At 47.0% G+C, this 61,433-nt stretch overlaps 4 protein-coding genes and 1 long non-coding RNA gene across 6 annotated transcripts in view; 4 read left to right on the top strand and 1 right to left on the bottom strand.

Moving 5' to 3' along the window:
• Positions 1-1,103: 1,103 nt before the first annotated feature.
• On the top strand, positions 1,104-13,241 carry LOC135822533 (PH and SEC7 domain-containing protein 2-like). Of its 2 annotated transcripts, none has more exons than XM_065335323.1 (9): positions 1,104-1,561; positions 4,281-4,557; positions 7,081-7,235; positions 7,611-7,739; positions 8,274-8,408; positions 8,651-9,025; positions 9,399-9,485; positions 10,729-10,844; positions 11,338-11,649. In XM_065335323.1, the coding sequence occupies exons 1-9, from the start codon at positions 1,253-1,255 to the stop codon at positions 11,366-11,368; spliced, it is 1,614 nt and encodes a 537-aa protein (XP_065191395.1). In that variant the 5' UTR covers positions 1,104-1,252; the 3' UTR covers positions 11,369-11,649. The 2 variants fall into 2 exon arrangements, with proteins under 2 accessions (XP_065191395.1, XP_065191394.1); XM_065335322.1 differs by lacking the exon at positions 11,338-11,649 and adding an exon at positions 12,604-13,241 and having other exon boundaries at positions 1,106-1,561.
• A 1,083-nt stretch (positions 13,242-14,324) lies between these two features.
• On the bottom strand, positions 14,325-21,990 carry LOC135822535 (very-long-chain (3R)-3-hydroxyacyl-CoA dehydratase 2-like). The gene is made up of 7 exons (XM_065335324.1): positions 21,692-21,990; positions 18,776-18,896; positions 18,283-18,390; positions 17,281-17,402; positions 16,841-16,880; positions 15,508-15,637; positions 14,325-14,800 (listed from the first exon to the last, which is right to left on the bottom strand). Exons 1-7 carry the CDS (start codon positions 21,745-21,747, stop codon positions 14,730-14,732), a joined length of 648 nt encoding a protein of 215 aa, XP_065191396.1. The 5' UTR covers positions 21,748-21,990; the 3' UTR covers positions 14,325-14,729.
• Positions 21,991-25,363: 3,373 nt separating this feature from the next.
• On the top strand, positions 25,364-31,582 carry LOC135822531 (coiled-coil domain-containing protein 43-like). The gene is made up of 5 exons (XM_065335320.1): positions 25,364-25,958; positions 28,231-28,327; positions 29,129-29,318; positions 30,040-30,086; positions 30,850-31,582. Exons 1-5 carry the CDS (start codon positions 25,791-25,793, stop codon positions 31,035-31,037), a joined length of 690 nt encoding a protein of 229 aa, XP_065191392.1. The 5' UTR covers positions 25,364-25,790; the 3' UTR covers positions 31,038-31,582.
• Positions 31,583-37,464: 5,882 nt separating this feature from the next.
• Positions 37,465-39,376, top strand: LOC135823397 (uncharacterized). Its single transcript, XR_010554695.1, has 4 exons — positions 37,465-37,930; positions 38,154-38,269; positions 38,526-38,630; positions 38,934-39,376. It is a non-coding gene; the product is annotated as an uncharacterized LOC135823397 (long non-coding RNA).
• A 9,129-nt stretch (positions 39,377-48,505) lies between these two features.
• LOC135822530 (protein Wnt-4-like) overlaps positions 48,506-61,433 on the top strand; it is a 13,871-nt gene continuing 943 nt past the window's right edge. Inside the window, exons 1-8 of the mRNA XM_065335319.1 lie at positions 48,506-49,898; positions 51,940-52,028; positions 54,998-55,063; positions 55,998-56,102; positions 58,499-58,686; positions 59,411-59,521; positions 60,577-60,717; positions 61,382-61,433. The exon at positions 61,382-61,433 is cut by the window's right edge and continues 943 nt beyond it. Coding sequence (XP_065191391.1) covers positions 49,828-49,898; positions 51,940-52,028; positions 54,998-55,063; positions 55,998-56,102; positions 58,499-58,686; positions 59,411-59,521; positions 60,577-60,717; positions 61,382-61,433 — 823 coding nt within the window. The 5' untranslated portion in view covers positions 48,506-49,827. The remainder of the gene's footprint in view (positions 49,899-51,939; positions 52,029-54,997; positions 55,064-55,997; positions 56,103-58,498; positions 58,687-59,410; positions 59,522-60,576; positions 60,718-61,381) is intronic.

Raw genomic sequence — 61,433 nt, 5'->3', positions numbered from 1 at the left:
CAGAAGGAGTATATCGGCCTTACGAGTTACGGAGCCAGAATTCAAGAAGAGATACGGCAACCATCTAACATCATTCAGACATGAGAGACATGAGAAGAGCACAGAACTATCAAAGTGTGTCTGGAACATGAAGCGTCAAAACAGCGAGTACAGTCTTGGTTGGTCAGTCCAGGTTACACTACAAACCAAGCGCTGTCCTCTGTGCCTAAGAGAGAAGCTGGAGATCCTTCAGGCGGACAAGCGTGTCAACATCAACAAAAGATCTGAGCTAGTTAGCAAGTGCAGGCATGAAAAATAAGTACTACCTCTCAAAATTCTCACCATCAGCCGTCACATAACCTTCTCACCACTCGCAGTCGCAGGTGAGGTGCTGCTCATAATTACCCCCATTGTCCTTCTTCTTGCCTCCCTCAGAAGAACATGTGGTTGCATGAGCCTAGGCCTAAAGTGTATTCTTTTTTTGCGCCTATTTTTGCACCCCATCAACCAACTCACGCATTTTTACAATTACACTATCAGCACGGATCATCCATTCGCGCTATGATCCAAGCTTGCAGCCTATATCAATCTTATCTTCTGAAAATTGTAGTCAAGTTAGTTGCTGTCTGATGATCGGTTAAAACCGTGAAACTCAGAGTTACAGAAGAAACGCTTTTCGTCCCTCTCGACTCAAGTGTGTGTACTAGGCTCTGCACCCTGTGAGCACTCTCACGAGCAACGTTGCAACCACAACTGAGTTACTCCCTCCGAGTTTGTATGATGACTGATATCAAGAGTCCATAACCCATGGACTCTTGCTGATATGTACACAAACCCAGGCCAGGGCCTAGGGATCTAGGGAGTCGTAAATACCGGTAATTTTTACGACTCCCTGCACAAACGGATCCGCGGATCGGAGGCTAGCGGCGTTACGTCATACATCCATATTCAGCATCGCGTATACGCGTAGCGGGCTGAGTGTGGTACGTGGTACGGTGGTGGACCAGTGTACAGACTGTCTGTGGCAGTGCAGTGCACCACGGTGCACTAGTGGCCACGTCACGCGATTTTCACCAGGCAACAACGGCAACTTTATGAAATCGGTTCTGGGCTTTTGACTCATTTGTTTTGAGTTTGAGGAGTTTGAGTTCTGCAAGGATCCGTGTGGGGCCACAGCCAGTTACTTTTCGAGAGAGAAATATAATTGTGTCTTGAGCAAGAACGGCCTCGATAGGTGGGAAGCTGATAGTCAGTTACAGCAAGGATCTGGAAAATGGAGGGAGAAAACAGCAAGCCTCCACAGACCAGAAATTCGCCGCCTCAGACTATGGGCGAACCATCCAGCTGCGGAGAATCTGTTGTTGGCGACCCGCGTTCAGTCAATAACAACAAATCAGAGGCACCCGCTTCTGCTAGCTCTGATACCTGTGATGGCCAGGCGGCAAGTCGTGTGGCCATGTCAGCCCCCGAAGAGAGTCACTCTAGTCCTGTGGAAAATGGCAGTGTAAATCGAACAAAAAGCAATGGCTCGGGAGTTGTATCGAGTGTGTCTGCTACATCAATGTCCAGTGGCACAACCACGGTGAGTATTTGCTGAATTCCTAATGGGTTCATGGTTTGCAAACAAACAGAACTGCACCAAGTACTAGTACTCGGGCATGAGGATAATGCCGCTCGTGTGCAACTGAGCATATTGGCCTCTACAGTAACCAGGACGCCAGCATTCTGGATCGTGGCATCGCCAGCGACGAAAACTGAATTATAGTTTTTCTTCCGGACAATTTTATGCAATGAGGCAACATTGAACAGATGGCGCAGGACTAGACGTTGTCGATGGCGTGCACTTGCAGCCCTCAATCTGGCGCTGGGTGACCAGCGTGGACGTAAACACCACGTTGTGGTCTCTCTAAACCGATCACTGACTTGTGCTTGAACTCAGCCAGATATGGCAGTTGGTGCTGGTGTGTCAGCTCAAAGCACAGATCTCCTTCAGGCTGGCATACGAGTAATCTGTATCCGCCTGGCAGACTTGCATTGTGACTGCATAGGTTGGTTTGTGGTGATGGTTTGAATCAGCTCACCAAGCAGCACTGCTAGTGTTGTAAAGACATAGACCAGCTATAGCAGTGGGCACTGTTCGAAATAATTGCAACCTTTGCCTCTTTTGATGGCGCTCCTCAGAAATGACCGGGAATCTCTTTATGTTGGCCAGCTGTTCCTCGGCTGAAAGCGAAAATAAATCAAAACTTCAATGAAGAAAGTAATTATGATGAAGAAAGGAAAAGGGCGAAATGTTACGAGTTCCTTTCTTCATCATAATTATATTGGCTCACCATCCGAGTTCAACTTTGAATAATTAAAGTAATGTTCACACTGAGGTCTTCAACATGGGAGCGAAGGTTGAGTTCCAGAACTTTTCTTGTCACTATCATCAATGGAATCTGGCGACTGAATGAAATAGGGAAACGTTCTGGAACTCAACCGTCGCAGCTATGTTTGTGCCATGAGCGTGCGCATTATTTCATTCTTTGCTACCGTAAAATTCCGTAAATAAGCCCACCCTAAATAACGCCCATGTCCGATAAAAAGCCCAGTTTTAGGCGGTGTACACTTCAAGTCCGTTTTAGCGCCCATGCCCGAAATAAGCCCAGGGCGTAAAGTGGACTCAAAATGGCCAGCGCGCGAGCGTGCGTTCGCGTACAAACTGTAGAACAGTTGTAGATCGAGTGCGTGCCATCCAACTGCGCGCAGTACAGTGCAGAACTCAACACTGTCATGGCGCTCGAGAACAGCGATGTTCCATTGGAATGTAGCAAACTGCCAAAAAATGTGGTTTGATGTACCTGTACCGCGCTCAGTGTGAATGGTGGTTCACTAAAACCAGTGGGTTGCTGATAGACTGATCTTCTGCAGATTGCGTCCGAAATAACGCCCATGCCCAAATATACGCCCGTTTTTTGACGCTCTGCAAAGTATACGTCCGGGGCTTATTAACGGAATTTTACGGTATTTTGTGAAACATATTGGAAGCGTGTCCAATTGTCTTACGTAGTTTATGCATCTACTTCGTCCACACCAGTCTAAAAGAACACAGCAAAACATCTTTCTGAACCGAATGTTTTTGTTCCCTTCTAACCATGGGCTCGTACAGTTACGCTAAACGAGAGAGCTTGGGAGCTCAGGGCCCTACGCTATGCTTTTTTTGCCTTGATGACCTGGACAAAAACAAAGCATAGGTATGTTATAAATTCTTTAAAAAAATCCTTTTTTATAAGACATAACCTGGGATTCGAACCCGCACTATCGCGCGCCCTGCATGCATCCCCCGATACACTTCGCATACATACTAATTCTTCCAAGTTGTTTCACATTGTGATCTTGCATTTGAAAGCCCTATTTGAATATGCATTGTGGCCAGCCGTCTTTGATGGCACGGTACGGTAGGGGATAGGTACGGAACAGGTACGATCGAGGGTAATACGACACCGTCTCCCGTACCGTACCATCAAACACAGCTGGCCACATACAGCTGCCCGCAATATTCAAATAGGGCTTTCAAACGCAAGATAATAACGTGAAGCAACTTAGAAGAATGGGTATGAATGCGAAGTGTATGGGGGAATGCATGTAGGGCGATAGTGCGGGTTCGAATCCCAGGATATGCCTTAAAAAAAATAGGAGAATTGAAAAATTTATAACATCCTATGCTTTTTTGCCGTCAGATACGGATAGCGCCGTGCATGACACAAACAAACAAACACACAAACAGACACCAAATTAAAGCTGTGTGGACCCTGGCTAGCGCCAGACGTTACTGAAGTAACGTCTTCTGCATAGCTACGGGAATAAAGTGAAATGACTAAGACAGCAGTTATATGGGCAAGGCATTGGGGGAGATAAACATCACGCTACATTGCTATTTAGCGATTCTTATCTCCACGTCGCCTGTTTAAGTCAAATTTCATTTTACGTTCTGTTGAAAACTGCCTGTGGCTCCAAGTTGCTGTTGACGTTGTAACCATGGTAACCCACTAATGCCATACGCTACGTAATGTTTTGTCAGTTCTGGTAACTTTTGCGCTGCAATGCGAGTGTTGGTGCTATCCCGCGTCTTCCCTGCTGTTACACCCACTCTTGTTGTGACAGTGCCGGTGTAACAGTTACTCGAGCACGCCGATAAGCCAGATGCACGTCTTGCTTGAAATACTAAGCACAGGAGATATTTGAAGAAGTTGGCCACTCCCAGCGGCTGTCTAGGGTCTGATGTTGCCATGTCCTGTGTGGCTGTGTTGTCTGCACAGCTTTCAGTGCGCGGCGAGGCGCTGCAGCTGTTCGGCCTTAAGGGCATCACGCGGAGTAAAGTCGCGGAGGTCCTCGGCAGCCGTCCGTCCGCCCGCACGGAGGAGCTGGGCAATGCCTACATGGCGCTGTTCGACTTTGAAGGTGTGTCGGTGGTGGACGCACTGCGCGTGCTCCTGGAACGCTGCAGCATAGCTGGCGAGACGCAGGCGCAGGCACGTATCGTCGAGTTCTTTGCCCGGCGCTACGCCGAGTGCAACTCTTCCGTCGGCGATGCAGGTCAGAATAATGTGTGTGTGTGTGTGTAGCATTTCGTTTGAATGATATCAATCTCATGCTAGACCATAATAATGCGTGTCGTGTATATACCTACCCATTAACCCTTTATTCCCGTAGCTATGCAGAAGACGTTACTTCAGTAACGTCTGGCGCTAGCCAGGGTCCACACAGCTTTAATTTGGTGTTTGTTTGTTTGTTTGTGTCACGCCTGGCGCTATCCCGTATCTGTCCCGTACTGTACCGTACCAGCAAAGACAGCTGGCCACAATATTTTTGTGTGTTTGTGCCATCGACATGCCTGGCGCTATCCCCTACCTGTCCCGTACCATCAAGAGTACGGTACCATCAAGAGAATAAGACATTAGTATATATGCGAAGTGTATCGGGGGAATGCATTCAGTGCAGTAACATTTTTTGTGGATTTGTGTGCGAGGCCGAGATCCCATTAGCAGGCTGGCTGGGCCGCCTGTCGACCTGCCCGGGAATCGCATGTAGGCGGATAGCATAATAACTATAACGTATAATTATACAGTCATGTAGATGTAGAGCAGGGAGTCATATTATGTAAACGACTCCCTGCTGTATGGGGAGATTTTCCTTAAAGAAATACGAAGTAGGGAGACGAGTAAATGCAATCAGAATGGATGTTGGTTGCCGCCAGTATAATAATAATAAGAAGATAAATGCCCGTGATCGGCAGAGTCAGCGCCGGTCCCAGGAAACGTCATCGACTGCAGAACGCCCGTGATCGGCAGAGTCAGCGTCAGTCCCGAAGCTATGCAGAAGACGTTACTTCAGTATCTCATTGAAACGTTTTGGCAATACAATGATGAAGCTAATCAAAGGAAAAAGCATTTCCACCAGTTCTAACAACATGCACGATGAGCTAGGCAACAAAGCATAGCGCAGGGCCCTGAGCTTCCAAGCTCTCTCGTTACCGGCCTGCAGACGTTCGATCATATATGATCGAAAGTCTGCAGGCCAGTAATATCTTCGTAACTCCATCATTTCTTGTGCGAATTCAACAATCGAAAGGTCTATTTGGTAGCGGAAACTCCAAGCTATCCAATGCAACAATCGCCGAAGAGTTACGATATCGGACACCAGAGATATCGCGCGCCGTATTTTCACCTCAGCAAATTCAAATTTTTGATCGATCACTTCGCCATTTTTGGGGAAAATCCCTTTACTTGTGCTCTTTGAGCGACTAAGCACGTGATATTGACGTAGTCAGCTGAAGTTTGAATCGTCTCAAACAAATTTGAGCGTTCTACAATGAAGGAGAGTGGAATGGCGTTGATGGGACGAAATTGCTTGCATATCAGGCTTGGAGACGACTTTGCTGTGTTACCGCGCCTGATTTGTGGCGACTGGATAATGGAGCTTGGTACCCTGGCGTTGCTCTTGACAAGAGCTTTCCAACGGGCCCTAGATTGTGAAAATCAAGTGAAGGAGACCAAAGTTATGACCTGGTGAAGTTGGAAATTGTGCTGAAATTCGTAATCCTGGTGCATGCTGTGCAAGTAATCCGGTAATAAAGGGTTAAGAGTACAGAACCAAGAGTGTGCAACTCTTCTGTTGGTGATGCAGGTCTTAATGTGTGTGTAGCACTTCTTTTGTACAATTTCAATCTCATGCTAGACCATAATAATGGGTGGCGTGTGTATACATGTACAGGTCTGTTCACGATATAACAACTCTCACTTGTACATAAACCTCGCTAGTAAGTAAAAAAAATCAAATCCCGCGCCGAAACAGCATCACTCCCATACAAATTTTGTTCTACACAACATAATCCTACATAACATAAACCTCGACATAACACACGCTACAGCGCGGTCCCCAACGCGCGCACTCTCGGCACAACATAAATTCACGTGAACGGTACGATCAAGCGGTAGCTGTAGCTAGGCAGTTTAGGCCAGTTTAGTCCTACATAACGTAAACCTCGGCATAACGCACCCTATGGCGCGGTCCCCAACGTGCGCACTCTCGATACAACGTAGATTCACATGCGCGGTACAGTCAAGGTGTAGCCAAAGCCAGCCAGTTTAGTCCTATTGTGCATATATTCTGCGGCATTGATGGTATCTGCTGTCGATGGTGGTACAGTGTGTATATGTTTGCACGGTTAAACCTGCCTTGTAATAGCCTTCATTTTGAGGTACATCTTGTACTTTACACAAGGTTTTCTACATAACATAACTCTCGATATAACATAATTTTCGCGTGGTCCCAGAGATTACGTTATATGGTGAGTAGACCTGTACCTACATTCAGTTATAAGTAGCAAGCTGTCGTTGCTATATAGCTGAGAAGACTCGCCGCCTTGTGTACAAGCAAGTGGTTTGTCGGAGTCTTTCTTTTCTTCTAAGGGTGTGTGCAAGTTGGCACAAGCACCCAGTGTTTCTGTGTTGCTTGTGATAGTGCTGTGTTGCTATGCGATTGACTCTCAGCTCACTTCGTTTTCTTTCTGTCACCCTTGCCATTGCATTTGTATTTCCATGCTTTTTCCATGCTCAGATGCAGTTCATTCGCTCACAGCGGCAGTAATGTTGCTCAACCAAGATCTGCACGGCCAGAATCTAGGAAAGAAAATGACATCGTCACAGTTTCTTAGCAACGTAGGGCTTTTGCGGGATGGGAAGCCGCCGATTCCTAAATCTGCCGTCAAGGAGGTGAGCAGAGTTGTTGTTTTGCTGCTACCGCTATGGTTATTCTGCATGTTCAGTCTGTGGCACCATCATCTTGGTGGCAATACTGTTGTGTTGCTTTGAGAGAGGCCGTTGTCATGCTGTATCCGAAGCAGAGCAGCATCCCGTAGTCGGACAGGTTCGTGATCTACAGTAGCACACAAGCAGAACACGGGCGCCCACCAATGAAGTTTTGCTGACACTGCCATTGCACACCTGGAATCCTTTTGACTTGCCTGTGTGAAGGGTTGAGGCATCTTTCATCAGTTTTTCCTCTTCGTCACTTTTATACATGTATTCTGTTCGTGAAAGCTTGTGTCAGTCACCTCACTACGATGTTTTTTTTACATGTTTGGTCAGGTTTATGCACAGATCAAGTCTCGTCCCCTTGCATTTGTTCACGACGATGATGAGCAGTCAATTGCCAGCCATCTTCACACCTCATCCGAAGCTGTAGGCACAATTGTTCTGCCAAACAGTGTTGTCGAGGTATGCTGCTGCGAATATTTATCTATGGTTTTACTGGAGTGTTGCTGGTTCTCAGTCTCTTACTCGACTTTGTCTCTCTGTCTCTCTCTCTCTCTCTCTCTCTCTCTCTCTCTCTCTCTCTCTCTCTCTCTCTCTCTCTCTCTCTCTCTCTCTCTCTCTCTCTCTCTCTCTCTCTTTGTCTCTCTCTCTTTGTCTCTCTCTCTTTCTCTCTCTCTCTCTCTCTCTCTCTCTCTCTCTCTCTCTCTCTCTCTTTGTCTCTCTCTCTCTCTCTCTCTCTCTCTCTCTCTCTCTCTCTCTCCGTGGTCTATGCAACTCGCGACCCGCTGACCCCAAACACAGCCCGGATCAAACCAAACTTACATGCATGAATCGACCCTGCCCCGAGGGCTACTACAACGGGCAACCCGGAACTGAAATCCACATTGTTCCACGTTCCGATCGCCTGTGTGTTCTCCCTAGATGCTGCACCTCCATGGAAATCAGATTGAATTTTGGTTAATGGTGGTACTTATTTGATTGTCTGCCGCTCTGCAGGTGAACTTGGACGATTTCCCAACGGTGATCAGAGAAGGGCTGCTGAAGAGAAAGAATGTCGGCGGTGGTTTTGGCCACCGAAGCTGGTCCTTACGATACTGTGTTGTGCGTGGTTTCATCTTGCATCTCTTCAAGGTAACCAGTGCCACAACATCACCCTGATCCTTTTCGTTCGCACATGCTATTGGTACAGGCCACTTGTAAACGTTCCAGATCGTTGTGACTTTTTAAATTTGCGTTTGTTGGGGGGGGGGGGGGGGGGAGTGGCATTTCCATTAATGTTTGTCGAATTTTGCCTCCTGAGATGCTGATCTTTTGGCAGAAGATTAATTATAATAATAAATGTGTCTGTGTCTGTGTGTGTGCTTTTTTTGTAGATGGACGGCAAGAGCGCACGGTCAGTTCCCAACTTTGCGGACATGCAGTCGGCAGTGCTCTTGACGCATGCTTTGGCCACGCCGGCTGTCAAGTATCACAAGCGTCAGTACTGCCTGCAGTTGCTGGACAGTAATGGTACCTATCATCTCTTCCAAGCGTCCAACTACGACGACCTCACCTCCTGGGTAATTGCCATCAACCGTGCCGCGGCCCTACACTCAACTAAGCCGCTGGCAGCTCCCATTGGCTCATGTGTAGACAGATTTGAGCGCCCGCCATTGCCCAAGCATCCGAGCAAGGCTGCTCCCGAGGAGCAGTTGTCGTTCTATCGGGAGAAAGTCGATGAGCTAATCAAGGACATTGCCATTGAACAGGTCAGTAGTACGTTCTACAGGAGTCCTTCTGCACAGTGCTGCAGCTGTTGCTTAATTCGTCGGCCATCTATTCTCTCTCTCTCTCTCTCTCTCTCTTTCTGAAGCGATGATAGCGAACACGGTATGTAAGACATAGAAACTTTTGCTGGCATTACACCATTCAACAGCTTGCAAGGCTGATGAATTGACTGCCACTAATGTTAGCCTCATCTCCAACGCAGAGCTGACTGAAATGGCTTTTTCTGGTCAGTGCCCCCCCCCCCCCCCCCACACACACACACTTAATTAACAACCGCAATCAGCTTGTCTAGCTGTTTAGCCACCGATTGACATTCTACGTTCATGTGCATGTGCGTTGATATACCCTACACAGGAAGATAGACCTTCACCAGCCAACAAGAAGAAGCAGCGCTTGTTCAAGGTGTGGGAGGCCAGGTGTGAATACATGAGCAGTGAACTGGTACGTGGAAGGAGAGTGTATAGGTCCCGGTAGATACCTGGATGTACAGTGAAACCTGCCTAAGACGACCACTCAAGGGACTTTCACAACGCGGTCTCTGTTACCAGGTGGTCTCCTTATCCAGGGTCAACTGACTGGAACTAGCATCCCTTGGTCCTTGTTGCAGTGGTCTTTTAGGACAGGTGGTCGCCTTGACAGGTTTTTACTGTACTGTAATTACTTGTAGATGACTTTTCTTTGACAACTACTGCAGTATGGAGTTGCCCTCCGTATTCTCACAGGGTAATTTAAACTAATTTCGTCACGAACCTTTTTGCTACGGGATTGTCTCTGAATTCCGTGATTTCCTTCCAACGAACCTTGTTCATAACTGCATGTATCGCCTTTCTTCCTTTCCTTTGTTCAGTTTAGGCCTTGCAGCTGTGTGCATGCATGCGGTAAAAGTATACGAATTCTAGTCAGGGTACAGTGTACTCTACTTGTGGGTGTGTGGGCATCTCTATCCTGCCAAAGTATGCCCAAAATATATGGACTACTAGGATCTCGGTACAAAGCAGGTACTCTAATTTCAGAATTTTTCGGTGCTCAAAACTTTCGGTATGAGAGCAAAAGGCCAGGTTATGTGAACAGAAATTTTCGGTACAGAGAAGCAGTCCCCTATTGGATTATGTGTTTCAGTGTCTGTTCGGTTATTGAAATTTTAGGTATAAAACAGATGGACCGAAAGTATCGAAAATATAAGTACACCGAAAATGTGTGAAATTACAGTACTCGTGTAGTAGTAAAGTACCCGAAGATGGCATGAGCATACGCGAGTTTGACGATTGCCTCAGAACTGTTTTCACCCGGCTGGTGAGATCGGGATAAGATGAAGTAGATGTTACAACAGAATGCAGGTACAGGTGCACACGTGCCCACGCGTATCTATCTGCGGCAGGATACTCTCGAGCGCGGAATAAAATACCTACTGGTACATAATGATGATGAGGCCTAGATGGCCAAAGCAGCTTGCTGTCTACAGCAGTGGGCGTTGGTACATACATAACAGCCGAAAAGACGCTTGCTACATACAGTCTATAGAAATTCAGGTATGGACTTCTCCTACTATTGTGAGCACCCTTAGGAAAAAGTGGAGCGGGTCGCTGTTCCATTTTGTCCCAACGTTTGCGAACGGCTGTGCACGCTTTGCATGGAGTACTATTGCCGCAACAGTGCCCGTCTGTGTGTGTGTATACGTGTGTAGGTGCGCTATCAGTCGTACGTTGAAGCCATGACTCTGGACCATGACTTTGCTCCGACCGCCAAGTATGCCGGAGAGCTGCTATCGCCCTCACACAGCGTGTCTTCAATAAGCTCCAGGTAAGACCTGACGTGCTGTGTGTGTGTGTCTCTCTACTCTCTACACACTGCTACTGGCTGCGTTGCCTGGCCTCATCGATCCTTTTCCTTGGCGACACTGCTTGCGGGTGATCATTGCACTGTATGATGTTGGCCCTTTATGCTGCCCTCCTGCCGGGGTTCAAGCAGTCAGCCGTGACTTTCAAATCGTATTGGGAAGACACGGTCTCAAGCACATGCTTGGATGTGAAATGCAAGGATCACGTGTGTGTGTGTGCGTGTGTGTGTGTGTGTGTGCAGCATGCAGAGCTGCTGAAACTGTACAAAGCTCTTAAATAGCATAATAATTTAGGAGGAAAACAGTGAAGATGGCTTGGTTTCTTTGTGAGCACTCAAACAGGAAATATTATGACGTGTGTCTCTCTTAGTAGTGCCCTGCACCCTCTAGTTCGCTCTCTATGACTCCAGTCCTGGCACAAACTGATGGCAATGGTGTTTTGATTCTCGCCCGCAGGACTCCCAGTCGCAGAGTTACGCCCAGCTGAGGCAGCTGGCTGCGCGTACACCATATACAACGCCTTGAACGACATGCTTAGCCAAATTTAGACAGTCTTGACACCATTGACCTTTTTTTAGCAATTACATACAACAGGCTTCAGCTCACTTCACTAGCCAACCGATTTCCCGTCCTGACCTCGTGTGTAGCTCTAGACAACTAATACAATATTTAAACGATTATTTTAGTACAGCTTTCGATATTCTATTTTCAGCTTTTTTCCCTTACGAAATGTAAAACTCAAGCAACAATATTAGAAACGTTAGCTTAGCAGTAGCAATCAACAGAACCAACTGTGCTGTTAACATGCTTTGTTTTTCGACACATTCAGTTCTTCACAACAGAAAAATAATATAGAGTGTGAATAAAAGGTAGAACTATCTATTCATTGCCACAGTCAACTGTTAGTTCTTAGTGCACGTGAAATACTGGCCCGCTGCCAAAGTTCTAACTCTACGAAGTCCCGATGCCCCCGTGACACATTGTCGCGTTCCTCCAGTGAGTGGTCGCTCAATGCTAGCTTCCATGGTAGTTCAGTGCCAGGCACAAAACCCGTTGGCCAGGTTCCGCTGTGAGCACCGCGGGAGCTGGTGAAAGTTAAATGAGTTTGCTGAGCCTACATGTACTCGTGTCCGTTACAGACAACTGCTGGTCGACTTTGACAAGTAGAACCAGTCAGCCCTAGGGGAGGCCGTGGGTGTTGATCGACTGGGGTGTGGTGCTGGGATGTGGTGCATGGCGTCTTGTTTCTTGGAATGCACTAGAAATGGGTGTTGTTTCAGCTAGTTGGATCAAGTTTAGACAGTGCAATGCCGTACAGAAAATCACCCCCTCCCACACCCACACATACACACTTGTACGCAAGACAGACCTTAGCTTGTTCATGCGCTCTGCTAAACAATAGATGCTAAAACAGGTGCAGTGACCTCACGTGCCGAAGACCATGGCACATTCTAGTCTAGCCCAGCATGTTCTTTGCATCCATTACCTAACTGTAGTCCGTTTGTTCTTGGGCACGCGGGATCAGCTCACTTTTCGTCAGCGAGCATTACTCACTTTTCGCCAGCGAGCATTACTCACTTGTCAATTTAGTGCCATGTTGTCACACTAGCCGACTGCTGGTTACATTGGTGGACAGTTAGTCATAACTCGTAACATTTTTGTCCTTCCTTTTCCTCAGCAAGCATTACTCAGTTCTGATCTTGTGCCACTTTCTCTGCGCAGTCACAGCGCCGCGTCGGTGCGCTCGATGAACCGCAGCCGCTTCCAACGCACCACGCCCCAGTCAAGCAGCCTGGCCAGTACTGCGGAGCGCTCACAGTCCGCCAGTAACGTAGAGGCCATCACCCCACCACCGGGCTCTGCCTCATGCTCAGCCCTGGGAAAGACTGGTAGTCGTGACAGCTACCGAGAAGCTGTCAATCATGCACCGTAAATACACATTGACTAAGAGCGACCCACTATATTTTCCCATTACCCTCAGATCTACTACTGCCCTGTATCACCTTACTCTCTCATTCTACAACTCACCTCGTCTCTCTCTCTCTCTCTCAAAGTACGCATGCACGCACCACACCATTCAACTATTTTCTTACGTATTTGTGGGTTGCATAATGAGTTTTGTTGATTTGCAAATTAGCCATGCATCATTGCCTGCTACATGTCTATGTTAGATTTGCTAAGAAGAATATTTGCAGTGTTTTCATATTTTTAGTCATAACTATCCTGGAAAGAACGTACAAGACATTAACAACCTGGGACCAGGCATGCAGGGCATCTGTGTTCACACCGTTCTTCTTTTCAGAACTCCTTTACATATGTTTGTTCTGGTGACACATTGACTGGCGGTGCCGGCTAACACAGGGCAGTGTGTGTGTGTGTGTGTCTGCAATCCCAGCACAAGTTACTATGGCTTCTGCTGTAGCATCGCTATCATCGCATCCAATGGTCAATGGTGTGCATGTGTGCGTGCCTCCAATACACACCCTACACCGCCATGCACATGCTAGGCCCAGATAGATTCTGCCGGCAATTCTTTCGGCAAATATCGAAGAATTGAAAGAGCGGAAATTGCCCGCAAAATGGGAGCAAAATATCGAGATGTTTGGTAAAATCGATGCCTGATACTTGGATTTCCTTGTTCCTTACCCGTTCAGCATCATACACTGCCCAGGACGAGATCATGTCACCGAAATATCGCTGGGATTCACTGTGGATCGACTTGATTTTGGAAGAACTCAGGGATACGTGCGTGGAAACCCGTGTTGAGAAACTGACCCTGCGATTTTTATGAAGCATTGTACGGGAAGTGGATAAAATACATGTTTTTCTGGAGCATAATTGAGAGTTAACGCTTCACGTTTTTTCAATTTCGAACGTGAGATTTCACGGCCAAAAATGGCGCATCTCACGTTGAAACGTGAGATTTCAACGCGACAGCGGTCCAACTCACGGTGGAAAAAAGCGTGAGTTTATTCAAGTAATTCCAACGTTTTTTGCTCAGAATCTCGGGAATCTAGATAACTCTAGTACAAATCGATTTTTTCCTTTTGTTTTCTAAACGAATAATCCTCAGGTCGCGACCCCATGACCTCCTTGGTTTCTAAACGGATCAACCTCGGGTCGCGACCCCATGACCTCTTCCGAAAACTCACATTTGGTTTTAGCGAAATCAAATAAAGAAAACAACAACAACAACAACAACGTGATTTCAGCACGCGCAGCGCAAACTCTCCACACAACTCCAACACGGTCAAATTCAACGCACGTTTTTTTCTCACGTTCGAAATTGAAAAAGCGTGAAGCGTAAACTCTCTAATGGAGCAAAATATCGAGTTTCTAGTGCCAGGCTCGGCAAAATATCGAAGATTTCGCATCAACATTTCGCGGATCGAAGATTTCGCATCAACATTTCGCGGCAAAATATCGAGGCGAGCGGAGCAGAATCTGTCTGGGCCTAGCACATGCACATACGCAGTCATGCACAAACAAACTCTCACGTGAATGGAATAGAGATGAGCTACCGGTACCTGTCTGGGGTGTCCGCTTCATGATATTGATAAAAATCTAGGCTTCAAGAAAAGACATTGAAGTCACTTATTACATGTACAGCTAAGCTAAATAGGTATGTGATCTCCATCTCGGTGTAATGGGTACTGGTCTGCTTTGTCCATGGTCCGGGGTAGAGGTGTGCATGTGCATCACTTTCTCTGTCACGGGGTCGTATGTCATACTGCAACACTGTGGAGGAAGAAACAGGTGACGGGAGGATAATGAGAAGAAGACGTTGATTGGTGCTGAAGGGCAGACACAGTGGGTATGTAGTTTGAATTTGATCCTATGGTTTTGTTCTAGTTGGTCTTCGCCTTCTTTAGAGCCTTCTTCCGTTGAGAGAACATGTAGCTGTAGTTCTGGAAGAAACCTGAACACGACCATACAGCACAGCATGATTATGTGTTTGTTTGCATACAAGCAAGAGTACAAAAGTGAAGGCGCGCATATACACAATGTGACATGCACATGTAGACATGCAAGCACACACACACACATACACACACACACACACACGTGTGCATGCACACATATGCACACACACACACATACACACACCCGCGGCCATGACTGTCCGCACGTGCATTTTTGCAGCGTACGGAGGTGACTACATGTACAGTACATGGTATTATATAGAAGCCTTGCTTGATAGTTTAACATGTTTTCGACTTCGACAGCATGTTACTAGGCGAGTACCGTACGGTTCAAATGGTTGCAAGACCGGGACTCTGCCAACCAGGTTATGGTTGTAGTCAGGAGCACTGTGCGTCCTCGCCTTGCAACATGCTGTCAATGCACAGTACTGAGTACATGTATTTCAAGCTCACCAAAGCAGCTGAAGGCCATGTAGGATACAGTACATGTATTTCAAGCTCACCAGAGCAGCTGAAGGCCATGTAGGATACAGTACATGTATTTCAAACTCACCAAAGCAGCTGAAGGCCATGTAGGATACAGTACATGTATTTCAAACTCACCAAAGCAGCTGAAGGCCATGTAGGATACAGTACATGTATTTCAAGCTCACCAAAGCAGCTGAAGGCCATGTAGGATACAGTACATGTATTTCAAACTCACCAAAGCAGCTGAAGGCCATGTAGGATAGCAGTAGGTAGTAGAAGTTGATCTCAGTGCCGGCCACTGTGAAGCTGTACTGGTTGGTCTCCCAGACCTTCAACATGGCTGCGTACACCGTCGTTAACTCAGCCTGGAGAAGGAGGGGGAGGGGGGGGGGGGGAGGGAGAGAGAGAAGAGAGAGAGAGAGAGAGAGAGAGAGAGAGAGAGAGAGAGAGAGAGAGAGAGAGAGAGAGAGAGAGAGAGATACATTCCACAAGCTGGCCATTGGAAGAACTATAACAAGCATTCACCGCACAAGCAACAATAAGCCACCAGGGCTCGTGAGAGAGAGAGACCATCAACCTCATGTTTTGCATGCATGAGAACATAGCATGATGGCTGCACACTGAACTCGTAAGCACAGTGACAGTGTGCTCACTGCTGTTTTAACACTATCACTTGTTGACAAAGTGTCGCAGGTCCTTGCTGCAAAATTATAGTGCTCAATACCCTAACAAGGGCAGAGCATACTACACACAAGGCAGAACAACAGAGGCCACTATCGTTATCGTGACTCTGAGTTCTGTGGGTCTCTGTTGTCTTGCCAAGTTGTACTATACTATACATGTACAGTCAGACCTCGCTTATCCGGTCCTCTTTCATCCGGATCCCTCGCCATCCGAAAGAAAACCCTTAGTTACCGATTTACAGCTATGTCATGCATACATATAGAATGTGTGTTCGATTATCCGGTTCCCTCGTCTATCTGGGTACAGTCAGACCTCGTTTATCCGGTCCTCGTTTATCCGGATCCCTCGCCATCCGGAAGAAAATCGCTGGTTACCGATGTGCAGCATATGTCATGCATACAACATAACCGGACCTCGCGATCCGCATACCGGTGCATGATTTTGTGTACAAACTGGTTAAAATGTGTGCAAAAAGCTTCGTCGTATCCGGTTGCATGTGGCTGGCTAGCGCTTGCAGAAGCTAGTATCAGGGAGTTGTACAAGCAAATGAGGTCCTTGACCTGCTGGGTGTATGCGGACAGCACTCAGTTGCATGCACTTGTCATTTTCCTCACTTGTTTTACATACTGGGCACGCTAGTTGTACTGCATAGGACCTGTCTACATGTATGTACGATGTCATTGCTTTTGACATGCCACATGCATATACATGCATATACAGTATGTATGTTCAGTTATCCGGTTACCTCACCTATCCGGATATTTTTGTGGAAACCAGATGTGTGCGGTTAAGCGAGGTCTGACTGTACTAGTATTTTTTTGTTTAAGCGAGGTCTGACTGTATCAGTAGTCTGCACAGTGTACAAGTACATCGTACTCTCTTACTAGATAACCCAGTGGATACAGCGGGATGAAACTCGTATATCTGTGGAGAGAGGAGCACACAGACGAACCAACAAGGTCATGATACTGTGTTACTGTGTGGCAACATACAGCTGTGCAATAGCCGGCGATCACAAGTTCACGATTCTCTACCCGCTCTACAAACAATGCAAGGAATACACGTGGCAAAGAGCCGACACCTCGCGTGCCATGGCTCTCCAATAGGAGGCCCGAGGGCGAAATCGGAATCTCGCAACACAGTCACGAAGGCCAGGTGTTGCTGTCACCTCCACTTGACTTCACCACAGGTACTTGCATTGCAGTTTTCTTGCTATCGATCTTAATTAAATCATGCCACACTCCACAGCTCCTAAGCCATGGTAATGTCTGGATTATTCTTACAAGTAATAAAAATTAAAATTAAACATTTTTGCAAAGCCTACCTCAGCCATGTCAGGATGTACGGCGGTTTTCCCAGCAGAGACATGAAGTAGTACGGATATCGCACCGAGTCGATCATAACCCAGGTGATCAGATAGCTGACTACACCTAGTTCATATCGAACCTGTGTGCACAAGAACACAGCAACAGTATGGACAAAAGTACATAAACCAGAATATGCACCTCTGCTTACGGGCTCCAGACAACGGAATTCGTCGTTTACGTCATTTCGATGAGTCATGGAAGCCGCAATCTGTGAGTCTACGCTTGCACTGCATCCATATTCCATAAGATCTGTAACATTAGGTTTTATCGTTACCTTGGTGCCAAAATGAACAACAACAACAACAACAGCAACAACAACAACAACAACAACAACAACACTTGCCCACCCAGCTTCGTGAAATCCCTTCTCGTACTCTCTTCAAATCCTAGATATCCCTGCTGTTGCACAACTCTGTATGCTCGTGTAGCGACCACCCCTGCCCGTACACTTAAGTAGTCATTAATCCCTAGGTCCTGCCCACCCAATTCTTCCTCACTCTTTCTCCTCTCTCACACTATTATCTCTTATTGGCCACTGGCTATCGTGAGAATAAAGATTTGAAACAAAAACACCACCACACCACCAGCAACAGCAGCAACAAAAGCAACACAATAAAATTGAATAAATGCTTTCCTGGCCACGTGTCTCAGCTGTACACTCTGATGTAAGTACTTCAGTACATGTACTCGTGTACAACCCACACGCACGTGTACCGCCTCTACAGAAAATGTATAGCCTCCCTAAATTTCGTGTGCACAGATATTAGCCGCGTCCGAAACTTAGTTCCAAACCACTGACAAAGCGTGGTCCTTGATTTCCGCACTGCACGAACTGGACAAAGCTGCATGGTGCAGAGCAGGCAGGGCACAGCACAATAGGCCCACAGACAAGTACACTCCGGGGTATGAACTACCGCTACACTCTACAGTACAGGCACACACCACGCAGAAGTGCTTACCCCGGGAATGGAGCGCGTGACCAGGAACAGGGCAAAGCCGCGGCCCAAGTACTGCATAAACGCTGCCGCTGGGCTGGACTTGCTGATGCCCAATATGCTGTGGATGGTCTGGAGGGGAACATCCACAAATGCACGGAATACAAAAAAAGAATTTCAATTTTATTGACGTAATACACCATAGATGGCATTGGCAGTAACAGCAGTACAGGCGCCACCACAATCGGCATGACCAGCTAAAGCAGCAGCAGCAGCAACAGCAGCATTGTGGCCATAGCGCTGCCGGCGGGCCCGCATGCTTCTGGGCTCCAGCAGCACAATTGCAGCCACCTACTCTAGAATATCACCCATCTTCATCATGGCATTAAGACTATTTCATTGCGGTTGTTGTGCCAGTGATAAGGAAGAACGAGCACACGCGGTGCATTGCGCAAACAAACGTTGAAGGAACACGACACACAGACGCTCTGCAGCACGCTGCAGTGGATTACCCTACCTCCAGAATCCCTGATGCTTGCAGTAGAACGAGCGGCAGCTCAACGGCATTGAACAGCTCGCGGTGGTTGCCGTCGTTCTGCACCAGGTGAACGGCCATCATTACACCAATTGACAGCCATCTGTGGGGGCGGACACGGGCAATGATACACACGCAATGTAAGCATGATATTAGGCTTCCGCAGCCCCCGTAAAGATTGTAAACCCACACTGTTTGAACGTGATAAAATCAAAAAATAAATAAAAATATATGACTTTTGGCCAAATAATATTGATCGTCACAAGGGCAAGCAGCGCCTTTCGTGCTGTTCATCATTTTAACTCCTAGCTCCCCACCATACACACTCTCTGGACGACCTTAGGAGCCACACCAGCAGCAAGATTCTAAGTTGTAGCAGATACTGGCACCAATCCCTCTATGCAGCTAGCTGTTTCGACCATACAGATCTCATCAGTGAAGGTTGTGTGAGAGTACTCAATGGCTAGAACTAGTGAACAGCACTTTCTATACAGAGAAGTCCTGTGAAAATGAAGTGGCGCAATCGTGCGCTTTCAGGTGACCTGCTACAACTAAGCATGTGCTAACATACAGAGACTATGTGCAAGATCACACTGATACGTGTAAGGTACTGCGGATATTAGGGGTGAAAGTTGGCACTGAGATCCCGAGTTCGAGTACTCTGAATTTCTCCGATCGAATATTCGAGTATTCTTGATATCCTAAAAAATCGCACACAAATGCCTTAAAAATCACATGATACAACCCTGATTGAACCAATTGGCAGTCCTTTTCTCTAGTGCATTGGTCGGTGGGTCATTTGGGCTCTCTCTACTCGGGTGCAAATGTTCACCACACACTCTGCACATCAATATCTGCTGACTGCTGCACTGAAACTGCAGACTTCTGCGGTAAATGCATGTACCATGTATGAGCGAGTACTCTGATCTATTCCGAGTACAATTATATTTGAAAAATTCAAATGAGTATTCGAATATTCGGTATAATTGTTTCACCCCTAGCGGATATACTATGTAGATACACAACACGTACATGTAGTACTGTAGCCTTGTAGGCGTAGACGATCGCAGCACACTACAACAAGTTTGCACTGAATAATTGAGGTGACAGCTCACACTTCGAGCTCTAGCGTTTGTGTTTGGGGTATTGTTTAGAACTTTGAGTTGAAGTTTTGTGGAACACCTGGGAAAAAAATATTCATTGTGTTTATTTTGCCCGTAAAAGAGGCTGTACGATTGGAAACTCTAGCACAGCAACACTGCACGTAGTGATGCGAGAGGCATCTGCAGCATTCACTGCTGGCGAGTGAGTGCATGGAGTGACTACGAAAAGCCTCTTGCACGGGCAAAGCATATGTGCTTACATATGCCACAGTATCTCAAAGGGGAAGTTAAGGCAAAAATTAAAATTTCACCAGTTGTAGTCTTCGGGGTGCTGAGTCGAATGGTCTTGGTCCGAGGAAGCTGAGACGCTCCCTTCCTACTTGAATCCCAATCGAACTCGCGCACTTCCACCGAAACTGGGTGACTGCGCCCTACGAGATGGGGATTTGTATGCAAAATGTCACTAAAAGCGCCATTTCGTTCTTATAAAAGCACGGATGACCGCGATTGGCCCATATGTTGTAGTCTTTTGGACGCTGAGTCGACTGGTTTTGGTCCGAAAAGGCTGCGATGCAGCGTTCCTCCTTTATTCCCAATCGAACATGGTTGAACAAGTGGTCACGTGCTCCTGGGTGCCCAAATCACCTGGTCACCACGCCAGCAGGTGACAACTTTCACACCAAGGGTCAACTCGAGTTCAACTCGAGTGACAGGACTGCACCCAAAAAAGGTCAAACAGGCTAGTAAGTTGTACCCTGCAGGCACGGTGACCAGGTGACTGGCGTACGCAGGAGCACGTGACCGCTTGTTCAACCATGTTCGATTGGGAATAAAGGCGGAACGCTTCATCGCAGCCTTTTCGGACCGAAACCAGTCGACTCAGCGTCCAAAAGACTACAACATATGGGCCAAACGCGGTCATCCGTGCTTTTATAAGAACGAAATGGCGCTTTTAGTGACATTTTGCATACAAATCCCCATCTCGTAGGGCGCAGTCACCCAGTTTCGGTGGAAGTGCGCGAGTTCGATTGGGATTCAAGTAGGAAGGGAGCGTCTCAGCTTCCTCGGACCACGACCATTCGACTCAGCACCCCGAAGACTACAACTGGTGAAATTTTAATTTTTGCCTTAACTTCCCCTTCAATACAAAAAATTGATCAAAACGCCAAGAATCTGAAGAAAAGAAGAAAAAAGTCAATCCTGTGTTGCCATAACAGGATCTGAAACCCAACACAAAAATCTAAAAAGATGGCAAGTACAGACAGTTGGCGGTCACGGAGTGACTGCTGCTCAGTCACTGCCCTTCAGGAGGCGTAGACGAAGATATTCTATACCATGGATATGCCAGATCTCTCCAGGGGAGACTCCGGGAGGGGGGGGGGGGGGGGCAGCAGGTGTATGTGCACCCGTGACCTGAGCTCTCAATCATTCGAAAGAAGCGCTCACTTCAAATGTATCAAGTGCCTCCGCATCTCTCCAATCTCAACAAGAATAATTGCAATGCATCAGCCAGTCATAGGATGTTCAGGTGTTGATGTCCCCCCCCCCCCCCCCAAGGTCTGGATATGCTTGACGGAATTAATCCTACTGATTAGGCGTGTTGCGCAGTACACCAACACTCCATTGTGTAAGAATTCTTCAATTTCAGGGCATACTGCAGCAGTGCAGTTGCTCCCATGGTCACACAACGGGTGTAACAAGAACATCCATGCATGCCATTGCCAGTTTGCTGTTGTTCAAAAAATTAACACATCACACGGGAATGCACACCATTATTTTAAAAATACGAGCTTACCCGAGCCATTGCAGGAGGTTGTATGCGATCAAATACGCAAGTGTTACTGATTTCATTTTACTGGTGAATAGCTAGCTCAATGTGGATGCTCTCAGCCCAAACACACAGGTCCGGAAGAATGAGTAACCTATATTTCTCTACTTAGTTACAGTGTACTTCGATCGATCGATCGAGTACCTAAAAGGCTAAAGGCTACTTCTTAGCCAAGCCTACTCAGACTGTACATTCAACATTATTACAAAGATCAAGTACTAAATTGAGTTTGTGCAACACTGCAAGTCTTTGACTTGTGAATGTGAGATGTGCTGTGGTTATTTCAAAATGTTTGTGGTGTTGTGGCTTTGTGTATTTTGTGGTGCGGCGCCCCAAAAAACGCCGCCTAGCGCGTCCATATGGCCTACGTACCTGCCACCTGGCATGGTGCGACTTCAGATTCAGAAGCGATCGTGTGATCGATACTCGTATCGCATAGGTCTACTCGCGCCGAGCTAGCTTGCTAGCTACAGCCTACACTAGCGCTAGCGCGCTATCACCTCACGGCTGTTTCGCGGCCACCACTTAACAATATGGCGGCCTTCGCCCAGGTTTACGGTGAAATTCAAAAATATTCTGAAAACTGAAAAAGATTTCAAGATCCTGTGGGATTCACGCGAAAACTGTGCTTTGTCAAGGTAACAAACACCGCGATCGGGACAAGGATTCAAACTTTCGAAGTCGCACAACAAAAATTGTTCAGCTTCGACAACAACAAACAAGGAAAGAAAAGGAAGGAGAAGGTAGACAGCAGGTTTTTGCTGGACGACGTCTCTTCCTGTTGTCACTACAGAGCTCAACTAGGAGTCAGCAGTACCGTTGTTATTTTTCTTACCTGGATCAGGGCTGAAATGGCCAAGCTGCTGCGTCCAGGGCCTGAGGATCACTGCTCGAGCTCGGACGCCTTGCGTTTTCTTGATGCCGTGGCGGGACGAACAGCGTCATGTTGTGGCAATGTCCCGACGAGATGTTGCTGGCACATTGCTGTGAGGCGCTGCAGAGTCCCAGGAATAGCGTTATAATCGAAGCTCAGCCTGTTGAATCTGGCATGAATTGACTCGCTGCCCTGCTCGGCGAGTCGACCCTGACCGACTCCAAATTTCCTGGTGAACGGGACTGTGCGCTCCTCCAAGAGATGTAGTTTCGGAGTTATGTTGCCGAGCTGCCGGGTGATAATGGATTCTCTGCATTTCTGAAGAAACAGCTGGATGCAGTCAGCCAGCTTTGAGATGTCGGCCTCTGACATGCTGTTGCAATGGCTGAAACGGTGGCTGCAGTCGGCATATCCCGAAAACAATCCATGGTACCGCTGCTGCAAGATTTCTGCATCAGCAACGAGCTGCTGGCAACGAGTGGAAACCACCTCAACTGGAGCAGACATCAGTGCTCTTAGTACGGCAGGCTGCAGTGTGCGATGTACATGGTTGCCCACGAAGGCACCGCCATGGAAGGCTTGCCGATCAACATTGTGTGTTTGGAGCACAGACTCGAGACTTGACGCGCATGGTCCTGTGACTTTCTTGTTCTTTCTCATCTCGTCTAAGTCATGTACGAGTTTGCTGTGCTCAGCACTTGCAGCAGTGAAGGCGTCGCTGGCGTCTTTCCACAGTTGCTGTATTGCTGCAGCTACAGTGTCCATGTTGACGTTGGGAAAGCTAGCCGGTGCGTGTTGCTGCAAGAGCACTGCATATTGGAGCTGCTGCTGTAGTTCATCGCTCTTCGCCTGGGCATCTTCCATAGCTTGCCTGGCGGACCGAACTTTGTCGCTGAGAACTGTTAGCTCTTGAAACTGGAGCTGATCATCTGCACACGGCTAGAGAGTTGCTGCTGCCAGTTTCACATCCAGTTGTTTGACTTCAGCTAGGTAGATGTCATACAGCCATGCGAAAATGCCGAGATCCAGATGAAAAGACGGAATAACAACGTTGCTGACGGGAATTGGCAAGATAACTGGGCGGATGGCATTGTTGTGGTGCTTGGCTTGCGAAAGATTTGCTCCAGAGGCGGTCACCGCCAAGTTTTAGCCGAATCTCGGACTCCGGAATGACATTTCCGTGCCAGGTCAGCCACCCATATGTGTCGTGCAAGTCCAGATCATCAGATCATCACGATGTCAATGAGATTTGGCATGTACGCCATGCATGCCATCACTATGCTGCCGTCTTTCTTATTCATTGGCACTTCCCTTGCTGTGTATTGTGGAACCTGCTGCGCAATGAACGAACCTAGTCTTGTCCAGTTTCTTCTGTGCGCTGTATGTCGGTGTTGCGTGCGTGAAAACATTTGCTTCATCTACATCCATTTAACTAGTACTGTGTGCTGTCTGGGGTCCAGGACAGTACAGTGTGATAGGGGTATTGCTGTTGTGGATGAATGTTGTGGGACTGTTGTGTGATCCATTTCTTTTCTTTTTTTTGTACAGCAGAAAGCTTTGAAGCAAGTTGCTTCTGCTTTTTTGGTGGACGTCTACCCTTGTTTGGTGCAGTGTGGCATATGTCGCAGTATGTGCGGTGATGTGGCTTCCACACTTTGATCGCTCCACATCCATCCCCTACAAATGAGTCAAGGCAACCTTCTCTCAGACAACGATCCAGCACACGTTTGCATACATGACAAATGTGTGTAGGGTGGATCGCAGGGTCATCCTGAGAAATGTCGACCTCGTACACATCTTGAATGATCTGGCATAGTCCTTCACGTTGTATTTCGTGGACACAGCCATGTTGGCAAACTTTTTGCCAACAATACTGCAGCAGGTAGACAGCAATGCTCCGTGTTCATCCATTTTACCAAGAGTACATGAAAACCAGAGTGTGCAGCTCGGATGGGTTGCTGTCACGGCGAAATTCCGTGATTACATCATTTTAGTGATGTAGTGCGTACAAGCAGGATTCAAGCAGGTCTCTTTCTGCACAACTGCAGCTCAGTTGTACGCACTACGCCATTTCCCGCCTCAGATCTGCACCAAAATGATGTAATCACGGAATTTCGCCGTGACAGACACCCATAGCAGAAAAGGCCCCAAGCTGCACACTCTGGTTTTCATGTACTCTTGATTTTACACACTACTACTAGCACGCGATACGGTAGAATCGATGGCCACGGAAATCGATCTAGTAGCACGGAAAGACAAACAAATTCAAAAAATCGGTAAATGAAGTCACCCAGGCACCAGGAAAACTGGCAAAGAAGACGAGAAAACTTTTACAAGAGAAGAAGGTAGCTGTGAAAAGGGCTGATAGAAGTGACGAAGGGCAAGTCGTCAAGGCAAAGGAAACGCACCTCTGAAGGAATCGTTCCTGGAAGAACACGGCCAGGACGGGTATCAGATGAAAGAGGATCGCGAGAGGAAGTCATGAAGCGTGTTTGTACTATGAAACCCGGTCGATTGGAAGGGGAAAGTGGAGGTTTCCTCAAGAGAAAAAGAGTATTTTCAAGCAAATCAATGACAGATCGATGATGAGATTTTTGAATTTTCAAATTTTTGGACGCCATATTTTTTGGCCGAGTACATGACCATCGTGACAGCCGTGACCTGGTCTGTCGGAAGCATCGCGTGCGCGAATTCCGTGTTGCGCTTTTGCGTGAAAATACGTCATGCGAGATTTGAATCTTCGACAAAAAAGCAAGAAACTCCGACGAGTCGAGGATCTCTCTCATTTCTCAGCTCACTCTGACTCTTTCAATCTTTTCTTGAAAGACCAGTAGATATGCACAGTGCGTGGTGTTTTATTTGGTAGAGCATTCAGCACAAGCTGGCAGTATCTAGGAACTATTTCAAGCATAGCAGGGCTGTTGTATTGTGCATGTGGCGCTGCATGCGTCAGTACTTGTCGGAAAGCTGGGTGTGTTGATTTGAACAATAGAAAATTAGAAATCTTCAATTCCATTTCATTTTCAAAATACATGCACTGATAGTATCTTGCTTCAAAGGAATTCAAGTACCGGTAATAGCGTAGCTTGTATGTCGGTGTAGAAGTAAAGCACCAGGAGCTGAATTGATTCCTTTCCCAGCTACTTACTCCGGACCAGCAACATCGTGCAGCCCTCTATAGCTGAGTAAGCAATGAGTCAAGCAGACGGAGACTTTGACTCATGGCTGGGCAGTCGCCTGAAGCAGCTGGAGCTGGACGACGAAGTGTTCTCTGGTTACATAACGGGAATGTTGGATGCAGACGAGAGCTCAGTGGATGAGATGGTGGAAGCATTGGCAGAACTGCTCACAGAGGCCACAGTAAGAACAACGAGCATGCACATTAGTTGAAATGGAAATGGGATACACTTCAAATTCAAAAGTAATCAGTCAGGGGAAGTGAACTGCCTGAAAAGAGAAAAAATGTCAGACCCATCGGGACTTTTATTTGAAGTTTATCCCATTCCCATTTCAATTACCGGTAATTACTTTCTTTCGCCTCTGGTAGTACGTTCCTAGAAACGGACCGTGGTTGGTCCCCCGGGGTAGGGAAAAACACCCAAGTACCATCAGTATGTGTTGCACGTGTTGTGAGCTGCCTTTGGAGTGAAAAATGTGTCAGCGCCTTCTAGGTTCGGCCTGGACCCATAGCTCAGTTTTGTTAGGTCGCGGTCACACCAAACAAGCCGTTTCCAGCTTGCACTGAAAGTGGCTTGTGCTGAATGAAGCGGTTGGTCACATCGACCCATATGAGATCCGCTCAAGTTTTTGCGTGCTGTGGAGGTTTGTTCTTTGCGCGCATTTTTGAATTTGATTTTCTGTCGACCATGTACATGGCAATCAGCAGAGTTTTGGTACTGTACTGGTAGAGGAGCTTCATTGCCACATTGGAATCAGGGTGGCTGTTTGAAAGATTGAGGGAGGTTTGAGCTTGTAGTGCCGCCATGGATCCTGAAACTAGACTCTGTGCCGTTGTCTGCACCTTGCTCTGCACCGACATCATGGTGCGCATGATTCTATCGCACAATAGTCTCCCTTGTCTGACGCTGCCGAACCAAATCGTGCCTCGTAGAAAGCGCACAAGGAATGATGAAGACAATAACAAACAGCAGGCAATGAGAGAAGTAGGACCAACAACGAAACAAACAGCGAAAGCCGGAATATTTCAGAACACGATGCATCGATGGCAAGATGCGCTTTGGATTTGCACGAGTTTATTTTTCCCGGCACTGCGCCAGAATGGCTGAAAGTGGCTGAATCTATTCAGCGCTCTATTCAGCGCTTCAAAAACGGCTGACTGCTGAGAACGGCTGAAGCCGAAAATTCAGCCGTTTCTGTAGCAACGATGACGTCAAAAAGCACTTTTTCCGCTGAATGGCTGAATCGCACTTGGTGTGAGCGTTGCTCATGACGAGCAAGGTCCCGGGTTCGAGTCCTGGTGGGTCTGGCATTCTGGCATTTTTTCTCTCTTTTCAGGCAGTTCACTTCCCCTGACTGTTTTTCTTGAATGTACATTAGTATTATCAAGAGTACATAAACCAGAGTGTGCAACTGTGCATATCAAATCTGAAACAGCGCAGTTCGTGCACTACGTCACCCTGATGAGGTCAGCCAAGCTGCGACTTGCGTACAGCTCAAATTTCCGTGTTTCACAGTCCGGAAATCAGCCAAGTTTGCATGATTTAGACGTCCTGTTTTAGGATTTCGGTGTTTTTGTGTGACTGCGTACGCTTTGTACATCCGCTGGCAAGTAAATTCACCATGCTATCCGTACCAAAAAACCGAAATAAACACAAACTGTGATTGGTTACGCAACTTTCCACCGTACCATGCTGTCAGAAATGGCGTACTGCACGGATTACGCTCCCACAGGAACCATCCTGAGTTGCACACTCTGGTTTATGTTCGCTTGGTATTATTATGTATTACATTTTGATAAGGGCATTCCCACCGGCCTCTTCTTACGGGGTACCCTACATGTAAAGTGAAGTTTCAGTAACATGTAGCATCAAGGCTAGAGTACAGTCGACCTACCCTTATAACGATAACCTCTATAACGATATTACCCTTATAACGATATTTTTTTGTCCAACCAAATCACTCCATTGACTTTTGTATACAATGCCTTACCCTTATAACAATATTGCTAATGATATTACCCCTATAACGATATAAAATGGGCTGACCACTCAGCATTTTTCCATTTTATAACAATATCTAGCAGGGAATACGTAGGCTCCACTATCCAAGTAGGGCAAGTTTCACTTGATAAGTCACTGGGACATGACAAAATGCGATGGGGGCACCATTGATGCCTTGCGATGTACATAATGTGCATAGAACGTACATGTACGCAAGTTTTTATGCTCTAAAGAGTGTAAAAAATGAACAAAAATCATGCATTATGACATGTATGAAATGAACCAATACCCTTATAACAATATTACAACAATATTACCCTTATAACAATATTTCTTGGTCTGACGCAAATATTGTTATAAGGGTAGGTCGACTGTATATGTACATGATTTGCTACGAAGAGGTCTGCTCACATCAACACTGCTGCTGTTTTCTCATTGCCTCACACTCACAGACTGTGCCTGTCGATGACGTATGTCGTGAGATTGTTGAGAAGTGGATGAAGAAAACAGAGCAGGAGAAGGCACAGAAAGAAGCGGAGAGGAAAGCTGGTGAGTGCATGCTAGTACTGGCTCGGCATAGACAGCTGTTGAACGGTGTAGTCCCAAGTTCAAGTTGCTATGTCTAACATCTTGTGCACTATCGTTGCTTCGGGGATGGTGTGTGTGTGTGTGTGTGTGTGTGTGTGTGTGTGTGTGTGTGTGTGTGTGTGTGTGTGTGTGTGTGTGTGTGTGTGTATGATGTCTGTGGTGCGTTGGAAAAGGTCTTGCTTACATATGCGCGTGTGAGTACTGTTCTTATTCGTGTGTGCGCACAATTACGGGGTCACACCAAGGATTCTAAATGCATGCAGCACGTTAGTGTTTCTGAGTCCTGTTCTGAAAGCTAAAACTTCATGACAGGCTCTCCAGCTGATAAGATACAACTGCAAGTGTAGCAGTCCTCTTGAGTAATCTATCCATCAGCTGAGCACCGGTTTACTATCTAGGAACTGGCCACACGGTGCTGCCAGGTGCCAAAGAACGGACAGGCTAGGATTTTCACCAAGCAAAGCATACCGATATGCATGTATGTTTGGTAACTCAACTGCACATACAGTCAACTTCGCTTATAACGACACTCGGTGGGGCATCAAAAAAGTGTCCTTATTCGCGAAGTGTCGTTATACCCGAAGTCTCATTATATGTATTACAGTTGGATGGAACTTTGCTCTGGGCATGGACATTCTGTCTTTATTCGCGAATTGTCGTTATTAGCGAAGTTGACTGTAGACTGTATTACAGGAAGACAGAAGAACTGCCTTTTTGGGTGCGCATGGCATGTGCATGCGCATGTGTGGCCTGTGTGCACAGAACAAGAAGCCCGCAACAGCGCGTCCTTCATACCCGGCTTGGTGATGTCGACTGCGTCCGCATCCAACGCGTCCAGTTCTAGCTCTCGCAGAACAGAGAAGACAGAAGAGGACCGGCTAAGAAAGGAGGCGGTTCTAGCGCAGTTTGCGTTTGAGGATGAAGATGACGATGATGATGACAACGTGGACTAATATCCTCTCTAGATGTGTGACTTGGACAGGTGGTGTTTCTTATCTTGTACATGTAGAGCTCGGGGAATGGGCGCGTCTGTCGCTTCTCAGTACTGGAACTGTCATGCCAGAGCAATCCATTGCGGGCTATATATGGGGGGAAACGGTTCAGCAGAGTGACAAGGATCTGCAGTTGTTTCGTAATGATGAAAGCATGGCTCTCAGAATTGCACCAACCAATGTTCCTCTCTCTGAATTGCCGGGAGAGTTTTTGTAAAGTACAGCGCTGCTCAATCAAATCCAGTCGCGTCACTCAAGTACACGCCGGAGCGTTGCGCAGCCCTAGACCTGCGAACACTGGGCTGCGAAAAGGTGCACGGCGCCAACTTGACTCTCGCGACTGGATTTCATTGAGCAGCACTGTCCATGTACATGTCATGTGTTGTCCTGTGTTGTGTGTGAGTGTACTTTAGCGGTGTTTTGTACTGTGGTGGACATTGAAGTCCGGTAGGATAACAGGGGCCGGCACCCTTGCTGCCTTTGCGCGTACATGCACTGCAGCTCACGCACACACTGTAAAAACAACTGGACCAGCAGCGCTCGCGGCTGCAAAGCCAGCGCCCCATGGCTGCTCGACTTCTCAACTGATTTCAATGTGCACAACAGTAGGAGTGTTGCATACAAGTGTATTGTAGTGGTGTTTTGCAATGCTGTACTCCTTGACTGTGCTTCCTGATGTACTGAAGATCGCCAGGCCACACAGTCATCTCGAATCGATTCAACACTAGGTCAGTGACAACCAGTGCCGGCAGTTGGCTCTGGGCTGTGTGTGTGTGTGTGTGTGCGTGTGTGTGCACGCGTGTGTGCGCGTGTGTGTGTGTGTGCGCGCGCGTGTGGGTGTGCGTGGGTGCGTGCGTGCATGTGTATTGGGGGGGGGGGGTATGTATGTATGTACTGCACACAGCTTCTACAGTAAACACAATACAATTGCTTGCATACATGGCATGCGCTTGTTCTAGGGTGGCGTTTGGTGTTATAAGATCCTGCTTGTTGCGGGTGTCTACTTTGCCAGTCGAGTGTAGTGGTGACGTTCATTTTGGAGTGTACCCCACGTACCCAAACCGAACTTGTGTGACGTCTGATGGCAACTCCATTGGTAGAATAACGAATGTACAAAAACCAAGAATTTTCCGGCTTGATGGTACGGTCAGACCTCGCTTAACCGCACGCATCCGTTTTCCACTAAAAATATCCGTATAGGCGAGAGAACCGGATAACCGAACACCGGTTATGTTGGATGCACCACGTATGCTGTAAATCTGTAACCAGCTATTTTCTTCCGGATGGCGAAGGATCCGGATAAAAGAGGACCGGATAAGCGAAGTCTGACTGTAGTCGGTGTTTGGGATGGCTAGATTTTTCCAGCTTGTTTCTCCTCCCTCATGCAGAAACAACAAGAGTTCAGCCATCAGCAAGCCAATTTTCCGGCTTGTTTCTCCTTCAGCATGGTGTTTGGACTGTGCATTTGCCTTTGTTTGTTTTCCGCTGCAGAGAAGCTGTCGATCAACAACCGGCAGCAAGTTGCGGGTGCGCAGCGAGCTGAGCGAGAAAAGCAGCAGGCCGAGCACACGGCCAGGGTTGCGCAGACCAAAGCGGCGCGCGAGAAGCAGCTGCAAAAGGAGCAGGATCGCAAAGACAAGGTGAAGCAGAAAGTGCAGAAGCGCGAGCGAAGAAGATAGTCTTTCCTGTACGATGAACTAACGATGATACTGTTTACCAGCCTTGAGCCCGCCGTAGAGGCTACGTGAATCCATGTACGTCATTTGAGATGTTTTGTCTGGAGTGGCATTGCAAGCACTGGTTTGTCACGCCAACCAAAGCACCCACCACGGCGTCATTCACGTAACCTTTATACCATCGTTGATTGTTCTCGTTTCTAGAGCACCTTCATTCTCTTTCAGCCGGAAGACTCCAACCTCTGTGGCTGTTTGAAATGGAGGTGCCTTGCTGGTCCCGTGTTGGTTGTTATTAGGGCCTCTAGTATTTTTGTTGTTCGTCGTTGTTGTTCGTTGTTTGTATCTTCCATTCGTTCCAGCCATTGCTCCTGGTGGTGGAGCCCTGTGTGTACCTCAGTATGTACACATGCTGCTCTTGCCTAGCTTTTACAGATTTATGTATTTTCAGTGAGTTTTTTTTTTAAGTATCCTTTTTCTTGCCAGTCATTACGGCTAATTATTTATGGTGCGGTTCATCAATTCCTTGACGATCCCCACACCAATCGAAAGCACTCAGCCCTATGTGTCTGTGCGTGTACGTGCTTTCCATGGTCTAGTCTTGTATGGGCCTATGCCCATACAGTTGAAACCTGGTTTCAGCCTTCACCCATGGAACCGCCCAATCGGGGACATAGAAACTTAGAAAGTGGCCGTGCAGACCGCATGGCTGCTGAGACCAAGCCAATTGATAGCTTGGCCAGGTCTCGCATGCATCAAGTTATGCAATTCTGGTGCTTTGAGGCTTTGACTGGTTGAGTTGAAGTTTACCCGGTAATAATCTCAGGCCCCGCGGAACCGGTCCGGCTGGTCAAGCATGCATTTTTTCCCTTGGCCGGACCAACTTTTTGGCCACAAGTGTGTGTTTACTGCTGAGTAGGTCATGTGTATAGCTCACTAGTATACCCTCCATATCATCATACACAAAAGCATGACAGGCTAGGGTAGGGCCTGACCAATCAAAACACAGCTTCTGCCGTTTGGAAAAGGAAGATATGCATTCAGGCGGGCTTGGAAATGCTCCTAATGCCAGTGTTGGATATATTCGCGACGGATTAATGTTCGCTATTTTCGCGAGAAGAGCGTAACCCGAACCAGTGTGAAATCAAGCTTCAACAGTGGGGGCATGTAGGTGGCCCAGGTGGTTCGCGAACTTTTGCCATCGCAAACTTGCTGGTTCTAAGAAGTCGCGAAAATTTAGTGACGCGAATATTTGGCGTTTTGCAGTAGGCGGCCGGGGGGGGGGGGGGGGCATATTACACTACGGGCTGTGTCGAGTGACTGCTTACCACACCTGCCTGCTACAGGCAGTCTAGTATGGCTCCTTCTGCTGCCTATTTCGGTGCCCAATCACGGTAGACCCTGTAGACCAGAAATAGCCTGCAGCACTGGACATGGAACCCACATCCAAATCGCATTATACCCTGCCCTGAGGCTTGAGAGTCGATCTGAGACCAGCCACCGCGGACCAATGCTATTAGACCCCACCCCCGTTTCAATGTGGAGAGCTGACTCCTGCAAGACATCTGTACTGTACTTACGGTCGGGTTCATCAGGGTCATCCTACACTGTAGTCTGTACTCTGTAGCAGCGAACTGCTCGGACCGCGAAGCACGAGCCTCCGCCTAGCCTGTAGACTATGCACGTGCAGCGCTGCGAGCTAGGATGTTGCAGAGCCCAAACCGAGTTTGCACGTCTGCTTTCTTGCCACCAGACGTTGCTAGGTGCTGCGTATGGTGAGGAACACACGCCGCCATGAAGGAAAGTACGGCGTGGCGGGGTGGAAGTGTGACCAGTTGTGATTGGTGGCGGGAGATGAAGAAAACTGGTTGCAGCTGAATCACACAGCCTCATTCTGTTTGCTGGCTTGCACGAGGTGGAAGGAGGGATGTGTTTCGCCTTTCCTTCCAGTTTTCAAAGCACGTGAATGCTATGCCCTGGGCCAGCGATACACTGGCAAGTTTCCGAAGACCATTCCGACGGGTCTACCCAGTAACTACATTGTAGCTCTTCATATTTCCTCGGTTCTTCGTTTAGAGCTGGGCATAGTCTAGGGCTGTACTGGGCTTCTTCTACGAACGTTCCGTGCGAGGAACAACCAGGAGCTTCGCAAGTCGGGGAATGAAATGCAACGCTACTACCGCTTACCTGGGTACTCGCTAGACGCTACTACCGGTCGTCCGTCCAGCTCCTCTGAGGTGGCGTGAGTCCAGAAACGGTGCTTGCTCGCTGCTTAGGTCTAGGTCTTATAGGTAAACCAGTAGTAGGATTGCGCGCTGACTTGCTGCATTGCACCGCCTTGAATTCACATTGCCCTTTTCTGTTTCGTTTTCCGAAATATCTGTCACCTCCCGGCAAGGTCTGATACTAGTCGGGCGGTTGTGATACGTGTGAAAATAAATGAGCATGTGCGTGTGTGTGAGTGTATGTAGGAGTGTTAGGTATGCTAACATAGTATCACTGTGTTTTTGTCTATGACTCTATCTTTGTGGGGGTTACAGGTTAGTGTAATGCATGACTTGTATACCCTTTTGTAGTGATAACGTTAGAACTTGTGCCCATCCTGTTGAGCTCCCCACTCCTTGCGATGCCCCTTCCGTCCTTGCCCCCCCCCCCCCCCAACCCGACCCACTCAACCCCACCATCTACAATTGTGCATGTGATGTTGCGTACGCTCTCACTCTCACGCACTGGACACACAGTGACACACACACACACACACACACACACACACACACACACACACACACACACACACACACACACACACACACACACACACACACACACACACACACACACACACACACACACACACACACACACACACACACACACACACACACACACACACACACACACACACACACACACACACACACACACACACACACACACACACACACATACACACACACACACACACATACACACACACACGCGCTGTGTGTATTTACTTTTAGTCCCCGTACAATTAGGTATTATAGGTTGTTGTAGGATAGCTCCATCTTGCATAATGTGAGGTCAAATAACTGGAAATAATTATACTGTGTCATGTAGTGTTAGGTCCATAGCACTAGGAAGTGTACTTGGAGTTTGGCTCATTTTCTTTTCTTTATGTCGAGCTGACTGAGCACTGTGTTCCTCAGCAGACTCGAACCCCTTACAAAATTTCCTAAGATCAGGCTGTTCAAACTCCATTCATCCTAGGGGAATATGTCATGCGGTGGTAACGTTCAGGCCGCAAGGAGAAGCATAGTGGTTCACTAGCGTGCGTTTAGCAAGGGAGTTTGTTGGGTGATCAGGGAGAATCAGTATACTAAGTAGTCTTAGACTGATGTTTGAGGTGCCCGGTTAATTACAGGAATGAGATTGGTGTAAGGGAAGGTGGTGACTGTGTTTAGTGGGGGTGAGTGGGATCGTGGCTGGGCGAGGGGACATAATTACTTTGCGGTTGGTGGAACATAGCTATGCTCTGTAGGGATATTAGGTGTAAGGATGGGTAAGAACAAGGATTGGAAGGCTGTGCATGGCTTGTGATGAGAGAAACGATCAGGACTTTGGTTCATGTAGGTGCACAAGGGAGTGCCGTTTCGGTCTTCTGAGGTGGATATGGGCAAGAAATGGGATGGTAGTGGTCGGTGGGCTGCTGGTGATTGTTTCAGACTATACACAGGTTTTGGGCAGGAATATGGATGTATGGAGTTTAAACAGCATGATTCACCCTCCCCTCCATTATGGCTTAAAATAGAGGAATAGTGCGGAGTCAAACTTGCTTGCTTGCTGGCTGTGACATGCTCTCTTGTCGTGTATGATTGCTTGAAGTAGGATTGTATTGTCATAGTGTTAGGCATAGGCATCAATAGTGCAGCGGGCAGGCACCCTGGCATCGTGACGTTACACGCTGACGTGGAGGCTTCGCACAGGGACTTAGCTGCTGGTGCTGGGTGCAAGCAGGTAAAGCCCTAACGTGGTGCCCTAACGTGGCGCGCCCAGCACTAGTGGCTAGCCCACCCATCGGTCTACCGGGGTACTGGCAAGTGTACCTCCCACAAACAATCTGGTGGTAGTGAGTAGCCGGTTCCGGCCTCATGATGTGTGTGCTTGGTTCTTGTTAGCTACATTGCAAAATATTTCCCGTGTTTGAATTCTCCAAGGGCACTGCAGTGAACCCCGTAGGACTGTAGTATAATAATAATTATGTCGTATGTGTCACTGAGCAGTTTTTACACTGTATCAGGGGAGACCCCTTGCAAACTGGGTCCATGCTTTCCCCTTCACAATTCTTGCAGTAGTGTATGATCTGGGGCAAACAGAAACAAAGACCCCTCTCCCAGCCAACTATTTTCAGAATGCAGTGGTGCCGGTTGAAATCCGCCACTGCTGCTTTACAAGCTTCTAAGAGTTGGTTTTCATCCTGCATCTCTGCATTGTGAAAAAACCTCTTTTTTAGTTATTTCCAAAGAAAAAAGGAACAGGCACGGTCTAAGCATTTTTTTGAAAATCAGGAAAGGTGCACAAGGAAAATGGAAATTATTCAGTAGTGCCCCGTAGCAGAGGTCAAATTGCAAAACAAACAATCCTTGCTTTCTCTTCTCATGATCACACATGCATGTGTGCAGGGTTGAGTCCGCCCACAAATTCGTGCCTAAGTAATCTGAAACGCTTCGTGTACTAAACGGCAATCGTGTCCTGGCCAACCTAAACAAGCTAAACGTAATCCGGACTCAGCCCTGCTCACACAAGACACACATATGAATGATGCTTCAGAATCACAGGGACTGGTGGTAGAATGAGGACAGGTTCAGGTGGCGGATACAGGATGCTAATATCATCATTTGACCAGTCTATCCACACATTCCACTAAGAGTACATACAGCCATGTACAAACATACAGCCATGCATTTAGTTACGTGTGTTGTGTGATGTGTGAAGGCGTGGTGTATGTCTGTGCATGTCTGGCAGTATCCTTGGCACACTTATTGATGTGCAGCTAGCAGTAGATCTGAATGCATGCTTGTTTATCAAAAAGGTTGGAGTCCCCCAAAGTAGCACCATTTCATGGGAGGCTTGGGCCGTGTCTAAAATTCGACCTGTGAGCGATTCTGCTTGTTGTTCGGTTTCGCCCCTTTCTCTTTGCTTCGCCTTCACGATTTTCAGGTCCACAGAACTGCATGGATTGTTTTATGCCTTTGTCAGTAGGTATTTTCAGCGGGTTTAATTATGGGTTTTAGATATTAGGCTCTTAGGCTGTCTGGTGTGTTAGTGGGTGATCATATCAAGGTGGTGGAGAAGTGTGAGTTGTTGTCTTCGACAAAGGCGTAAACATCTATGCAGTCTGTGAAAATCACCCACCCTTACTTTTTGCTGTCACCGTTGGGCATCAAGACTGGCGTTCCTCCTTCCTGCTCCCCTTCAGTAGACTGCGCAATCGGCTGTTGCTGGCTTGCGATCGTCGCTGGACAACCAGATGGTCTTTGGAAACTGAGAGTGTTTTTTCTAGTGCCGCTGTGTTGCCGAAACACAGTGCCCTGGTAAGGCTGTGGTCCCAAACTGGTGTCCACATAGGAGTGAACATAGTCTAGGAACACAACAAGTTCTATGTTATTATTTCAAGCAGCCACTCGTCAGTGTCTGTACTGGGGTACACCTAAAAGCACATGATAAACCAAAACAGAGCAGAGATGTCTGTGGTGGACAATGTTTGTAAACGTTTGTAACATTGGTGATCCTACCAACAATTATTTACTTTGTATTATGATCATAATTATGAAATTTTGATTCTTCAACATGACTTTGTACTGAATAATTATTATATTATTATATTCAGGTCTCGCTTGCTCCTCTCTTATGATCTTGCCTTCTAGAACATTTGCTAAAACATGGATTATACTTTGGCCCATTTGTATGCGTTTGGAGGCATGGTCGGCTGTCTTTTCTTGTGCTCCTGGGGTGGAGGCGTGAAAACCAGGGTTCCAAAGGTCCCGTCGTCCTCGCGTAGTTGCACTAGATGGGCACAAGTGAGGGCAGTTGCCTGTGTCTCCGCCTGTTGTAACTAATACTTGTTCAGTCTCTCCGCCTGTTGTAACTTGTTCAGTCTCCCACCCTGATATACTGTTCCTTACTATGCAACCATTTTCTTTTTTTGCTGCTTCATTCAAATTCAAAAAGAAGCCATGACTGATCTGAGTGGGCTCAGAATGCGCGCTTTGGACAAGCAATCATGGAGGGAACTCTCAGCCTGAGCTGGTTTTGCTCGCGGCTGCAACGCACGGGGTAGTGAACCCAGGACAGAAGCGGACCAGGCATCATGACTTTGCACATCTATCGTTATGCTGCTTCATTACGCGACCTGTTTTATTATTATTATTATTATTATTATTATTATTCAAATTCAATCATTCTTAACTAACCACTTTCCCCACAGGAACTAATCTTTCTTTTTCCCACAGGTACTAATCCTTTTTTCCACAGGTACTAACTTTCTATTCCCGCAGGTACTAACCTTTCTTTTCCCCACAGGTATTAACCACTTTTTCTGTTACTCAGGTGGGGCAGGGGTACGGATATCTTTCAATCTGGGGTTTAAGCTCTGATAATTCGGTAAGAATGTGACCTCTGAAACCGTTGTTTGGCGCCGTGTGTGTGTGTGTTCTGGTGTGTGCGTGTTTCCTCTGTGTGAGTCCCAGATAATATGACACTACTCTGGATCGGCACAGCATCGCCAGGATACCTGCATCGGCACATGACACAACCAATGGTTACGCAGCAAGCACTGAGGACCAATCCATCACCTTGACAGCGTTGAGCCATGCAAACAGCAAGTGATTTGGCAAGGCCACTGCAATGTCATTGTGCAGGTACCACTGTACTTCCTGTTGTATCTTAGTCCATAGAATATTGGTGTTGCTTTGAAGGCAGAATCCTAGTTTACCATTGTTGGTACATGGCAGTTACCTGAATATCTTGATGTTGCAGATGCAGGATTAATTATATCGGTTCAAATGAATCTTTGGCTACCTCTGTGTGGTGTGCGGCGTGCATGCATACATGCTGTGCATGCATCGTTTTGCGTTCATACAGGATTTCGGTACGTACGTGCAGTGTACACAATCATTCATCTCCTGCGCCCGGATACAGAGGACAGTCATCTATCTCCTTTGGTATGCACCAACTCCCGAGGCAATCCTTATTGAAATGTAAGCCATTTTTATCCGTTCACCACCCTGTGCGGTGCAGGTTGATCCTACACTCTATTATGGACTTCACCCAGTGATGTCTTTTCCTATAATATGTTAAAGCCCAAGACTGGTATGAACTCGTACATAGTGATGTTTTCTATCTGAATTTTGACACCAATGAACAAGTAGTTGCACCTTTCCCTCAAGCCAATGAACGTGTATTTCATGTGATTGTGTTTGCGTATCTTCTTTTGTTGACCTTTGCCCAACACAGGTCGGAACACAGAACAGTTTCTATACTCCGTTCAGCTTTCCATAATAATTATGTACATGTCACTGAACTCATTTGGACTCGTGCGGATTTCCTCCACTTCACACTGTGAGTACACATTAATCATGACCTGAACCTACCATGTAGCCAGTATGCTATGTACTGGGCTGCTCCATCCAGGGCTACTTGTACATGTCCATAGATGAATTTACACATGTAAGCAGTGATAGGAGTCTGTTCAAAACCTTTGACGAGATACTAATAGCGACATGTATACATAATGTAGTCTGAGTGTCTTGTATTATCATGGCCGTGGGTGTGGCACTGTGAAGCTTGCCTCTATCACGCTATAACAGTGAATGCAATACTAAATCTTCTGTGTTGCTTTGTGGTGCTTCCTTCTCCCTCCAGGCACGCATCCAATCTGTGAGAGTATGTCCAGTGCCCGTCATTTCTCCGTGGCACAACTGGCGAAGTCTTCAGGACCACTCCTCAAATTTCATCCCTGTCCGGCATTATACCGTGCAAGTACGTAGATTCGTCGCACACAACCTCTTTCATTGGACAGTTGTATGAGATATCAAGATTTACCGGCACGACAACCTCCCGGGCTCCCCTGAACTGGACGTCCCAATTTCAGAATTATCAGCACCCTCCCATATTATTCTGCTCTCGGCAGCATTTGCGATCTCCGCTTTCTGTTGAAAGTGTCACTGTTTCACTAGCTCTACTATTCATCAATCAACCTAAATATTGCAATGTTATCCATGTGTATGTAATACTCATGATGATACAGTGCCAGTGCCCATCACTACTACAGCTCCTCGTGCTTGGACCCTTTACGTACACCTTCATTTATATGTTTGTTGGTTTCAAGCTGCCTAATATCTGTGTCATCGGTCCTTCTATTTTTTGTTTCTTATCTTTCATCATCTTTGCTTCATCTTCGGATTATCTTTATTTCAATATTCCACTCCACTTCTGTCAGTTCTATTTTGTGATCAACTCTTATCTTTCCCCAATATGTAATAAACGGGCACAGCACATGTTGCTGTTGTTCTGCCAGACGGCAATACTGTTGTGTCACCAGTTACTGTGCCATCATGATGTAGAATGCTGCTGCCCAATGGCTGGAGATGCAATGCCAATGGCATGCACTTGCGGTCTCATTCTATTTCGTTGCCTGGAGCTAAAGGGAGGCTGAAGCTGCATGTAAATAATTGTACATGTGTATCCTGGGTCAGGATACATGTCTAGATCTACATTGTATGCGTGTAGTCTGTAGAAGTGCAGCAAAGACGTAGCGTCTGCTATCCCAGCTAGGACGAGGTGGATACTGGATAGATCATAGATGACGGTGGTCAGCAATCATAATTATTGCTGTCCGGGGTGACTGTCATCTAACCTTCCATTGTGTTGGTAAGTCGACACTATGCATCATTTGAAAGTACTACTGACACTACTGAAGTACATTGTTCTTAGCTTTTGAATTTGTTAGCAGAACATGATACCAGCTTACCAAGTGACTCGACTGCCAATGATCTGTTTCCAGTCATGCAAACTTTTGGGACATGAGTACTTGTAGTTCAAATTACAATACAGTAGACGTACAATCAGTGTCTTGGCGTGTATTTACCGCCATGTTGCCAGGTGCGTGTTTACCACCATAATTATGAATAAAATATTCAGGAAGTGGTAAAAAAAAGCAAATGAATTATGTACTAGTATCACACACACTCCACAGTGAAACACAAAATCAAAGTGGCTTGGTGGAGGCTGACTCTACCTTGCTATGTCATTATACGTGTACACCTCTACCTTGAAGCTTGCTATGTATCTATTATTGCACGATTAAAGAGGTCAATATATGAAATATAGAACGAGTAAAAGACCGAGGTCCCCCGAGGTCTTTTGCGAGGTCTATATTTCATATATTGACCGATTAGGAGGGCAATAATAGATTTATCACGACATAGCATACCTAAAACTGCTTTTGCTTTGCTAAAGGAAAAAAGGAATACTATTGTAATAGTATAATAGTATGTACATATGCCGTTTACATTGGACATTACTTCTGTGTAAACAGAAGTTTTCAGTTGTCTTTTGTAGTATGTTCCCCAAGTTCTTTAACTGAGAATCTGACAGTTTGGGTTCAAATCCCAGCATTTGGCTTCAGATTTTTCTTCTTTCAGTTCTGATTTTTTTCTAAGTTGAGGAAAAAGTTCTAAGTCCTCAGGCTAAGTGGTCAATAATAAGTGGTCAATATAAGCGGTCAATATATGCTGATATTTGACCGCTTAGAGATCACAAGTTTCTGTGGGGGTCAATAATAAGAGAGTAGGGAGGTTCTGCTCTACGTTTTGGGAACGCGACGCAAAGAATCACGCGAACTTTCTTCGCGTTCCCGTAACGTAAAGAAATGCTGTTCTGCTCTACGTTTCACCTAGAGAAGTCACGTGGAATGTGTACTGGGATTTTCCCCTTCCATATTTGGCAGTTTTCTGCATGCAGTTGATCGATACCCAGCAAATCCGTACGCATTTTCTCTGCGTGTGCCACAACGTAGAGAACCCCATCTCCGCGTAGAAATCTGGAGCCAAAACACGCGAAGCCGTAGACTCTAACCCAGACACCTGCTCTCTACGTGATTTCTCTACGTTTCACGTATAGCAGAACCTCCCTACTGATAAGTCATTATACGTGTACTCCTCTACCTTGCTATGTCAATACGTGTACTCCTCTACCTTGCTATGTCATTGTACGTGTACACCTCTACCTTGCTAGCTAGCTCTACCTTGCTATGTCATTATACGTGTACACCTCTACCTTGCTATGTCAATACGTGTACACCTCTACCTTGCTATGTCATTATACGTGTACTCCTCTACCTTGCTATGTCAATACGTGTACACCTCTACCTTGCTATGTCAATACGTGTTGTACTCCTCTACCTTGCTATGTCATTATACGTGTACACCTCTACCTTGCTATGTCAATACGTGTTGTACTCCTCTACCTTGCTATGTCATTATACGTGTACTCCTCTACCTTGCTATGTCAATACGTGTACACTGTAGAGCTTCAGTCGTGGCCAAAGAAATCCGACCCACTATTGTAGTCAAAAGTAGCGCCGCGTTTCCATTTCAATTAAATACCGGTACAATCATGTACATCATGCACGCTCTGAGGGCCGCATGAGCCTTGGCGCTGCTTTCGGCACGTGAGTCGGATTTCTTTGGTCGCGACTGTAGATTAGCCCTCGGCGGATGCTCGACAAATTGGCAGATTCTGCTCGAAAAGCAGTGAAATTGGCAGAACCACATGATACAAAGTTACAAACCTTATACTAGTATCAAGCACTTCCTTGAATTCTGCTCCATTTCTTTACCGGGTAACTCACACACCAAACAAACATGCATGAAACATACCAGAAAAAGTACCAAGGTCTTGCCAATTTTTCTGCCGGCATTATTCGCCAAGGGCTACTGTAGGTTCGCGGCATGTGTACATGCATGTGTTGCAACTCTTGGCGAACACAATGGAATCATTATAGTTGCTGTTGTGAAGCCGGCAGTACACACTTCCACCAGGCTATTCCGCCGCGCCTTCTCATGATGCCTTCAAGGCTACTTGCTAACATTCCAGCCCTGAAGGCGTTTGCTGGCAAGCAGGGCGACATGCTTTATTCTAGATCATTTCTTGGGCAGAATACACCACTTGAGAAGCACTGTGCCGATGGGCTCAATTATAGGGGTTTATATTCATATTCCATACAAGAGGGTGCACTGGTAGACCGACGACTATTGTCATCTGACATCAGCCTTGGTGAGATGGGTTTTATTGGTTGTGGGGACGAGTGTTTGAGGTTGGCTTGTTCAGGTATGATATCCAGGACCGGAAGCGTCCGGGTGAAGTTTGCAGTACGCTGATGATGAAGTCTCCATCTGGATCGGAGTACAAACATCTCACATTCCACAACAAGAAACGACTGTAACAGAATCACAGTGAGTGATTGACAACTTGTCAATCACTGGGAAATGAGGTACAATGTAGTACATAGCTATGATCTTTACATGTACATATGTATGTTGCCCAATTGCCCAACATGATACAGTATACATGTACCACTAGCATAAACGTTACTGAAATCTGATACTTTAGCACAGTGTATTCCCGCACCGAGCAAGTGCCTACCACCAGCGGATTCTGCTCGAAAAGGTGGCAGATTCTGCTCGAAAAGCAGTGAAATTGGCAGAACCATACAAACCTTATGGCGGGTAGCCCTTTCCCAAAGGTGCTCGCCCTTTTTTCGCCCTTTTTGGCCCTTTTTGGAAAAGCCCGTTTCTTTCGCCCTTTATTGCGTTTTTTTTGGTGAATATCGCCCTTTTTGAGCTTTTTTAGATGAAAAAGTGATAAAATCTGTTTGCTCATGCATGCGATCACAGTTTCCGAGTGCTCGAAGGACCTTGGCACGCCGCTTTTCTGGGGGCCAACAACTGGCAACAAGTTGGTGAAGCTTGTATCCTACACAATGCTGTAAAAAGTGGGTTTTGAACTTTACTTCCTGTTTTGCCTTTCGTGGACCCACAAATGGAAGAGTACGTATTCATTTCTCAGCTTGGGTTCATATCTGAACATGTATCATGGCTATGCTTCACTGAAAAAAGAGCACTTTTTGCCTGTTTTCACTGAAAAAAGAGCACTTTTTCAGCATATCTTGAGGGACGCGAAAAGCACTAAGTGCGACTTAAAAGAGCACCTTTGGGAAAGGGCTAATGGCGGGCAATTCCTCGAATTCTGCTCCATTTCTTTATCCACATACCAAACATGCATGAAACTTACCAGAAAAAGTACCGAATTCTGCCAAGTTTTCTGCTGGCATAATCCGCGGGTGCCTAAGCTCTAGCCGTGAGTAACATAGTCCTAGGGGAGTCTAATCTACATGTACACGTACCAGTACTGTATTAGGCCATGGTAAAAAAAAGTTGATTCTCAGGTCATGAGCCTGTGAAAATCGGTGCGAGCGAGCGATTTTTTATTTTAATTCCCACAATTTTTTTATTTCCAAAGATAGGGTCACACATGTGTACGTCACAGGTTCATAATTAATTAATTATTTATTATTTTATTATTCAGGCCAGGGAGTAGAAAAACACCGGTATTTTACTACTCCCGGATTCATGCCTTTCGCATTGACCGTTTTCATGCACGCATACATGTATGCATGCATAGAAATTAAAAAAATCGTCGGTGCGCCACCAAAAATCGATGCGCGCGTACTTGAGAATCAAAGATATTTTTTACCATGGCCTTATGTAACACATTCCGACCTGTCTCCGTTACACGATGATTACGATCTTAGTAATCATCTTACGCTACAGCTGCATGCATGCATGGTGGTGTTAAAATTGAAAATGCTTGTTTTATGCGATTGTTGACTCCATCCAGGTCGCTAATTTAATTAACACCTCTGTCTCGAGTGGATGATTGGCCGCTCACGCCGATTAGCCATGTCACACTCTCGCATTCTTCGCCAGCACTTATAAATCCCAGAGGCAACATTAGAAGACTAGTCTAGAGGCATATGCATATGGAGCCGGGGCACAGGGTTTCCATACGAACTTCTCCTTCAGATCTTTGCCAAAATTAATATTGATTGCCGCAAGAGGTTGCAGCATGAGAAGTGCAAGCATACGACGCCCATTCTCTCGAGTCTCGTTGCCGGTTTCGTTTCGTAGAACTCAATAGAGCATACCAGGCCTCAACTGGCTCCTGAAAAGTTTAGATCTATTCAGAGTGAACATCGGCAGTTTCATGCCTCGTTCCCCGCTCGGAACGTGGTTTGATTTTTAATACAGTAGGAAACGCTACCAGTACCAGTACCTGTACAATATCAACATGATGAACATGTACGTGAACATCGTACACTAGTACAATGTCATTTACATGTAGATGTACGGCTTCTACCATTTTAACTCGTAGACAACCCCTCCTAATTGTGGTACCAGTATACGTGACTTGGAAGACACTAACTTCGAGCGGCGAACAACACATCCATGTGCGTTCCATGTGGATGTTCACATGATTGTACTAGAGTTGTACCTGCAATGATGACCATCCACACGAAAACTATGTTCGTGTTCCGGCAAGAGAGGAATGTGTATTCTCCAATCTGCTCTGGGCATGTAGAAGCCAACACAAAATACTCGTAGGCCACCAGTCTCATCACCTGGGAACGTGCCCGATACACCCTGACCCATGTAACGCGTCGGGACCAGGTGTCGGCAAAGGAAACGTATTGGACACTACATCTACACAGTACAGTGCCGCCTGGCTGAGCAACCACCGTGGCGACTTCCCGATCAGAAATTAGGCAAATCAACGTCAACTCTCATGGCCAGCACCGACAAAGTGTTACCATGATTGTAATGAACCCACACTACCACAGCATTACTACTGGAGCTTACACCATAAGATATGGTACGTATACTCATCGGGTGTTTACCGTGACAAGTCGCCAGTTGGTCGAGCAGCAGACTTAAAGCACATCGTTGTCTGTCTCAAAGAAAACATTGAAAGGCACAATCAAAGAGAAACATGTGTCCTCAAGACTCATCGCCGACATCGGGGAACTCACTCGACCACTCGCTCGTCACTTCGTTCCGTGCCAAGATGCGAGCAAACGAGCGCGGGGCGTCCGACTGTATGTCCTATCGCCGTATCGGCTTGGATTGGTGTCAGAACAGACGGCAGGAACAGTCCTCAGGACGTAGAGTGTGACATTCGCTGATAAGACGGCCTGTGCTGTAGTATTAGTAACACTACCAGTACAGTACTCTCGATCGGCCATGGAGTGAGATTTAAAAACGTTACCGATAAAGCTGTGCCCCAGTTGGCGCCCCACGTGACAGTAACGAGCCCGAACCGGAGTAATACTACAGTACTGAGTCAGTTGTTAGTAGTACTTCGCTAGAGGTTGCTTCGGTTCTCGACTGGATGTTCACAGTCTCTACCAGGCTCTAGACCACCGCAGACTATTGTATTTTTTATCGTTTAAGGATTCTCCCAAGGCTTTCGCCTATCGAGGAGGTTTCCAAACTTTCCATAATACCAAATCTGTAAAAGAAGTGATGAGCAATAGGTGAGAAAAGAAAGAGAAAAAGACATAGTCTAGGGCAGAGCTCTGCGCTTGAGCATATGATTGTAAGCGTGCAGAACTGGGATATGTCATGTAAATGATGAAAAATGTGTGCCAGAGATAAGCTTCTAAAGAATACGATGTGACGCTACATATTCAACGGAATTCCACTGCAGTGAAGCCAATGCTCCTAGAACTGTTTGTGCAGTTCTTGCTTAAATTCGCTTAAACTGGTTAAGGAGGTGATCTTAGGGGGCAGACAATTCCAGAGGGTGCTGTATTTATGGAAAAAGAGATTTGAACAGCGCTGTCCATGGTTTGTCAATATCAGCTTATTGGGACGTCGTGCACTGGTTGTGATATGTATACCAAAATAAGATAAGGATGTTCACCACTGCCAGTGTTGTCAGATAATGAAATGGCAGATCAGAAGAACAATGCTGAACTGATGCGATAACAATTCCTTAGCAAATTATCCAACAATTTCCCCTCTGATCATGACTGCATGGGTATCAATCATACTTTCATAGCTCATGATAATGGCACTTGTACTCGTAAACACGTAACGTCGTTACCACTATTTGAATCAATGCCAAAATCCGATCATCAAATCATCTCCTTATTGCCTTTTGCACTGAGTCACTTCAAGTACTGAGGAATTTTATTGTACAGATCCAGTAGCTGATCTCCACGTGTTGATGAACGAACTCTTTTCTGCACTGGCCCGGGTGCAGAATAGGCGACCTCGTTGCAAGGAAATAAGATACTAGCACCCATAAAAAGTCACCCATGGCTTGTATCACTAGTATTATGCCGTTGCTTGTATGTTGTGGTGCCCCTCCTCAACTCCTAAGGCCTAAGCTGAACAGATCGATGCTCAGGTGAGCGGCGAACTTAGTGTTAATATTCACGTTCTGGTACCACTCAGCCAAGAGGCTGTCATGTCTCAGATCTCAACCCTAAAGCTGTAGAGAATCAACGGAGCACAGCTCCTCAACCGTGCTCATAAGTCATAGGGCAGTCGGGCTGTGGTTTATGATTATTTTCACTTAGCATGGGAAGTAACACTCGAAACGCCTCACACAGAGCTCCTCTCCATCTATGGTGGCTTTAGGATGGCACTGACTCGTACATTCGTGTTACGTTAGGAAATAATAGGGATACTACAAGTAGTAGTTTGTGATAAGTAGCACAGGTTCTAGACCTTCCACATGAACACGTAACACCATGAGCAGTGCTACAGTAGTATGCAGTGCTACAGCAGTATGCAGTGCTACAGTAGTATGCAGCGATACAGCTCTCAAGCTTGCCCTCTGTCCTTCATAGTCCAATGCACGCAACGGTGTATCGCATCAATTTCGCTTCAGGCAACGGCCTTGTTTACAGCGTAGGTGAACTACTAATAGTACTATTTGATGTGACCGTTGCTCGCCTTGCACTCGGAGAGGTCATCAAAACAGCACTTCGTCGGTAATACGTGGTGGTGATCAGTGTGATGTTGATGATCACGGTCCACTGTTAATGTTAGGCCCAGGGGCAAGAGGATTGAGATGGAAGGCTGCTGGCAAGAGTTGGATTCCTGTGCGTGGGCCTTGGAGACGATCTTGTCCAAGCGTGGAGCCATGAACGAACCTTTACACCCTATGCTGTGTAGGATTATTAGGATCGTAGATCAGAGTCTCCTAATCCTGACTTGGTCTCTCTCTACATCTACAATCTATAGTTGCACGTACAATGAAAGGTTGATTGAGACCGCACAGATACTGATAATACCCTGAACAAGAACGAAGACATCATGGTATTGGTGGGACACACAGCAGACCCTCAGAGTGGCGGAGGGTACACGAGTAATTAATACCATCAGAATGTCAAGGAAGTGGCAGGACGTTCATTGATTGATGACCAAGACAGAGAAGCAGAAGGCACGCGCGCACACAGAGGCATGGTGCCCAATTTCCCACACAGTGTTTTGGAAGCTGTATACCAAAGGCTGCGCCATCGACCCTGGCACTCTTACCCGACAATATTCATGGTAGTGTCCACACGGTTGGCTAGGATTCAGTAGAAACATGGAGGTGAACAAATTCCTCGTCGTCCTTAGAACTATGCTGGCATGTGTGTGTGAACGATGGGTACAAGAGGTATGTCGGGAAACTATTTGACGCTAGGATCATGCCAGCATGCGTATCTGTGCGGTTACAGCACAATTGCGCCTGCTCACCATCATCAACAAGCAGCAGCAAAGGTTTGTCGTGTCGTCCCCACCACGCGCAGGCCAGGCCGCCTACAACTAGTTCACGATGTACCTATACTGACACAGACGAAGATAGACCCTGGCATACCCTGGCCGAATGGTGCATGGTATTCCTGTCCAAGCCGCAACTGTGAACCATGCGTCCATTAGCCTGCAATTAAATATTTCCACCCTGATCGGTACTACGTGTAGTACCTTGCATGACCATGCTGAACGCTTCTGCGTGGACACCCACACTAGCCACGTCTCCCGGAGATCGAGCTAGCTCGGTATATGCCTATGGAGCGCCGGGTAGATCTACAATAGCAAAGGTTCTAATTGAGTTGTCGCGTATCGCGGAGACAACAATAGGACCTGTTCAATAGAAAACTGCCTGCTGACTCTGGTGCCTAACGAGCCCCACACTGATTGATCGGGTCTCGTCATTCTCTAGTCTGCCGAAACCTTCGCGAAAGGAGCCACACACGCACTGGTTTCGGTTCATCAACAGACGAGGGTCAGATCGGTATGCGCTGTGCCCAGCCGCGGCTTGACCTGCCCTCCGAACCGTGAGACAAGGCCCAACCTCGTCTCTTGACCGTCGCTGGCCACACAAAAAGCTCGTCACCCTCTTCAAGAACGAATGTAGTTTCTGGATCTCTCTTCTCTTCACTCTCGTGAAGAAGTCCTGTGGAGAGGAGCTTAGTGGTGCTGTGTCTCGTAGCGTATCTGACCACGCTGAAGAGCTTCACGTCAACTGAAAGAGCGTCGCGCTGTTGGATGCCAAGAAGCAATTAGCGAAAAGTCACGCGTTCGGAATCTGGACTGTAACGCCACTGAAGTGGTTCAGGACACTAGGGCAGTGTTCACCGACGAATTGTCACAATTGCAGTTACCTGTGCTGTGTGCCGCGCGCTCCCAGTGTTGTTCACGGACGGCAGCGATTGAGGTCTAGCAGAATTCCGGCCATTTCTCTAGAGGGTTCGGAGCTGCCTGTGCGGTACGGATCCCGTGAGAGTCCTCCGCACCTGTGCAAACCATCACTTATCAGCCCCAGGATAGATGGATATAACTACAATGGCTGCCATTGGAAACTGATTTTTTCCTACTCACGTGTGTGGTTATTAGCCGTGGTCGTGGCAGGAGTACGAATGTGATTGTGAGCTGGAGTTCCACCCTGACCCTGACCCTCCTTGCCCCTTTTGCTCTACCTGGCAATACGGCTACTGACTGTGTAGCGGTGTAGTTCGCGTCGTTGGCCGTTCAGGTCGCTTCCGATCGTGTACCTCACACGAAGGGTTTCACACTCGCGGCGCGGAAAACATCAGCGCGGGCACAAGTTTGCCAACATACTGCTGCTGCTCCACAGGTGGGATTTGCGACGAACGGAACGGGCTGAACAAGGTTGGGACAAACGACGCGAGGTGCGAGTCATAGGGATATAGTGAGTTCAAACCATAAGCATAGGGGATTACGATTGTTCTTTCCACCATCGTGATCTTCACCCACCCGGTGACAGAAGCCATCAAGAAGTACCAGGGTTCCGCTGCGATGTAGCTCGGTCACGTCCGTCAACAGCTCCAGCAACATTCGATCTGATTGCATAGCCCGCGGGCACTCACGTCTCCGGCTGAGTGCTGAAGTCTGACTCTGGGCTAGCGCTGAAGTTTGCACCTCGGGCCCGCGCTAACCAACTGACCCCCAGTCACACTCTCATTCTGGTCTTGTCCAGTGCGAGAAAGAAGAATAAGCTAATCATCCCTCCCGACTGTTGGCGAATACACGCTTGTCCTACTCCAAGTCCAAGGCGTTAGTCGGCAGTAGTGAACTCACCTGTTTAGACCTTAAAAGCTGTGAAGAGGAGAGGAAAATTAATATCCTGAAGCCAGTAGGCAGTAGTACACGGTTTAGTAGTACACGGTTTGGTCGAGAAAATGGCTGACGGGAAAGCCCTGTGGACGTGTGCGGTTCTGCTGTCCGTCCATCTGATTGGCACGTGTTTCGGGTGAGTCCTTGCCGTTATCTGCTTTCTATCCCGCGCGTCCACACGTGTGTTGATCCCCCTGGCCCTGTCATTGCCTACACTGTCTGTCCGGCTAGATGTGTTGTGGAGTAGGTGGACGAATTAATGTTCAGTAGCACACACTAATTATTATAATTGCTAGAGTGATTTTGATGTCAATATGGTACAAGCTGAGTAGTGGCTGGACGCCCAGAAGACACGGTATGTGTCGAGCTAGAGTAGACCTGGCGCACTGCACTACTCGATCACGCACCAAACATGATAACTAGTACTCTCTCAGCGTGTGATTTGAGCAAGGCCTAGTGGGAAGACAAACAGAAACAACCGCCACCTTTGTGTATCCTTGAAGCTCCTCCCCGACAAGGTGGAGAACTGACAATAACTTACTAACGTATTGGCTACAAGTTTCACTTGGACAGAATACAAATCGTTCAGTTTACTGCACATCAGACATTAAGATCATATTAACATACAAGTAGGTGGTGGGGATGAGCTTTGCTCAATTGCAGGTAGTGCTCCTTTCAGTATCAAACAATGATGTGCCAATGTACCTCAGTTACTGGTTGCCTTGGGTGTATACACGAGCTATGCAGGTGATCATGCTGTCCCATGTCACCACACCCATTGAACATACGGCGGTGGTGAACAATCCCTTTGCCTCAGTACCCGTCCGATTAATTCTTGTGAGTGGATAACAATGGAGAAGCAGGACAGCAGGGTATAAAGCATCATCGGCATGCCATCTGGAGGCAGCTGTTGCAAGCAATTCTCGACAATTACATATCTGTGGCTTTGGGGACTTGATTTTTACCCAATTCTGGTGTATCTTGCTGCACATGCTTTTCAGCATCGTAAAAAGGCAAGGGAATGACTTTGAATGCAAGTGTATCTATTTGCATCTTGGCTCGGCATATAAATAGTATTTCCCAGAGGCAACACGTTTGTGCCGTGATCGCAGAACACTGTCAGTGTATCCAAAAATGGAGACTCTGAAAAGTTTTGCGAGCCAAACCCTGAGGCATCGTGTGGTATTATGCAAAAGAACAGGCCCGGGTAGACTCGTATTGTCACGATTCCTGTTGATGGATGCAAAGACAGTCTCAGTATTGTCAAATGTGACTGATATTCCCTACTGACCAGTCAACAACATTAGCAGTATATCCAGTATTGCAAGGGGCAGATTTCTATTCGTAAGGCTCACAGAACAAACTAACCAGTAGGACATTTCGCCAAGGAATGAGGTGTTTGAGCAATTATGTGCTTAGAGGTATTATATTAGTCCTTTTGTGTTGCTCTGGCCTATTGGGCAATTTTGTCACAGCGTTGAATGATTGCTTGATGGGCGATAAGGCCATTATATCTATGAGTAGAAGGATGAACGTGTTTGTTGAGGTGGAGTCCTGCCGTAAAGAACCCGACAAGCCATGAAGCTCTCCGCACAATATCAACTCCCAGCCGATCCAGCAGTGGCCCGAGAGCATCCGTATTCCCTACAAGAAGGGTTCGTAGAAGCCAAGGCCATGGCATGCACAGAGATTGAGAGAGAGAGACACACACACACACACACACACACACACACACACACACACACACACACACACACACACACACACGCACGCACACAGGCAGAGATAGTGAGAGCCTTCGATAGAGGAGGAGGAGCAAGGAGCAAGAAATACAGCAAACCGAGAGGAAGGCTGGCCAGAAAGAGAAGGGAGATGTTGCAGGGAATGTAGACCCCCGGCATCCATATTTGATTATCCGACTAACCAAACTGGATTAGTTGGTCCCTATATGTATTTAGAAACACCCTGAGCATCGTTATGCTATCTGTGGTTGGTTGGTTAGTATATTTTTATTTACTTCACCAGAACGAACATGTACTGCTCCCTTCTTGTCTGCACAAGTGAATTGTCCAAGCCCTCACAAAATGACGAAGAATCTGTGCTTGGGTCCTGTGCAGCCATTCATGAACGCGGTGAGCACTGTTGTGCTCTCTGTGCTTGTGTGATCTTGTGTGCAGCCATTTCCTACCTAGTGCTATAGAGGCAGTAACTAGACAACGTTTTCTGGATGAGACTGTGCAGAGAAGGTTATGTCGCAATATGCCAGGTAAGTCTAGTGTGCCTAGCTCAATTCATCACTCTGCTTCTTCTCCCTCCTCTTCCTTCTCCTCTCTCTTTCTGCCTGAGCATGATAATGTCCTATCCTGTTGCCTGAAGTCCTCCCAAGCATGTGCGTATGTGTGCATGCGTGCATGGGTAATGGCCGCAAACACATACGCCGGCGAACACACACGCATGTGTGTACCCACATGCACACACATACACATACACAAGTATGCATGTACACAGTTACACATACACAAGTATGTATGCACATACACACACACACACACACACACACACACACACACACACACACACACACACACACACACATACACACACACACACACACACATACACACACACACACACACATACACACACACACACACACACACACACACACACACACACACACACACACACACACACACACACACACATACACACACACACACACACATACACACACACACACACACACATACACACACACACACACACACACACACACACACACACACACACACACACACACACACACACACACACACACACACACACACACACACACACACATACACACACACACACACACACACACACATACACACACACACACACACACACACACACACACACACACACACACACATACACACACACACACACACACACACACATACACAGTCATTACTGCATTGGCCCCTGGCTGAGGAGAGCACCGCTGCCCGAGGCCTTGGAGGATATCCTGTGATGCAAGTGTGACCAGAAGACATGTCCAGGCAATGCTGCTGAAGTATTCCTACTCTTGAGCTGCATGCCTCCAAGCAATTCCATTGCTGGATGTGCTTGTTAAGTTAACAATGTGGTCAAACAAATTATCATGATCCCCAACGTTCCCTAGCTACGCAATCTTCAGACTTTCACAAATGTTTGAGATGGCGAGAATGCCGTTTGCGAAGTATTTGAGGATTCACAGATATGGCCAATATATTTTAGGCCAGTGGCGGTAAAAATCTGTGACATAATTCTGTGAGCGGCCATGTAAGCACATGGACACACTAATGTAAGGTGCCCATAGCCATCCACAGTGACAATGGCCAAGCTAATCCAGTTTGCTGGTGCTGCTGTTGTGGTGGAGTGAGTGGTCATGACAGTTTTGAGGACAGGTGCAGAACAATTGTAATTACCGGTACATATATGTACCTCTGACAATGTTGAGGTAATTCACTCCACAGGTCATTGATGTTGGCGTGCCACTCCTTTTCCATTTGTCCCAGTGTTTTCAACTGTTTTGCAATGCCGACATAGGTACTACACAGACATACACACACACACACACACACACACACACACACACACACACACACACACACACACACACACACACACACACAGCACACAGCACACACACACCTGCGCACATGCACGCAGGCACACACACACACACACACACACACACACATACACACACACACACACACACACACACACACACACACACACACACACACACACACACACACACACACACACACACTTGAACACATGTCCCTATGTACACACACGTGTTGCTGGTGCTGCTATGTAACATGACTTGATTGTGTTACCAGTGCTAGTGCATAGAGGGACCACCACAACTAACTTACTTAGACAAGCCTTCACTGGGCTACGCTAGACTAACAATACATTGGAGTAGAGGGCAGTTTGAAAAGCATGTTTCAGAATCTGCGACACTGCCCTGGGGGCATGCGTGAAGTGGTCAATCACCTGGCCATCATTACCAGTGGTACAGGAGAAACCATGGGCACTGCTATGGCTGCAGAACCCTGCCCCCCCCCCCCCCCCCTCCAACACCTCACACACACACCCAATGACTATGTTCATGTATGCACATTCCCATGACTGTGGCCATGTCCAGTGTCCAGTGTTCAATATTCAGTGTAAATGTAACTGTGCTAGTGTGCAGCACACCAGCATGTAAGCGCTATGCACTACCACTACTGCACCTACATAGTGCATGGTGACTTCATTTCATCACACGTACATACTGTACAGATACGTTCACCACTGTTGTATCCAGTATGGTATTGAACATTTCCATGGTACTTGCCGCAAGGGCATATGTCACACCCGCCTCTTGGAGGAGAAAACACTGGAAAACATCACATTCAAGTTAGAATTTGTGGTAACCAAACAGGCTGGTTTTGATGTGAACCACAATGCAGGTTTAAGACTGATTTTTGGAGATAGCTGTGCAGCCGTGACTCCAGAAAAGAGAAACATCTAGACAGTTTTTGGTACTGTTTTCAGGGACAGAACAGGACATAGGTCACAGCCGGTCAATTCAAAATGTCAAAGAGCTCTGGAGTTACTAGTACAGCAGTATTGATAGAATAATATTGCTCCTCTGAGGCCTTGCACGTTCGCCTAGTTCATGGCAAGGACCCTCTCTTTGAGCAGTTTTAACTGAGCAATGTGCACTTGAGCATCCTCTGTCGACGTCAGCGGCCAACGTTTGAATTTGAGACTAGCCTTGAATATGGCACGAGAACAACACCTTTTGAACTACACATATGCCAAGGTGGATTGTTAGCCTGGAAATGATTTCCATTGACGGTTTGGACTGGAAATGTGGAAATGTGGAAGGTCGCCATTATCCAAATCCAGAAGTTAGAAAGCAAACTTCCAAATCCACAGCTTCTCAAGTATCTATGACTTCGTTCCTACTTGCATCGCAATTTCATAATACGTGTTTCCTTGAGAATTCATCAGCCAAGGGTGTGCTTGTAGCTACATGCACTTTGAAGTTTACCTACAAGACCCTGCAAACACCATTTCCGCCAGCCACCGTCAGAAAGCCGTATAAGATGCGAATGGCATGCAGCCTTGGAAGGTATCACTCTTGTAATAGTAATACCTTTAAAAAATGCCTTGTGTATTTCAATCTCTTTTGCTTCACTCCGCCAGGGCTAACGGATAGGCAGAGATCATGGTGTCGGACACATCTACCGTTTGTTGGACCCATTGCTCAAGGTATGCCAAGCATCATCGGCATTGCCAGTACAGAACTAACATTTTAACTCCCACTAACACAATGTGTATTCACTGTATTGGCATGCTATGATGAGTACACCTTAACCGTAGTGGCTAGAGTACCACTGGCCTATAGTGAAGGTCCCCGGTTCAAATCCGTATGTGTTCTTTCTTTAGACTTTCCCTGGTTATTCCCTGAAGCTCATGAAGACATGACAACTACTTGAGCCCAGTTTATGCATAACATCATGCAATACGCCATGCATTATGTCATGCATTATGTCATGCATTATGTCATGCATTATGTCATGCATGCATCTCCAGGGTATGAACAACCTAGCCATACTTGATACTGGCACCAGAGGTGGGTGGTGTGAAACAAAACTGAGGCCGTACACTGTGCTCATCAGTGCACATAAGTTCGGAGTGTGTCAGGCATGCAGTTCAAAGGTTTCTAAAGGCAATCACCTCCACCATGCGTGAACTTCCGTACTACTGATTTCATATCATTACCACCACTACTGCACCGGCCACCGCTACCGCCGCCGCCACCACCACCACCACCATCACCACCATCACCACCACCACCACCACCACCACCACCACCACCCACATCATCACCACCACCACCACCACCACCACTACCACCACCACCACCACCACCACCACCACCACCCTCACCACCACCACCATCACCACCACCACCACCACCACCACCACCACCACCACCACCACCACCACCACCACCACCACCACCACCACCACCACCACCACCACCACCACCACCACCACCACCACCACCACCACTACCACCACCACCACCACCACCACCACCACCACCACCACCACCACCATCACAGCAGAAGGTGTTTGTTGAATTTGTTACTAGACTAGCGTTAGCTAATTGTTGTGTTCTGATCATGCTGCTCTACAGGTGCGCGTCTTGGACTGCGCGAATGTCGACGGCAGTTCATGTTTGAACGGTGGAACTGCCCTATCAACGACTCAACAACAAATTACCACTTTATCATGTCTACAGGTAAGAGGTTACCAGATCAAGTCGATATTGGGAAGCAATCGCTGACACGGTCAATGCATGAACTTCATCTATCTAATGTTAACATTCATCATAATCAATATCTCTTTCTTTTTAAGGCAGCTCACATATTTTTGGAGTCATCAGCGCTGTGCACATGCACGAGAAATGGGCGCAGGACTATCTTTAAAAGGTGAAGAAATTAACACTGTCCGTCCATGTCTGCATGTGGAGGTGATCCAGTAAAATAGGATATGGCTGCTAATGTTCAAATGAAAATACATACATGTGGGTATTCACATTGCAATGGCTGCAGGAGAAAGCCAGTTGGTGGTGCCGATGTGTGTAGCTATCCATAAAAGTAGTGTACGCTTCTCGTTGGCTGATAATTTTGCATTAAGTAAATGTTTTGCAAAATGGCTGTTTGCAGTCAACCTTGCACTATAGGCATGGCTGATGTGAGGTCACGGTGAGAAAGAACACACATGCACAGTATACTATAGTAACGGATGCACTGCCCGTAACCTAGCATTAATTTTGTGTCTTGGCTTATACACAACAATGGACAAGTGACTAGACGTGGTGGCTGGGTGCTTAATTGTGCGTCAGAAATTGCTCTATGGGTAAGCGGCAGGCCACTTAGAGGCCTAGCTTACACAAGGCAAGAGCTTGCTGGTATTGAGCATCCATGCAGACAGCAAAACCTTATCTAGCGGCCATTTTAATCAGAGGGCGCCTGCATGTCTGTCGATGCCAGTCACATAAGTCCTGGGACGATGCATAAATATACTACCTGGCCTTTGTTGAAAGACCACCGTCCACCGTCTTCAGAGTCGGAGGGTGGTTGTTGAGTGCAGTTTCACTCAAGCCAAACGGTAATTGACACGGGACAGTTGGCAGAAAGACAATATGAAAACAGTCATTACACGCGGCGGTGATAGCCTTGGATGATTGATATCCTGACACCATAGCCAATGGAACTAGTTTGACATTGTCTTCCGAGAGACGGGCGTCCCACTTACTAAGAACTAAGATACTGCACAGAGCAATCTCAGCGGTCCTCCCTCCGGGCATGGCTTTTCAACGAGGAATGTCTGCTGGGGAGTAGGATTTCACTGCATATACTATGCCCTTGCTTGGCATTTCTGTGCCTGTTTTTGGACAAAAGTCGTTTCTATGAGCACCTGAAATGAAACCGAGTACTTGAAAATTGAATTCGCCACAGACTATCTTGCCATGGATCTAATCTACACACCTCACATCTCAGGGAGGCTGGTCTGACACTGTTTTCCCCCGAGGGAAGTGGTGACCCAGGAAAAAATGCAGAAAGGTACACGCATGACTTGAGGACACGCTAGCCGTGAAACTGATTGTTCTGACCGACTCAGACCGTGACAAATCTAGCAAGTCCTTGTGTTTTCAGCTTTTTCAAGTTTAGCACGAAGTCAATCAGCTAGAGATTGATTACCACTTTGTTACTGAGGACTGGCCAATGATTAACGTAACTGGATTCCTGAAAGCCTATAAATACACAACAGGGATCTTTGCTCAGAAAGCTTAGTCAGTCCACGAAATGTATTTGGTTTGCAAAAGAATGGTTATTTCCGAAGGTACAGTGCTGTCGGGCGCTGAAGAACGGAGCGCCGAAGAACGACCAGGCTAGAATTTCATCAAGCACAGCATACCAATGTATACACCGTGACTGGACTATGCATGGACTGTAATAAATGAAGATAGGAACTATCTAGGCCAGGATTCTGCCCCCCCCCCCAATTCTTCGGCGACCGACAGTTCTGTAGAGGAGGAAGGGCCATTCTTTGCATTTAAGGATCAGTGAAAATTATGGATGGCAAGATAACCATAACAATGGGGATTTTAACCATAGGCTCAAGATGGGCCCGTACTCGCACGAACAACTCTTATCCCTGTGAATGATGGCTGGCTTTGGAATTCCTTTTGGTTCAGCCTATAATACTGATCTGAACGTACAGTGGAACTTGCTTAGTATGTACCCAGATAGGAAGTACACCGACTCAGTACAAATCCAGGCAATGTTAGGGGCAAGGTTGTATCACGACTTATTGAAGTATACTCACATAAGAAACACAGTACATTGGACACTAAGTGCACGAAGTGCACTAGCCGTCTTTCCTGCTCCCATGGGAGTACGTCTTTTCGCATGTCGGGGTGGTGCCCCGATTGGGATGCAAAAATGAGGCTACGAGAGGGACATTGCTTGCTTTTGTTGATTGACATTAGCATATTACCACAGGGGAATGACCTGTGGCATTTGGTGTCAGGATATCGTATCACTGTGCCGGGGACACTAATGAGTTCAACAAAGGCACAACGCCTGATCTCCACTGTCTTGTTTGGCTTTGTCTTCCCACGTGACACAGGAAGCCGTGAAGCATCGTTTGTCTCTAGCATTCAAGCGGCCGGCATCACACTGGCAATAGCGAGAACGTGCAGCGCTGGCAATGTGACGCGGTTCTGCTCCTGCGACACGTCCGTTCACGACGAGAACATTGAGCACAACATCAAGGGCAAGTTTGATTGGGGCGGCTGTGGCGACAACTTTGCAAAGGTACGCAAGGCTGCTTTGCCCAGTGTCGGCACGAGCTCTCTGATCTGTACTTACTGGTCCTCTTGTGACAGTGGGTGCCAGCGAATTCTGAACTCTCTGCGTAGATGTTTTAAATTTCGATCACACGGTCAGCTTTTATCTTTTTAAAGAGAATCATGTCTGGGGGAAGGGAGAGGGTAGTTTCAGTATTTGCTCAGTGCTCAAGTTGGAATGAATTTACACAGCTCAAACCAGTGGGAATGAATTTACACAGCTCAAACCAGTGGGAATGAATTTACACAGCTCAAACCAGTGGCAATGGGGCATAACATGTTCTACACGCTCACATTAAACACTTTGAGAACCCTCATTCTGAGTTTTTGGCATATACCGCTGGTCTCTATGCCTCTATGTACGCCCTCCTCCTCCTCGCCCCTCCTCCTCCTTCTCCAGCCCCTCCTCCTCTTCTTCCTCCTCCTCGCCTATTCCTCCTCCTTGCCTCCTTCTTCTCCACCCATATCACACACATGCCTACTACAGGCAGACCTCGCTCAACAGCACACATCCATTTTCCACAAAAATATTCGGATAGGCGAGGGAACCGGATAACCGAACACCACTTATGTTGGATGCATCACGCATGCTGTAAATATGTAGCCAGCTATTTTCTTCCGGATGGCGAGGGGTCCGGATAAAAGAGGACCGGATAAGCGAGGTCTGACTGTATCATTCTCTGCACTCCCAGGGCTACCAATACAGCAAGGAGTTCCTGGACGTTGCTCACATTGAAGAGGAGCAGGGGAACCAAACAGCCCTGGACGTAATGGAACTGCATAACAACGAGGCAGGCAGAGTGGTAAGCAGCAACGGCAACGTAATGTAATTGGGCTAGCAAGTCTTACATGTACAGCTCAGCAGGCTGGAGTCACGACAAACACTGGCACCTCGATCCACATGAACCAATACATTTTGTGTGGAAAAAAATTGAGGAAGTGTGTGTTGCTCTCTAAGCTAGACTTCATGCCTTTCTAGCCAACTTGACTGGACACTAGACTCAGCAGCAGCAGCAGCAGCAGAGAAACACACGAATAATCCATTGAATGTTCCACTCAGCAAACCTGCAAAAACCGCTTCTTCATGCCTATTGCACAGTGCACAGTGTTCGAGGAAATTCACCCGTCATGAATTGAGCTTGACTAGGCGAATGAAGTTTGTGCGGTTTGCGTAAACTTGAAAGTCGTAAAAAAAACTATCTCGAAACATGCACTTGGACTTTGGTTTGAATGCAGTTGCTAGGTGATAAGGGTTGAGGCCACACGAAGATGAGTAAATGCATTTCCGACGTAACTCTCTCATGTGCATGTCTACATCAGCATTGTGTGCGCTACGCAGTACAGCAGTGCAGCAAGGCCAGTTTGGTGCAACTCTTAGTTTGGTTCTCAGTGCAACCATCAGGCAAAAAGCTAGCCTCAAATTGTTCCACTAGTGTACTGCGCTCTGCCTTCACAGCATTCGAGCACTCTTAGCATTCTATTGTGATTGTGTGGGAAACCTCTCAGTGTGTGGTCAATCACAAATCATGACACCACTGGCACAACAGCTAACGAAAACTGAAGCAAGAAAATTAAAATACAGAAAGAATGAAACTTGACAGTCTTCACCCAATAATAACTCCTTCCATGATAATTTCATTCAAGACCTGTCATCCTATTGTGATTGTGTACAATACGTATGTGTGTGTGTGTGTGTGTGTGTGTGTGTGTGTGTGTGTGTGTGTTTATGTGTGTGTGTGTGTGTGTGTGTGTGTGTGTGTGTGTGTGTGTGTATGTGTGTGTGTGTGTGTATGTGTGTGTGTATGTGTGTGTATGTGTGTGTGTGAGTGTGTGTGTGTGTGTGTGTGTATGCTGACAGGTTGTAGAGAGTACCCTGCAGACTATTTGCAAGTGCCACGGACTGACTGGTGCATGCAGTGTCAAGATCTGCTGGCGATCTCTGCCCAAAGTGCAGGTTGTGGGTCTCATCCTGAAGGACAAATACCGCAATGCGCTGCAGGTACGTAGCTCATTCTTGCCTGATCTGGAACCCAGAGCTCCTCGGGTGGTGATGTGATTATATCAATAAACGTTGCAGCTACCACATGCTCCGTACATGATGGCGTACTACACAGAAAATTACAAGACTTGGTCAAACGCACACCGTCACTATACTCTTCTCTCTAGACGTGATCGTTGGCGATCCAGATGTTGAGCATGTGCCCTCAGGCCGGTAGACCGCTTGGAAGCATCCTTGTCCAGCAGGGACACATAGGGGTATTGGATTGTTCCTGAATGACTTCCTCCATGCATGTACATGTACATGTACTTGTAATAGAGTCAACGACGACATGCCGCACGTACATGTAAGCCTAATGGGCTTTGGCGAATGTTCGAGGGAACAGCTGAGAGTTTTCCCTTCGACCTACGTATTTCGTTTTCTCCAAAGAGCAAGAATGAAAATCGGGCCAAGTTACGATAGTTTGAAAACGTTGAATCAATTGAACACCCGTGTTTGATAGGTATATGGTCGGACTGGACCGTAAAGGGTTAATGTATGCATGCATGCATTTTGTTATGAGCATGCGTACACATATGTGTCTGTATGAATGTGTCTATGTGCGTACATATGTGTGTATATGCATATGCGCATGTGTGGGCACATGTGGTCGGGTCATACACAGATGGGCATCTCAGAGGCACCGGATGTTGACTCTCCGCCGCATGAGGAGGGGT

Source organism: Sycon ciliatum, chromosome 8 (genome assembly GCF_964019385.1).
Source record: "Sycon ciliatum chromosome 8, ocSycCili1.1, whole genome shotgun sequence".
Classification (NCBI taxonomy): Eukaryota; Metazoa; Porifera; class Calcarea; order Leucosolenida; family Sycettidae; genus Sycon; species Sycon ciliatum.
This window is presented reverse-complemented; position numbering and strand designations above follow the sequence as displayed.

Coding starts and splice junctions, on each gene's coding strand:
- LOC135822535 (XM_065335324.1), bottom strand. CDS start 21,747: ATGAAATCAGTAACACTTGCGTATTTGATCGCATACAACCTCCTGCAA. Junction 18,897..21,691: donor AACCTCCTGCAATGGCTCGG/GTAAGCTCGTAT, acceptor CCGCCCCCACAG/ATGGCTGTCAATTGGTGTAA. Junction 15,638..16,840: donor TGTATCCACTGGGTTATCTA/GTAAGAGAGTAC, acceptor CTCCTTCTCCAG/GCTGAGTTAACGACGGTGTA.
- LOC135822533 (XM_065335322.1), top strand. CDS start 1,253: ATGGAGGGAGAAAACAGCAAGCCTCCACAGACCAGAAATTCGCCGCCT. Junction 4,558..7,080: donor CTCTTCCGTCGGCGATGCAG/GTCAGAATAATG, acceptor TTCCATGCTCAG/ATGCAGTTCATTCGCTCACA. Junction 8,409..8,650: donor TCATCTTGCATCTCTTCAAG/GTAACCAGTGCC, acceptor CTTTTTTTGTAG/ATGGACGGCAAGAGCGCACG.
- LOC135822531 (XM_065335320.1), top strand. CDS start 25,791: ATGAGTCAAGCAGACGGAGACTTTGACTCATGGCTGGGCAGTCGCCTG. Junction 25,959..28,230: donor AACTGCTCACAGAGGCCACA/GTAAGAACAACG, acceptor TCACACTCACAG/ACTGTGCCTGTCGATGACGT. Junction 28,328..29,128: donor AGAAGCGGAGAGGAAAGCTG/GTGAGTGCATGC, acceptor CTGTGTGCACAG/AACAAGAAGCCCGCAACAGC.